The 69,637-nt window shown below is 51.0% G+C and overlaps 3 protein-coding genes across 7 annotated transcripts; 1 reads left to right on the top strand and 2 right to left on the bottom strand.

Annotated features, from left to right (window-relative positions):
- Window positions 1–12,613: 12,613 nt before the first annotated feature.
- DUS3L (dihydrouridine synthase 3 like) lies at window positions 12,614–20,149 on the top strand. Its single transcript, XM_086477612.1, has 13 exons — window positions 12,614–12,654; window positions 13,219–13,531; window positions 14,040–14,624; window positions 15,281–15,322; window positions 15,421–15,573; window positions 15,672–15,788; window positions 16,170–16,235; window positions 16,322–16,432; window positions 17,049–17,145; window positions 17,683–17,758; window positions 18,071–18,259; window positions 18,348–18,476; window positions 20,068–20,149. Exons 1-13 carry the CDS (start codon window positions 12,614–12,616, stop codon window positions 20,138–20,140), a joined length of 1,992 nt encoding a protein of 663 aa, XP_086333738.1. The 3' UTR covers window positions 20,141–20,149.
- A 4,103-nt stretch (window positions 20,150–24,252) lies between these two features.
- LOC104345632 (la-related protein 6) lies at window positions 24,253–26,483 on the bottom strand. Its single transcript, XM_009950150.2, has 3 exons — window positions 26,317–26,483; window positions 25,807–26,017; window positions 24,253–25,260 (listed from the first exon to the last, which is right to left on the bottom strand). Exons 1-3 carry the CDS (start codon window positions 26,481–26,483, stop codon window positions 24,253–24,255), a joined length of 1,386 nt encoding a protein of 461 aa, XP_009948452.1.
- Window positions 26,484–30,420: 3,937 nt separating this feature from the next.
- On the bottom strand, window positions 30,421–58,477 carry RFX2 (regulatory factor X2). 5 transcript variants are annotated; one of them, XM_009950149.2, is made up of 17 exons: window positions 58,373–58,477; window positions 55,602–55,691; window positions 54,527–54,606; window positions 53,586–53,850; window positions 49,234–49,308; window positions 42,731–42,912; window positions 40,326–40,445; window positions 39,122–39,237; window positions 38,095–38,213; window positions 37,659–37,771; window positions 35,448–35,599; window positions 34,187–34,284; window positions 33,396–33,545; window positions 32,808–33,016; window positions 32,318–32,471; window positions 30,684–30,726; window positions 30,421–30,531 (listed from the first exon to the last, which is right to left on the bottom strand). In XM_009950149.2, exons 1-17 carry the CDS (start codon window positions 58,475–58,477, stop codon window positions 30,422–30,424), a joined length of 2,181 nt encoding a protein of 726 aa, XP_009948451.2. In that variant the 3' UTR covers window position 30,421. The 5 variants fall into 5 exon arrangements, with proteins under 5 accessions (XP_009948451.2, XP_086333448.1, XP_086333451.1 ...); XM_086477322.1 differs by lacking the exon at window positions 58,373–58,477 and adding an exon at window positions 57,081–57,194; XM_086477325.1 differs by lacking the exon at window positions 49,234–49,308.
- Window positions 58,478–69,637: the final 11,160 nt, after the last annotated feature.

Genomic DNA, 69,637 nt, shown 5'->3' with positions numbered 1-69,637 from the left:
CAAACAGCAGTAGTCCATTCACCTCTCCTCCAGACCCCAGCTCCATCCAGAGCCCTCTACAGACAGCGACTAATACGTTCCACATATCACCGTTCACCTCTGGAGGGAGAAGAGCACAAATAACGTAAGTGGCTTCATTAGATGCAAGGAGGCACCAGCAACTCTTCGGCAGTGCTGCGAAGCCTGGGAAAGTTTCATCCAGCCAAGATGCTAATCAGTGCTACAGCAACCCGCTGAGTCAGGAAAACCGAAGCACAGGATTGATTAGCAGGAAGGAAAGTGCCAGATGCCTTCACATCTGCTCCACTTTCACCCAGCCCAACAGGTTTCATGACTGCTGTGACACATTCCTCTGGGGTCCCCTCAGCTCCGGCACCATCCCATGGCAGCCCCGTTCCCCTGGCTCCATTCAATTAGTCAGCCCCGCAAGCTCGCCACAAGGCTTCTTGATGGACCTGTATTGATCTGCCCCAGCTCTCGGGTTTCCACCGTCATTTATCAGGCCTTCACGTTCTTTTAATCCCATCTCAGCCCTCCCCAAAGTAATAAGATAAGAGGCAGGCTGGAAAGGCTGATAAAAGGGAACTGAACAAATCCATTAAAGCTGTTTCTGTGCCAGGAATTACAAACCCCAGCCCTTGCTAATTATGCTTGCCAGCCAGAGTCCCAAGACAGCAAAGCCAAAGTCAGGCTCACTAATAACTTGTCCTGAGAAAAAAGCAACACCTGGATCACCAGGAGTCTCTCCACATGTGGCATTGCTTTGTTGTTTGGGCACAGAGGTAGGTTCAAAGCTCAAACCTGAGCAGCTACAGCATCGATTCCACGGAAGCCTAAACCAGTGCAACTGCTGGCTGCCCCAGCCCTGCCCTCTTGGCTGGACGTCTGCCCTGGCCCACGCACTCAGCACACCCTGGGCCGAACCGTTTCAGCAAGCTAAACCGGCAAAACAATTCACTTTGGCTTCCGTGCAGTTCAGCAAAACCTTTATTCCAAAAAGGGTATATTCTGCAGAGCCTGTACGGACCTGCTGAGCTGCTCAGTGATAACACGGTACGTGCAGTAGGGTACGAGCCTTGGCCAGGAGGTGATGGTGCTGAACGAGAGCCGAAAGCCACAGGCTCTGAAGCACAGGTGGAGAATGTGCAGAGACCCTAACAGTGCCGCGCTACCACACGTCCACTTATGAAGGGACACCACTGTCACCCTGCAAGATGTTTTGAGATCTCTGATATAAAAAGCCAAACCAACTCACCAAACCCCAGATGACAGGAAAAGTCAAATTCAGGACATTTTGTCAAGGTGCTAAATCAGAGAGCAGAGCACAACTTACCAGGTCAACTGGAACATGTTTTAATTGCGACCTTTGAAAAAAATTTCCTTGTATAAATGGAGATTAATGAACATTTCAAAAGACACAGTTGCTTTAGCCTAACCCCTCCCCTCCACATTTTCTTTGGTATGTGGCCTAATGGATGCATCAACAACATAAAACCCACCAAAAACTAATAAAATAAATAAATCGAGACACTCATCCAACCAACACCCTCTCTGGAACAGATTCAGATTCTATTTCAATTGATATCTTCTAAAAAACAAATCCTTTCTCAGGAAAAATAAACCACAAGCACTTCAGGGAAAAATGTAAGATTTGCCCAGGATCCCCCAGTTTATGGGAGGCAGGAATCCAGGTCACTGGTCAGGACCGCAACACTGAGCCCACTGGCACAGTGGAGCACAAAGCGTCAGCGAGTACCTGATTTCATCCTGACCCCCAAGGTTTTCAACACTTGAGGCTTTTTTTGAGCGGATATTTGGGCTCCTGATGTTTGCTGGTCCAGCAACTGGGATTTTGCAACCCACCCTGGAGCCAGCCCCAGCACCGTGGACGGGGCTGTCGGTTCTTCTCGTTCCTGGAAGCGATGCCCGTTGACAAGGCGCTTCGTCTTCCTCTCAGCTCCCACTTGAGCAGTCCACAGGGTCTTTAGGAAATGGGCCTAATTATGTTTGATGGATGGGGACTGGGGACTATTACTCATCTCTGTGCAGCAGACAGACCAGAAAGGATACTTCACAGAAGAATTCAACTGCAAATGCTGCAGCTGCACAGCATGTACCCGGCCTGACTCCACAGACCCAGAACCTCCGCTGTTCCCAAGGCTTCAAATCCTGAGCAAAAAGCCATGGAATGGAGAGGGCAAACATCAAATCAGTGGCCTGACATCCCAAAGGAGACCAGGACCTTGCTGTGGCAGGAACTGCAGGGCCATAGAGTAAGACAGACAGTGTTGGAGGCAGCCGAGGCTCTGGAGCAGGAGCAAATTAAACACAGGCAGGAATGAAAAGAACAAGAGGCTGCAGCATAAAGAAGGGAAAACCAGGTCTTTGAATAAAACCAAGGATGCCCAATTCCTGTTCCACTACGAATACTTAAAAAGCCTCTACGGGTTCTTCACACCTGATGGAGCATCTCACGCCTGCGCTCCCCCCTCAGTCCGACTGCCCACGATGCTGCTTGATGGCCAAGGCTGGACACCGTCAGGGCCAATAATTCCTGCCTGGCAGCAGGTTTTTTTCTTCTGAACCAGTCCAGTTCACCATGCAGCCTCCAAATGCTGTATTAGGGCCATTGGCAGTGGCCTTGGGGCAGAAATAGGAGTTTTAAATGGGAACTGTTGCAGAATGAGACGTTGACGGGCTAGGCTGGTTTTTGATGCCATTGACAGTTCTCCCTGGACTGGCCCTTGTTTTAAGGTGGTTTGTTGGCTGAAAAAAATCTTTGGGCTTACAAAGGCACATAACAGGCGTAGATCCCAGGAAACCACGACACTGAGTCCAAAATTTTATGTCCACTGAACATTAAGTATTTTCCTCCTCAAAGAAAGAAGAGCTTTCCTAATTAGTGCCATTTTCTATGTTCTCCATCCCACCTTCTCTGATGGTGGGAGAGAATACCTCACACAGGACAATATTTGAATGTCCAAGCCCTTGCTCAAGCATTTTAGTCTTTGCACATGGGCACGAAGGCTGCAAAATAGTGGAAGAAAGCAACAGAGAAAACCCAGAAAACAACAAAATAAATCTCAGAGCTCTCAATTCCCAGTCAGTATTCAAGCTGAAACCAAACAGCTTCTCTAAGTTCTTTGTACATGTATCCCCCTCAATGACTTGGAGATGACCTAGCAGGAGAAATTAGGGCTTTTTATATTACAGCAGAGAAAGGTACAAGAGAACACGCTAGGATAAGTCAGCCTGAGCTCTGTTGGCTGCGGGCAGATTAGCTCAGACCCCCAAACACAATGTGCCCAAGCAACACCTGCAAAGGGAATACTCCTGTCCTAGGAAAGGGGGGAGAAAAATAAATGGGCCCAGCCAGCTCAGTTCCTCAGACTGGTTTTCTGCAATCACACAAATAGTTGCATCAGTGCAAAGGAGAGAACAGTCCGGGGCAGTGGAGGCAGCTCATGGGAAAATACATTCAAGGAAAGCGATGCTTTTAACCAGAGTAGAGAGGAGGGAGGGTGTGCGAAGCATTCCTTACCCAGACTGCAGTCAGGAGAATCACATTCTGCTTTAGCTCTCCCACACTAGGTCATCCGGGAGCAAGACCCCGCGGGCAAACAAGGACTGAACTCCTCCCTGCCAAACGGGCTTCTGTCTCACCCTTCGCCTCGTGGCAGGTGCCACAACTCCTGCAAACCCCCCATCCCACTGAACCATCCATCAGCACTTATCGGGGGGCCTTATCGCATCTTAATCCACTGTCATCCCATCCTTCAGCAGGCAAGCGGGATGAAGCTGCAGCAAAGTCTGCAGAGCGAGATAAAGGCACCTTCTGCAACCCACCCCCACCGCGAGACCTTCAGCCCAGCAGGCTGAAGCACACAACAAAGCTGCTCGGTGCAGCCGGAGGGTGATGCTCATTCCACCCAGGACCTGTCAGGGCACCCTGCCCTGAGCCATAGCACCCTCAGCACCCACTTCTCCTGGGCTCTCGCAGGCTCATAACCCCCTCTCGTGGCAAACGCACAGCCCGCTGCTCCCTGACCCCCCACGGGAAAGACTTTTCCAGCCCTGGATCCCTTCAGAGGCTCTGCCGATGAAATCCATGAATATTGATGATTTGCAGAGATGCAGCAGAAAAAGCAGCTGCAGGGAGACAGACTCTCCGGAGCCAAGCTCAGCCAACGCTGCCTGGTGCTGAACACCTCCTGGGGCAGGAGAAAGGAGGGGGAAACACAGAGCTTTTGTGGGGAGAAACAGATCAAGCTTTTCAATAGCACTTCGGGGACCATGATCACTACCTTTAACCAGGAAAGGGCACTCCATTCCTTAAAGTAAAGCTTTGGAAAAATCTTCTGCTGGTCTTAAAACCGAATGGCTCTGCAGAATAGCAGCTTTACAGCTGGACAGACTTGCGCTGCTTGCGTGCTTGCGTTAGCAATCCTGCCTCCTAGGGCAGAACTAGCACCAACAGGCTCTGGCTACCTGTGCCTGACTCTCTTTAGGGTGGCTTTTGGGGATTTATTAAAAGCAAGGTTACCTTCTTAGGGTTTCCACAGAGCCACTTGCACATTTTAACATGGAACTTGTCTTCTGCTGCTTTGCTGAGCAGGAGAAGGACTGATCTCCTGTGGCTCCTGTATCTCTCCTCACACATCAATTGCAGCTCATTTCCATACCTGCTGGAGCCCCCACACTGCAGTAATGCCAGATCTCACACACACACACCCTTCCAACATACATACCCCCACCAGGTATCCCCTACTCTTCCCTGCAGCACCCCTCATCACCCTATATCTGCTCCCCAGCTTGCCACACAGGAACGGGAGTACGCTGCAGCTGGCTTTGGAGCTGTACGTGCCAAGTGGCCACCGAGCTCCCGCTCTACCAGCCGGCCAGGTGCCCGAGTCCTCCCTTAGAGGGGGCACAAATTTGGGTACTAAACCAAACCACCCGCCCCTATGAAACTCGCAGGAATTCAATGTTTTTGCGATGTTTCCTCTCTGCCAAGCGCTGCTGAAATTAGCCAAGGGATTAAACCGTCATTAGCAGAGGGAAGGCTGTAGGGGGAGGGAGCCCACAGAGACGCAATCTCATGTCAGCATTAAGCCAGCCAAGAAAGCAAGTGTATCAGTCCCTGCTGAGAAGGGACATGGGGGTAGAGGAGGAGAAACAAATGGGAAGGAAGTTTTCCAGTTCAGGAAGGGGAGTGTCAAGGCTCACTGCAATCTCCTCACTTCCCTACCAGTACAGCGAGTTCTGGTAGCGCAGCTCACGTTCAGGCTCCGAGACCCCAGCCAAAGCCCATTTGCTTTCTGCTGGACTTTTCACATCCCAGGCATTGCCAAGGTCTACTTGGAAAAAGCTAATGGCTGCTCTCAGTGCTGCGATTCCTTCACCCCCCAACAGCATGAGCAGAGCTGCCAGAAGCTGTTCGAGTGCAGCAAAAAGCCAGAAGGGATGGTTTGTCCTGCACAAGCACCCTAAAGCTCACATATGATATCTATTAGGACGGCGACACCAAAGCTGGTTCACTCTCTCTCCCTTGTGCTGTAGGAAGGAAGAGTGAGTGACATCTTTCCATCTCAAAGGCAGTAACATTTTCTGGGGGCAATACTGCCTGTTCCCTTGCCTCTTTTCCCACCACATCCACAGTTTAGGGGCGGCTGCCTCATTTTCCACAAAAGGGCTGAGCCAGCCTTTAAGTTACAGTGATGCTGGCCAAGTCCACGCTCTGCAGCTGAGCTGAATGTAAACGACCAGTGCAGGAACGCTGCAGTCACTGCATTAGTGTGACCCCCCCAAGGCACCCCTGAGCAGCCTGGAGTGGCACAGCTATGCAGGGCACAGCAATGAAACCGCTTGGCTACAAATTCCTTAAGGCAAAGGGGAACCTCCATCAGCTGGGCAAGGTCCTCGACACACACGGGAGTCTCTCTCACTGCCGGCAGGCAAGGGCAACTGCCTTCAATACCCATTTAAGGCACACGGTGGGTCTTCCAGAACAAAGACAGGATGAAGAACTGGCACATCATCAGTGTGACGGTTCTAATTTTGCAAAAACCTTGTCATCTGCTGCAGCTTAGGCTGCTCCAAGTTTAGATGACATTGCATCAGTCCTCTCTACCTTTTAGTCAGGAGGAGGAGGAGGAAAAAAAAGAATATATCTACCCTAGTCTGCAAAAAATCAGACACTAGGAAGAGCTTTGGATAAAACTAGCGCTGAGATTTTATTTTTCCGAAACCAAATGAAATGGCATTCTTTTCCTTTTCCTTGTAAATCCATTTTTCCAGCAGGATGCTGAAGAGGACCAAGTAAGTGAAGGAAATGGCATGAGTGACCCACCCTGCTTATCTTCAGCAGGATCTACTCATCCCACAGTTACAGCCTCAACGCAACTCATACGTAGAAGGGATCAGGAGAGAGGCGACTCAAAGCAGCCCCTTCATTCAGGTGCCTTGGGAAGAAAGGTGAGCAAAAGGGTACAAAAGGATGCTAAGAAACAGCTGGCTCCAAAATTCAACATAAGGGAGCTCTGAAAAGCCCTGTGCTTTTAGATGGTGCTGCAGAGCCCTCCTCCTGAGGCTGAGCCGTGCACAAGGAGAGGGACGAAGCTCTGCCACCTCTCCACCAGCCCTGGAGCAACATCCATCCTTAAGCAGGACTGTTCCCTGGGCCACTGCATGGAGTGAACCATGGTTGAGGCGAGGGAAGGTCCAAAACCCACCAGGAGAAGAACATGCCCCCACCCTGGAAGTGTTGATGGGGCTTGGAGCAACCTGGTCTAGTGGAAGGTGTCCCTGCCCATGGCAGGGGGGTTGGAACTGGATGATCCCTTCCAACCCAAACCATTCTGTGATTCTACGCTTTAGCTGCTGAGCTGCAGTACCCACCACTGAAAGCAGCCATGTGTCAGTCACACACCACGCTATCACGATTAACAAGCTAAACAAAACCATCTGTGACCCTAAAAAAATCAACAGATGTTGTTCCTCTCTGACTCATGCAGGCAGAGCAGGCTTGAGGACAAACAGAGGCAACAGCGAAGATCCCAGCTCGCTCGCCGTTCCTCAGTTTACAACCTCCCCAGCTCATTTCCAGGACTGCTGCTGAGCTGCAGAGCTCACAGCAGCCAGGTTTTGGGGAGAAAAAACATCCCTCACCTGGAATCCAACAAATAGACTGTGCCAGCGACTGGGAATAACTTGGCACAGAGGATCAGCCCAGGTATGTCACGGCGTGCAAGTGCTAGGGTAGCACGGGACCAGCCCTGCGAAACATCCTGCCCCATCACCGCGTGGCACCGAGGCTCCATCCACATGTAAGAGACACAGATGAGCAAGAGTCTCACTGGCCTGAGCAGGCACCAACACCCAACGTGGACACACATCCCGCGTGGGGAAGGGTAGAGGCAGTCCCTGGCTGCCTGGGGCAGGGCAGGCGGCTGCGCAGCCACGGGAGTCAGGGTGCTGGGGTGCCGAAGCCGGTCCCAGCAGCAAACCTGAAAGGAAAGCACCTACAGGGGAACGGGAACACGGACTCTGCTGGCAAGCAGGGCAGAGATCAAACTATTATTCATCAATGATGGGAAAAGTCACCAAAATAGAAGTTTTGGAAGGTTCTAAAACTATTTGTGAAATGGGGCCAAATTTGACGAATAGCTTCAGCCAAAGCGGAGAAAATAATTAGAAAAACATTGAAATGTGTCATTTTTAGTTCTTCTTAATTCCCTTTATTTTTTTTTTTCTTTTCTGAAGAAACACTTCACTTCGGAAATGATGAAACATTTTAGTCGCAGCAGGATCTTGGAGCCTTTGTCCCAGTGAAACAGGAATGTTTATTTGGTTTGTCACTTACTGAGTTAAATGTCAGGAGGAAATCTCAGTGTTGCTTTTTTTCACGTAAAAATAAAATTTAAAGCGTACAAAAGATTTTATCTGGCAGCACAGGGCATTAGAAGAGGCCAGCTAAAGGGCTGAAGGCAAGCACCTTTCCTGTCCAGATCCTCAACTCCCCTGAAGTCTCAGCAGAGGACTGGGCCAAGGGGATTGGCCAGCCCACACGGAAAAGTGACAGGGTGACCTCAGGTGACAGTGGAGGTCAGAAGAGATGGGTCCCTCTCAGGAGCCTCTCATCCTACCAACCCAAGGATCTGCCCCAAACCAGCCCCGGGAACGGCAGGGTTGAGGGCGATGAAGGCTGGGAGGGACATCAAAGGCTGGTGTGAGAAGCCCTCCCAGAAGGGGAGAACTGGGGCCTTCCCCCGCTTCTGTGCCCAGGGGCGCTGGGGAAAGCCACATCCTGCCTCTTCCGTCACACGGAGCGGCCTTTGCCAAGAAATCAGCCGCTCCCGCGACTGGTGCCTTGGCTTTGTCTTATTTTAGGGTCTGACGAAAAGACTTGGGGTCTTCTCCAAGCTTTACTAATGAAGGGCTGAGTGCCACAGCCAAGAGACTCAGGATCCCACACTGCTCCCTCGCTCCCACCACTCCCAGGCGAGCCCAGATGTCCTGTATGTTTCCTTCCCTCGCTCCCTCCTCCGCCCTGCCCACACGCCCTGTAGATTTTGCAGATCCAAGGGCTTGCCACCACGGCTTGGTATCGCAGTTTCAGGAATGATCGGTCCTGCCACAAGTGGTACGATATCCACAACAGACCCTGAACTCCAGTCCACTTCCAGCACACCGACAGCTTGTCCCAAAACCACGCAGGCCTTGCCCAGATAATGACCTTTAACTGCTCCGTCCGTGGGCCAAGCGCTAAGTCAGCACTCTGAACAGCTCTTAAACTAGCCAGGAGGGAACTACAGCGAGAGAGGTTTTTCTCAACGCCATTACACAATTGCCTGCCCAAAGCCAGGCTCAGCCATTTAGAAGCACTTGAGGAGCACACCCCATTTCCAGCGTGTCCCACCGGCAGGGCTTGGGGCAGACATGGTGTGGTAGCTTTTGGGGTCTTGGTGTGGGGTATGGAGACCCCAACGTATGTCCACACGAACCATCAGCTGCTGGGAGGAGACTGAGACCTGGTGATTACAGCAGGGAGGGAATTGGGAGCTAGGGCATGAAACTAGAGAGGGGAAACATTTAAGCTCTAAACTTGGAAACAGCTTCCTGATAGTAGATTTATGGGCAATGGGAATAGTCTCCTTTGCAGAAGGCTGGAAGCACTGTTGCACAGGGCTTTAAAAACAAGACCGGATAAAAGAGTAGACAATAGACATGAGGAATGGATTTTGCTTTGACCAGAAGATGGATAGGACCCAATGGTTCATTTCCAGCTCCAGCTACCCTGCCCATACATCAGCGGCAAACCTCACACCTGCCTCCTGTGGCATTTGGCTAGTCACGCAAGCAGCCAGCAAAGGTTGGCAGAACATTACTGCATTACTGTGAAAGGCATCCAAACGACCAGCCCAAACTTCTGTCCCTGCTCTCACCCCACTGCAGCTGTGGAGGTGACCTCTTGGGGCTCCTGCAGAACCTCATTTCTCAGCTAACGCCTGGGTGTAGTAGCCAGAACCAGGGGCTTGACACATCTGACTTTTGTGCAGGAGCCTGTGGAAGGGGTAGTTTTGTTAATACATGTGTCTTGTTTAACTTGGACATTAAAGTAGCTGAACTTCTTCTGACTTAGTTCTTCCTGTATATACACACACATATACATATATATCACACTTTCCTGTAATCAAGCTTTCCTTTTTTCCTGACTTGGCCTTTTCCACCGAGTTCTTGGGTATTGGTTTTCTTCAAAGCTGCTTTAGTGCTGTTGAAGGATGCTGAAGCAACAGCTCTGGCGATCCAAGCACTATAGTCACCCACGAAAGCCATCCAGCTCAGGCAGCCGCAATGCAGCCTTCGCAGCTCCTCACTCCCCCAGCCCCGCTTCCAACCTCACTGTGACCCGATGACAGCAAGGGGTGAGAAAGCTCAAGCACAGCACCACAGCTACAAGAGCAGCACCTCTCCGTACCTGGCAGAGATCCCCCTGGCTTCCTTTGGAGACATCCTCCAGCAACCACGGGTGGACATCGAGCCGCCGGGCTGCGGGCGGCTGAGCCCCGGTCACCTCGGGCAGGAGTAGCTGTGCGGCTGCCCAAGATGTCAGTGCCCAAGAGGCTGCGGCAGAGCTGGCGATCCCGGGGGGCTTCACGCTCCGCTCTCAGACCCTTTGCCAGGGTCTTTGGGAAGCCTGCCCGAGGCTCAGCCTCATAAAACTGCCGCGCCAGTGCCCCCAGAAGGGATTAGATGCGAAAGTCTGTGACCTCAGCCGAGTACAGCAAGTCAAAAGCAGTCTGACTTCAGGCTTATTGCCCCACAAAAACATCAGTGAAATCATTTCATTAATCCCCAGGGCCTCATTTCCTTTCTTCCTTCCCTCAGCCAAGCTGAAGCTTAAAATAGTATTTTGCATTCCTCATATTTCACTCCAAAACTAATTAACACCCAATCAGCCAAAAGCTCTTCTCACAGCAGCCTGGCTTGATCGTGCAACCTGCCCACACTTGGCAACACCAAAAGCACCCTACCATGCTCCCAGCTTCTCCCAAAAGACATTTCTGATGGAACATCTGGAGAGAACTGCACTAAGGCAACAGAAAAAAACCACAGAAAATAAAGCCCCACGTGCGATCTTACCTCTGTCCCACGTGCACACGCAACTCCTGCATGCCCGTAAACAAACTCAACGCTGCGGTAATTCCTCAACGCCACAAGCACAGTTGCTCTTCACCAGCTTCTAGCAGCCCCTAAAGGCAAAAGACACGAGTTACCTTCTGCCTCCTCTTGTTGGTACCTTCACTACAACGCAGGGCTGAAACCACACTCCAGCCTGCTTTCCTGGGCTCATGGAAACAAAGAGGTCATTTTTTATTCAGCTAAAAGGGCCTGGCAAGGCCCTTCGATTCAGTGCAGGGGAGGGGACAGGAAAGACGACAGAGCACAGGTCTGTCTTCATTTGGACTTCACAGCTATTTCTGGCCCTATTGTAGCCCAGGCCAAGCACAAGTCAAACAACAAGGCTGCGCGGACAACGGAGCCTAACTGCAAAGGAAGGGATGGGAGCCTAAGCTGGAGAGGAAACCTCCTCCAGGAGAGCTCCAAACACATCACCCCATGAGACATTAAGCCCCCTCGCCACAAGATCTGACTTGCTCAAGGCCCACGTGCGCCAGGCATGGGCTCAGAGGATCACAGATGAGGTGCTGGCTGTTTCGGGCTATGGACCAGGAGATGTTGTCATGAGTGTTCCAAACACATGGGGAAGACACGGCAGCTACAGAGGAGGGAGCAGAGGTCAGTTTATGCCATCTCTCACCAAACACCCCACACTTGGCATATTGGTTTGTTTTTCAGCCTCAACTTCCACCCACAGACTAAACACAAGGGCACTTCACACTCCGGCCAGTCTCACAAGCACCAGCCTTTGCTCACTGCATTAGCAGGACAGCCTCATTAACACAGCCACCAGGAATATGTGGCAGCACCTCAGATCTGGAGTCAGTTTTGTGTTGGCTACAGCCCATGTCAGAGGACAACCCCAGGTCCAAGAGACAAGGTGGCCATGTCTCAGGGCCCCACGATCCACCCTGCAGCCTGCCCACAGCAGGAGGAAGGCGCAATGGCACACAACCCACTGTGAGGAGGGCAGACCAGTTTCTTCCCACAGGCCATCAGTGGTGGAAAGATGAAGCCCTCCCACGCCTCAGCTGGGTTCGGCTTGAAAACATTTCTAAAGGGCAATACGGAAAATCCTGTTGCTGGAGCAGCCGCAACAAAACTCTGCCCATGGGACACCTCTAAGGCAGATTTACAGCTCTGTGCAATGGGAGATGGCTCATCCCCTCAGTTTAGGCTGAGCACCTAGCAACCAGGCCTTGCATTTACTGCTTCAAAAAAATCCCAAACATACAAAAAACCCACACCAAGTGCCCTCCGTCTCTGCAGATAGCTCCATCTTCCCCAGCTGACAGCTATGAAGAGGCAGAAGAGCCAAACCCTCTCCCAAAACCCAGGGAACCCCTCCAAACTCCTGAGGCAGAGGCCCACAGGTTTTATTCCTGTCCCTCAAGCCATGACTATCCCTGCTCCTGCTCAAGAGCAAAGCCTGGGACAGCAGCTGGGGCTAAACCCTCCAATCCTGGATCCCTCACAGGAGGCCACCCAGGTGTCCCAAAATAGAGAGAGACCCTCAACAACGACAACACGGGACAACCTCTCCCGGGTGCAAGGGCTGCACACTGGCCTCCTCTCCCCCGCCCCGGGCAGCCCCTCAACCAGCCCCGAGCTCAGGCACTCCCTGGGCAGGGGGACTGCCTGCCCCCACGGCCAGGCCCCTCCCGAGGGCCTCCCCCCCGCAGACAGGCCCCGGCCCCCACCCCCAGCAAGCCCAGACGGCTCAGGACCTCCCGCAGCCGGACGGACACGGCCCGGCGACCCCCGCCCGGGCGCACGGCTCCGGCCTGCGCAGACCCCTCCCTCCCCGCCCGCCCCGCCCGCCGCTGTGAGGCGGCCGGGCCTCAGCCGGGCCTTTTATAGCCGCCGCGCCGGACTCGCGCCCCCATCACGTGGTCCCGCCCCGCCCCCTCACGTCATCGCCGCGTGCGGCAGCATGGCGGCTGCGGCCGCAGGGGTGGCGCCGGTCCGCGCCCGGTGAGTGCGGGCCCAAGGCCGCCCCGCCCCCGCCCCTCCGTAACCCCCGGTACGTGCCCGGCCCCGCCATCCGCCCCCACCCCCGGTACGTGCCCGGCGCCGCCATCGCCGCCCCCGGTACGTGCCCGGCGCCGCCATCCGCCCCCACCCCCGGTACGTGCCCGGCCCCGCCATCCGCCCCCACCCCCGGTACGTGCCCGGCCCCGCCATCCGCCCCCCACCCCCGGTGCGTGCCCGGCCCTGCCATCGCCACCCCCGGTGCGCGCCCGGTCCCCTCCGTCGCCACCCTCGGTAGGTGCCCAGCCCCGCCACTCCCACCCCCGGTGCATGCCCGGTCCCTCCATCACCACCCCCGGTGCATGCCCGGTCCCTCCATCACCACCCCCGGTGCATGCCCGGTCCCTCCATTACCACCCCCGGTACGTGCCCGGTCCCTCCATCACCACCCCCGGTACGTGCCGGGCCCCGCCGTCCCCCCGGCAGCCCCCGCCGCAGGCCGTCCCCTCTGCCCCGGCCCCCCGGGCACCCCACTCCCGCCGGTGACGCCGTGCTGTGTCTCCGCAGGTTCCTGACCTCCAAGGAGCAGTTCCATGCCTACCTGCGGGCCGGGGCCGGGCCCGGCGGGGGCCAGGAGGAGGAGGAGGAGGTCAAGGAGAAGGAGGAGGAGGAGGAGGAGGTCGGCAGCAGCCAGAGCGAGCCCCCCGCCAAACGGGTGAGGTCGGAGGACCTCGGTCAGGACGGGGAAAGCCAAGAAGATGCTGGAGCAGCGGAGAAGGAGCCGGCGGGGCGGAAGCGGGCCCGGGGGCAGAACAAGAGCAGGCCGTGCATGAAACCCAACCACTACGAGCAGAGCAGGCTGTGCCCGTCAGTGACGCAGGTAGGACGGGGGGACTCTGCCCCCCGCTGCGCTAGAGCCGGGAATTTGGGACCCCGGTGTCCCTTGCTGCTCAAGGGCTGCGTTTATTTTAAAATCTAGGCAAGCTCGTGGAAGAGAAGAGCTGCGGAGGGCAAACTCCCAGCAGGGTGGGCGTAGCAGGGGGCTGTGCTGGCAAAATGGCCTCCGTTGGCTGGCTGGGAGAGGGTGAAGCGGGATGAGCTGGGCGGGACAGGCGAAGTGTCAGCTTCCCTGAAGCGGTAGTGCCAAAACAGCCCCTCAGGTGGGTACGTTGCCACCCCTCTGCGGGCACATTCCAGCCATCAGCTTCCTGGGAGCGTTTCGTGGGGCGCCCGGTGTCGCCTGGGGAGCGCTGGGTGCTCGGGGCAGTTCTGGCCCCTCTCTGGGCCGGGGCAGACCCAGGCTCAGCTCGCTTGCGCTGGAAGGGACAGGCACGCCCGGGCAGGCGAGCGGAGGGCAGAGGTGTTAACCTCCTCGCTGCTGTTTTCAGGGCTGCGCGGAGAAGTGCTACTTCGGCCCGCGGTGCCGCTTCCTTCACGACGTCAGCGAGTACCTGGCGGCGAAGCCGGCTGACCTGGGGCGCCGCTGCGTGCTCTTCGAAACCTTCGGCAAGTGCCATTACGGCGTCACCTGCCGCTTTGCCCAGGCCCACCTCGGGGATGGCTACCAGAACGTCGTCAATGTGGACCTGGCCAAGCAGTGGGAAGGGAAGTCGCTGGTGAGGAACAACCTCTCCAAGGACCTCCAGCACCGGCTGCGCAAGAGGAAGTTTAGCTTCAGGAAGGCTGACGAGTACCTCCGTGGTCTGGCCAAGCCCCACGGTGGTGGCGGGGAGGGAGGCAAAGCCATGGGGCGCTCTACAGAGGAGCAAGAGGTGTCCAACTGCCCCACACCCCAGGAGGGCCTGGGAGACAGCCCCGAATGCCCTGCGCTGCCGGAGCAGGGGGAAGATCCCAAAACAGACGCCTTGCAGAGTCCCGGCCTTGCAGGTGGCGAGGAGGCTTCCTCCATCCCAACAGTGGGCCCGGTGACAGATGAAGACGTGGTAAAGCTGCGGTCGTGTGAGAAGAGGAAGGTGAGAGCTGGTCGAGGGGGCTGCCGTCTCTCAGGTACCTGTCAAGTGGTTGAGATTGTGCTTGGGAAGACAGAAGAGGCCTCTTAGCTGGGGGAGAGGCAGGCAGAGGACAGAGCTGCCTGGGGACCGCGTTACTGTCGTGAGGGGAAGGATGGAGGAAGGTGAGCTCTTGGGGCTGTGCTCTTGTCCTTGGAGGGGTGAGAACCAGGAGAAGCTGCAGCCCCTTGCCTGTGAAGGAGGGGAGGGGCTGAGCTGTCAGCGAGGGTGGGAGTGATCTGCAAGGAGAGCCGAGGCTGGGGCTGGTGGGTTTGTACTGCCCGGTGCTCTCCTGGGGTGAGAGCGTCGCCTCCTTCCTCTGGTCCTCGTCGCCCCCGTCCTTGCATCCATTAGCCAACCTGTCTGGCCTCCATAACTGCTTTGAGTTTTCTCCAAGCTGAGCAGTGAAAACAAATTGAGCAGTTCAAGTTTCTGTTTCTTTTGTCCAAATGATACGTTCTCAGGGAATAGTTGAGGTTTTCAAACAAAACCAGTGATTTCCTGGGTTTCCCACTGAGTTTTACCAAAAGCAAGTGATAAAGTCACTAACTGGAATATCTTCCTGTTTAACCACTGCTGGTTCAGCTCTGCTAACGTGCTCCTCCATCCTTGTTTTCCAGTTGGAAATCCAAGGCAAGCTCTACTTGGCTCCACTGACCACGGTAGGTAGATAATTCTGTCCTTGGGTCGAAATTTGCCGTTGCCACTTCTGGAACAGAGCAGATCTCCTGACGGGCCGTCTCTCTGCCGTCCCTTTCAGTGCGGTAACCTCCCTTTCCGAAGGATCTGCAAGCGCTTCGGGGCAGACGTCACCTGCGGAGAGATGGCTGTGTGCACAAACCTGCTGCAGGGCCAGTCCTCCGAGTGGGCTCTCCTCAAACGGCATCACACCGAAGATATTTTTGGGGTGCAGGTGGGTGCTATCGTCTTGATAACCAAACAAGTGAGAACTCGCCTCTTGAGGAGAAAAGCTCCTTCCTGAACTCAGGCGACCTGTCCCCCTTTTGGTAGCTGGAGGGAGCGTTTCCAGACACGATGACCAAATGTGCAGAGCTCCTGAACCAGACGATTGAAGTCGACTTTGTAGACATCAACGTGGGGTGTCCCATTGACCTGGTCTACAAGAAGGTAGGAAGATGCTCTGCAGCGCGCTTTGCTTCCTTCAATCGGTGCTTGTCTTCTGCCTTGTCCCCCGCTACCTGATCCGCTCCTGCCAGTCTGATCCAGAGCTCCCAGTTCATTTATGGGCACACGACTTCGGTGAGAAGGCGGTTAAGCTGCTCAAAGAGCGGGCTGTGGTTAGATGTCTCTGCCTGGCAGCAGTCGGGAGGGAAAAGGGCTGTGGGTTTTTTTTTCGGTTGAAGAGTCCCCTTTCTGCAAGTCTTGAGATGCTCCAAGTCTCACCTGCGTTCCCTGAAGAGAGTCTGGATGCTCTTGAGCAGCTCCAAGGAGGCTCTTCACTGTGCCAGGAAGCAGAAAGTCTTGATTCTGCCCCTTTTTGTCGCCCAGGGAGGAGGCTGTGCTCTGATGACTCGAGCCAACAAGTTTGAACAGATCGTCCGAGGGATGAACTCGGTGAGTCAGAGCCCCTGCCAGCAGCGGGAGATGCGCGGATGGAGCGACTCCTGCCTCGGCCTGGCCTCACTCTCCCCTTTCTGCAGGTGCTGGACGTGCCACTGACTGTGAAGATACGGACGGGGGTGCAAGAAAAGATTAACGTGGCTCATAAAATAATCCCCAAGATCCGGGAGTGGGGAGCGTCCATGGTCACGGTACGGGAATACTCGCTGTGGTGTGAGCTTGTTGGCTGGTATCTGGGGAGCGCTGCTTGCACGTCACAGCCTGGAGCATGATGTGGGGGTGACCTTATGCCTCCCCACAGCCGAGCAGCTCTTGCAAGTGCCTTTGACCAGCTACTTTTTAGTGTTTTCTGCTGATAACAGAGAAACTCGGATGCAGAGAGCATTTCCGAGGTGCTCCTGAGCCCTGTATCCGTGGCAAAGGGAGATGGTTCCTGCGGTGCTCTGGAGCGGAGCTTTCAGCCAAACAAGCCTCATTATAGCAGGGCTGGGGAAGCGACGGGACCACCTCATTTGCAGGGGGTTGAGTGGTTCCTGCCCGCTGTGAATATTCCCTTCCCCTGTGGTCAGTCACTTGCTCTGGCTCGCAAACAGCTGCAGCGTTCCTCAGAAAGCACCCGGCCCTGTCTCAGCTCTGCCAACCGCTTCCACGGCCCCGTTAGCCACCGTGCATCCGACTGTCAGTCCGGAGGGATCCCTCACCCCAGCCTGGTGTTGCTTTTGCTGGAGCACCTTCCTCCAGCGCTCCCGTTCTGCCCTGCCTCCTCCGGGCCGTTCGGTGAGGTCTCACTGTCACTTTCTTCCCCAGCTTCACGGCCGATCCAGGGAGCAGCGGTACACGAGGAGTGCTGACTGGGACTACATAGCAGAGTGTGCTAAAATAGCAAGCCCCATGCCTCTTTTTGGTAGGTGTTTCTGTTGTTCTCTCATGTGGACTGACAGTGCCGCGTGTTCGATTGGAAATATCTTTAAAAAAGAAAAAAACCCAGGCTCCCAAGGACATTCCGCCTGGGGGAAGGGTTGGGGTGTCCCTCCTGCTGCTGCTGAGACATGGAGTGAGTCGCCAGCTCTGCCCGTGTGCCTGGGGCCAGGCGTGACGAGCACGGAGCAGAATAGAGGGGAGGGGACAGGCAGGACACAAAGCACTTGGGTTTTAGCAGGTGCTTTCTCCCTCGGGCACAGCCAGTCCCTCCCAGGTAAACCTTCAGGGCAGGGGTCGGGAGTGGAGAAGAAGAGGAGAAGGCTCTCCTTTGCCTTGCAGGGGGAACATTAATCAGCAACATCCCTGGGAGTTTCTAACCATGAGCCCCGGAGCCTCTTTGAACAATCTGGCTTTTGGACCCTGTGTCCCTTTTGAATTTTATCCCATGCCTGGATTAACTCATTTTGACTTGCCCTCGTGTGTCACTCTGACCTCTGGCTTCTCCCTTCTTTCTGGCCAGGAAACGGTGATATTTTGTCTTACGAAGATGCTAACCGAGCCATGCAGATGGGCGTTTCAGGAGTTATGATTGCAAGGCAAGTGCCTGTGTTTCCCCTTTGCTCCTGAGCTCTGTCAGTGCAAGAGGAAAAAAAGGAATTAAAAAAAAAACCCTAACCAAACCCCAAACCATGAGAAGTTTCCTCTTGGTGAAACTACGCTTTGAAACTTGGTAAAATCAGTTTGCATCTGTGGGAACTAACAGCAGCTTCCTATTGAAATTGGAAAAAAAAAATAATTAAAGCAGCATTGGCTGGCAAGTGCGTGCTGGGAAGTCTCTTAAATTAGTTGGTGTCTTCAGGAGCATCAGTCTTGGGAGTAACGGTGCACATTTCTTTGTTTGGCTGCAGAGGGGCACTCATCAAACCGTGGCTTTTCACTGAAATTAAGGAACAGAGACACTGGGATATCTCCTCCAGCGAGAGGTTTGATATCCTCAAGGACTTCACCAACTATGGCCTTGAGCACTGGGGGTCGGATACTCAGGGAGTGGAGAAGACCAGGAAGTTTCTGCTGGAATGGCTCTCCTTCCTGTGCAGGTAATTCCCCCCCAGCTGAGAGAATCTCAAGGCACCAAGCCTGGACCGTTTGGACCACGGCACGCGCTGCCGTTCCGTTTCGTTGCAGGTATATCCCAGTTGGCTTATTAGAACACCTACCTCAGAAAATTAACGAGCGGCCGCCTTACTACGTGGGGAGAGACTACCTTGAGACGCTGATGGCAAGCCAAAACGTGGATGATTGGATTAAAATCAGGTACTAAAGCATCGAATTGCATTTCCGTGGCTAGGAAGAGCCCCACGGAATCACTGTGCCCGCGTGCATCCTCCAAAGAGGGGGTGGTGACTCCTTCCCGTCAGTTTAAGAGGTTGTCAGAAGGCAGCAGGGGTTAACCAGGGCTTTGCCTTGAGGTTTTTAACCGAGTTTGGAGTGGCCATGAAGAGCGCTCTCAATCCCTGTGTCTGCTTCAGCAGGTCATCCAGTCCCGCTGCCAGTCTGGAGGGGCTGACCTCTCCCGTGACACGCTGTTCATCCCAGCACAGCCGTAGGAACCGCAGAGGCGAACGATGGGATCAGCATCGGATCCCTCTGTGCTCTGCCCGGGCAGTCCCACCCTGCCCAGCAGGAAGGCAGTCCCCATCCCCCGGTTAGGAGAGCTGAGCGTTTTCCCCATTTTTCATTATCTCATTTCTGAGTTCGTGCAGCAAATTGCAGGAAACTCTTTTTCCCCACACCTACGAGTCTTCAGGCACTGGCTTGAAATGACTTTGCGAGCTGAAAGCCAACTGAAACGAGAGCTGGAGCAGCCAGCTGGTATTTCCCATCTCATGGAAACAGAGATTAGCAAAAATAGAGCACGGCTACAGCCTCCTCTGGTTTTGCTAATCCTCGTCCGTTTCGTTAGGGCTGCCAACAGCCGCCTGAAGCCACGTTACAAGTCCGTCAAGTTTTGATCAGAATTTTCAAAAGCCATTTTGCAAGCGGAACCTGCCTGCCTGAGGCTGCACGAAGCTTTGTGCCATGTAAAAGACATTTATAGCCATAAGAACCCAGAATTTGAAAGCCATTTAGGTTTATTCATTAAAGCCTGTTTTAAGGAGACGCTAGCCAGGAGCAGGGTTCTCTGAGCACGCTCTAGTTCTGCGTTTGTGCTGTAGATTCAGGCTCTTGCTGTGCGACTCTGTGCCCTGCTGGGATACTCTCTCTGACATGTCTTAGGGAAAGTTTTAGTGATGCTGTACTGAACCAGCATCCAGGAAATAAGTTAAACCTCCTCGACTATGAAGAAAATTGCTCTGTGCTGAACATACAATGTGTGTTCCAAAGTGTGAAATAGTTGAAGTCTTAAGCTGGGATCAATCTGATCGCAGCAGAACTGGCTTACATCATTTTAGGATCTGACCTTAATGCTTTTTGGCACGAACAGGGTTTTGGCTCTGCACAAGCACAGTGAGAGGTGGGGAGGAGCTTTTCAGAGGCTCGTGCTGATTTTAGGCATGTCATTGCCAGCGGTGAGGCTGGTATTCAGGGCACCAAACTTAGGAACCCACTTTGGCATCATCTCTCGGTGACTCCCCAGCGGGAAGGGCATTGCCCTTGCTGGAGGCTGTGTCCCATCAGTACTGGGGTTCAGGGTTCAGGCTCAGCACCAGAGGTGGTTTTGTGCAGCAGCCCGGAATTTCTGGGAGGGTAAAGGCTTATTTGACACATCTGACCGCAGTCACCGTGGCTGTAGAGCCATGGGGCCGTGCAGCAGCTGGGTACTGGTGGCTCTGTTGTACCGAGCACAAACCTCTCCTTGATTTTTGTTTTGATTTGGGTTTGGTTTTGTCTGTCTGTCTTCCAGTGAGCTGCTTCTGGGACCCGTACCTGCCAGCTTCACCTTCCTGCCTAAACACAAGGCAAATTCCTACAGATAGGGCTGATGAGGCCCTTTTTCATGGCATCGAGTCAAGAGGAGGCGGTAGGACAGTGCGTGTCGAGGAGCGGCGTCGCTCAGCTGCGCTCCAAAATAAAGTTTTATGTTTTTAGAAGCGTGGTTGCCTTCATGTCCCCAGCATCGGTCCCTGCCACAAGTTACACAGCAGCTGGCCTTGCACGGTCCTGCAGCCAGAGGTGCCTCACTAACAGAGAGCAATCTCTTTAATTAACAGGACACAGGCCAGGAGAGATCTTTGGCCTCCAGTTCACGGCAGGGGTTGTCCCGACTCCCCCGCACCACACACTGTTCATGTAGCAGGAGCGAGAGGCCTCTCTTCCTACCAGGATGTTCTTGGTAGTGCCAAATCCTCCAAGCACGAGGAGGGGAAGTAATAACCCAGTCCCTGGGGTCCTGTAGAGCACAAACAGCCCCAGCATCTCCTCATTGGATGTTGTGCGGAATCCAGTCCTTTTTCGGGAGCTCACAGCAGCGGGTACCGTCTCCTGCTGGGTGTCATGTACCTGGGGAAAGTGCAGTCCCCTCCCAGGGGGATCCAGAGCTGCTTCTTTCCCGACCAGGAGACTGAAAGACCTGACTGCACTCCTTGAGGGAGGGCTGGGGGAAGCATGCTGCCGAGCGAGCCGGCAGGACCTTCCCTCGCTCCCTCAGGGGCCTTTTTCCCATCTCTGCCTCGCTCCAGTCCATGCGGCGAGCAGCAGCACAGCCCGTGCTCACAGACGCCTTTGCCATCTGGCACAAGGAGCCAAGGAGGCAGCTTGGTCCCCGCCTGGCTGGGCTGAATCAACTGGTTCTTTTTTTCCCCCCTGAAAAACGCTGTTTAAAGCAAAAAGCATTTGCACCTGCAGCCCCTGGTACCTGCCTGGAGGGGCCGGGGGTCCCTCAGCCCCCCCTTAACCCATTCCCTGCCCAGGAGGAGCTGGGGAGGTGGCCGGCGGTGGGACAGAACCGTGGAGCCCCCATCCTGCGAGTGGCTGGACAGTCACGATGGAACAATGGGGACCAGGACGCAGCCCCCTGTAAAGCTCCCACCGCACGGGCAACAGGCAGAAGGGACCATGGCACGGACGCGACAGTGGCTCCCAGCGCGTGGCTCCCGGGCCCCCGCGGCACCTCAACACCTTCAGACTTTTGTGGCACCCCAAACCTTCTATCCCCAAGGTAGGGACCGACCCCAACCCCTGCAGCCCGGGGACGCTCTGGGGGCAAGAGCGGAGGTGACCGCGGCCATCGCTCCTGTCTCTCTTCCAGGCGCAGCCAACCTGTGCCCACTGCCCGGGCAGCAGCAGCCTGGGCACCCCCGGTATGGGGGGCACCCCAGGTCCTGCAGGCACCACCAGCAGGTACAGGGCACCCCTATCTGCTCTGGCACCTCAGCACCTTCGGCCCCTTTGGCATCCCCGACCCCCTGGCACTCCCAGCATCCCCATCACGCTCGAGCCCCGGCCGTTTTGGCATGGCTGGGCCTTCGTCCCTGCCCTCGCCTGGCTGAAGTGTGCCCAGGGAAGCCAATCTCCAGAGAATCTCCCAAATACCTGGGGCCATCTCTCCCGGTTCACCTCCTGGAAGCCAGTCTCCTCCCCGATTTGCAACCCCGTCCCGCCGGCACAGCAGCTCAGCCCACGGGGAGCGCCCCGGCCACCAACTCCCCACATGCCTGGCGCAGAGCTGGGGGACATCGGCCATGGGCACTGGCTGGGCAGGTGCCCCTGGAGGGTCCCTCCAGCCCACGTGGCTCCTTCTCCCCCTTGCAGGTCTGCAGATGGCCCCAGGCGGCTGCGTCTTCGACCCCCGGCTCTTCCTCGTGCAGCAGAGCAGCACCCTCCGGACTCTGCCAGCCACCGCCACGCTCGGCCACAGTGCTGCTTCTCTGCCGGCTGGTGCCCAGTGGGGTGCCACTGGCTGGGGGACCCCTGTGGCCGGGGCAGCCCCTGGCACCCCCCAGGGCCAACTACTCTACCTCACACCCTCCAAACATCAGGGGAGAGCGGCAGCCCCAGCCCCCCCAGCCCCGCTGACCTCCGTCCCCGGCCACCAGCTCATCGTGGGGCAGCCTCCACAGGTCATCGTCACCGGCACAGCGCCCCCCCAGCAGTGGCACCCTCGGGCAGCAACATCCCCCCGCGGCGCAGAGATGTCCCCCCCAGACCCTGCATGGCCCCTAAAAACGACCCCCCTGTGGACTTGACAGGGGAATTTACAGTGACCAAGGAGATGCTTCTCCAGGAGGCCCTACGGCTCTTTGGTTGCTCCCCAGGTGCGTTGGGGGTCAGCCAGCATGGTCCCAGCAGCAGCTCCATGGCTGGGGACCCTGGTGACACCAGCGGAGAGGGGAGAGCGGTGGCCCCAGCCTCCCCAGAGCTGCCCAACACCACACCTGCCTCTGAGGACATCGAGGGGCCGCCTGAAGACATGAACAGCTCAGGCATGGGCACCCCTGCAGGGGCATCCTCGCGAACCAACACCCCCCTGGGCAGTGATGTCTCCACCAGCCCCCCTGCTGACCCCCACGACCAAGACCGAGGAGCCACTGGTGCAGCCAGCACTGAGCAGGACTTGGCCTCGCTCGCGCTGCTGAAGGAAATGCTCAGCCCCGATGAGATGCTCAGCATCCCCAAGACCAGTGAGGACTTCCCGAAGCTGGAAGAATTTGTCCTGGGGCTGGAAAGCCAGGAGCTGGGGGGGGGAATGCGGGGATGGACCTGCCCCTGTCCCAGCCTGCCCAGAAGATTCCCCCTGCAGAGAAGCGGGGGGAGAAGCAGGCAAGGAGCAACTCAGCAGAGCCCCCCAGCAAGCGCAGGGCTCGGGCAGCAGGCATGGGCTCGGGACGGGGGGCATTAGAGCCACAGGGTGATCAAGATGACGGGGTGTATTTGAGAAGGTCCCAGTCGATTTGATGGGACTGATTGTGCCGTGTTTTCCCATTAAAAGCCGTGTTTTCCCATTAAAAGCCGTGTTTTCCCATTAAAAGCCGTTTCTCCAGAACGGCTCCCTGCCTGTGTGGGAGGGGGAGGGAGCACAGGGGGCACCAGGAAATGGCACCCAAGAGGTGCAAAAGCCCCAAATCAGAGTTGGCGAACCCCAAAGGGCACCGAGCCACCCCCAGGGCCAGGTCACCACCAGCGGGGCAGACAGTGGCAGGGGGGCCTCCCCTGTCCCCTACCCCAGGGGAAGCAGTCCTTTGTGGGGCAGCCAGGACAGACGGGTCCCTGCAGGACTCACGGACATGGCCCCACACAGAAAGCAGGACCGAGCCCCTGGGACAAGGACAGACCTTGGGGGCCGGGGGGACACACACGCAGACACACATGACAAGAAGGGCTGCAAGGCCTTTGTCTGGAACATGAGCAGTGTCCCCTCCCGTGGGACTGGGCTTGGGGCAAAGCCCTTCAAAGCCTCGAGACTATCACGCCCTTCCTCGGGTCCCACCACGCTCAGCTCTGCAGCCCAGCTTTGCAGCATTGCCGAATCAAAACAGCCCCAAATCACCCCAAGGACAACGAAGGAGGGAGCTGGAGGCAGGCAGGGACCCTCCTCCCCTTCTCTGGCTGCACCTTGGGCAGCCCCAGGTCCAGCAAGGGGGAACAAATAAGACAATCAGTGCACCAGCCAGAAAATGCCTGGAAACTTCATCTCTCTTTATTGCCCATTTCCCACCCCAGCTCCACAACCTGGGGACACCAGTGCCTTTGGGAGGCGGCCTCACCTCTCTGGGTCTGGCTGGCAGAAGGCACAGGGCAAGGTCTCCGTCGGGGCAGTCCCCCAGTGCCAGGGATCAGGGGGCCGAGTCGCTTCTTTAGGGCAGTCCCAGTGATGCTGCTGGGGCGGTGGGAGCCGCTCTGGACCCCCGGCAGGCATGGTCCTGTTGGCCTCAGCACGGCATGGTGAGCTCCCAGTGCTGCTGCTGCTCAGCATCCCTCCTTGCACGCTGACCCACCCTGAGCATCGTGCTTGCCCCGAAACTCCTGTCCCCTGGAGCAGCTGCACTGCCACCACCCGCAGCTCTCTGGGGGACACCAAGAGTTATTCTGCTTGAGAGAAAGAGGAAAACAAAAGAAAAGAAAAATCCCCAAACCCAAACATAAACGAGTCTCAGTGCCAGAGGACGAGCTCTTCCCTCCCAAAGCTGCCACAGAAGCCCTTGGTGCCATCGGGGCCATAGGGCAGGCGAAGGACCCTGTCCTGCAGGCCGAGGGGCTTGGGCACCTGCTTTGCTGCCAGGGGACTGCTGGGAGGAGGTTTGGCATCAGGAGAGGGGCTGCTGCACCAGGGTGCCCAGGCACCCGCCCCACTCCCCCAACCGCAGCTGCGGGGGCTCTCAGGGCTGGAGCAGAGGCCGTAGCAACTGCTGGTGCCCAAGCCCATCCCGAGCGGAGGAAAGACTTTGCTGGTGAGGAGCGATCCAGTGAAGGTGTTGCCAAGGTCATTGGGCTGGAAGTTGTCACCGGGCCAGGTGGGCGCCGAGTCACCCTTGTCCAGGAGGAGAGGCGGCGATGCCGGGGCACCATCCGGCTCCAGGGAACTGCAGAGCAGCGAGTCCCCGATGCTGTAGGGCAGGGTGGCAGCTGCCGCCTGCGCCTTCCAGCCGAGCTCATCCAGCACCTCATCCGCCGCCTCCCTCTCAGCCCCAGGTTTCTTTTTGAAGCCCTTCCCACAGAGCCGGACCACTCTGATGCTCTTGCTGCCCGGGTGGCTCTGGTGGCTGAGGTCCTCGAAGGCCCTGCGGGCACTCTCCAGGCTCTCGTACTCCACCAGCGCGCAGCACTTGCTCAGCAGCTCTGGGAAGCGCGAGGTGTATTTCCGCACATCCGAGGGCAGCTTGCGGCCCGGCCGCAGGATGCGGATGGAGGCGATGGCGCCAAAGGGGCTGAACATCCTCGTGATGGTCTCGAGGAAATTCTTCTGGAGAGGTGGCAGCACGTCCTGCTCCTGGGGCAGCAGTTCCCAGGCCAGCAGCAGTTTGCTGGGGGGGACACTCAGCAGGGACTCGGGGATGGGGGCCCGGCGCCTCACTTTGGTGCCCTCCTCGTTCACCTCCAGCAGCTCCGAGAATTGCAGGGCGTAGAGTGTGAACCGCCAGTCCCGCGTCAGGTATTTCACCTGCGGGAGAGAGGGGCCCACTGCGTCCCCATGAGTCTCCCCAGGCAGGGACCACCCGAAACCCATCATCCAGCCAGGCTGCAACCCCATCAGCCTCAAGTCATGGCAAGGCAACACCCCCTTACACGTGAGCATCTTTGGGGTTTGCAGCAGAAGGTCCCTGGACCATGACAACAGGAGACAGCTTCCCCGTGTGTCACACCACCAGCACCTCCCTGCAGTGTTTTGGTTAAGGGATGATCTCTCCCAAAGCAGCCTGGGGGGGACCACAGACAGAAGAGGTGAATCCACCCCTGGGGTTGGTTTGAGAACTGTTCACCACTTCCCCAGCCACCCTCCCTGAAAAACGGCTGCAGCACATCAAAGGCAGAGAGCAGAGCCGAGCTCTGCGCCACCACTGCTCCACCAGGACACAGAGAGCCTGAGCAGAGCCTGGGCCTCCCCGTACATCCCACCAGGGACAGCCAGAGCACACGCAGACACCTGGGCATCCTCCACATGAAGGCCACTTCCCACCCCGGCTGGCCAGCGCCGCAGGCTGCCTACCTTCTTGAAGGACGTCAGCAGTTTGATGCTGACAAAGCCCATCTTGTTCTTCTGGACGTGTTTCAGGAGGAAAGCATCCCTGGCCAGGTTCTCATCGGAGAAGTAGAACTCCACCTGGGACACGATCCTCTGGACCAGCTGTCGGTCGGGGATGGAGTAGCTGCAATCCAACAGACCGGCCCCCAAAGCATCGCTCGTGCCGCAGAAGCTCCTGGCAGAGCAGGAGGGACACAGGTGTGAGTCGGTGGCCTTTGGGATGTGCAGCACTGCCCGGTCTCAGCTGCCACAGGGCAAACAGCAGAGACACCCGGGAGACCCAGAGCCATCGACTTTGCCCTGGCTACAGGCGAGTGACGGGAGCCTGCACACCACGAGCCTCCTGGTGCTGGGAGTGCCAGTGCTGGACCATGAAACCGAACCCATCCCAGACAGGGCACACGTTCCCTTGGGGGCAAACAAAAGGCAAGACCAGGGCTCACCCCTCCCCACCCCATCCCAGCAGCCACGTACCTGTTGAAGCTCTCGAGGAAGTCCTCCTGGCTGAGCAGGGAGAGCGAGCGGCTCCGCGGTGGAAGGAGATGCAGCGCTGGGAAGGAATTTCTTTGCACAGGCAGAGGAGTGCTGCGTCTGGGCTGGGAACCGAGCCCCAAGGCCACCTCAGAGCTACGTGATGACATTGTCCTTCATCTGGGACATTAGGTAGGAGAACAACAGTGCTGAGATGCTTCCTGACTGCAGCCAGCCCCGAGGCAGAGCCCTGCTCCAGGCTGCAGCCCCCAGCTCCAGCCCAGGGGTGGGAGGCAGCTCGTGGCTGTGCCCTTACCTGCTTGGCCGTGCTGGGAAGGGTAGAAAATCCCCGCACTACATCCCAGAGACCTGCAGGCAGCAGGCCCCAACCCTCCCCACCTCTAAACCAAGTCTCCTAAAAAATAAAGGGAAAAGAAAGGAAGAAAAAGCCCTTGAGGCAAGTAGGCTGCTGGTTTATAAGAGCAGCCACCCAGAAAGAGCCCCAGCAGGTGGTGGTGGACCTGCCCCCACCGAGACCCACCAGGCTCCAGGTGAAACCTGTCTGGAGGTTAAACGGCCCCAGCTGAGCCCCGGGAGCAGCCAGGTTCCTCCTGCAGTGACGGCTGAGCCAGGCCAGGCAGGCAGAGGAGGAGCAGAGGCAGCAGCACCGGTACCAGCACCCCACGGTACCCGGCAGGGCAGTGAACCGCTGCCGTGAGGCATCTCGTTCTGTGCCTCAGTTTCTCTGTCTTGCACAGGGACAGTAACTGTCACGTGGAGGTGGAGGGAGGGTTCGGTCCAAGGCAGTTTGTCCTCCAGGAGCTTCCAGAGTGACAGGCAAAGGTCCTTCTTCCTGCAGAAATACCCCCCACCCCAATGAGAGGCAGCAGGAGAGTCCCAAGGATGGGGTGAAGCCCAGGCCATGAGCCCCCTGGGAGGGGATGATGCTGTGGGGCAGGACAGCCCATAGCTTCAGTCCGAGATGGGGAAGGAGGTTGGGGGTGAAACTCATCCCCGTTGCTTGAGCCCCGCATTGGGCCGCAGCGGGAGGGCAAGGTGGAGGTGAGGACACCTTGGTGGGCCAGAGGAGCGGGGCGCTAGGGCAGGCGGGGGCGGCTCTGCTGGGTGGGGGGTGATGCCAGGGCACGGGGGGGGCTGCAGAGGGTGCCATGAACCAGAGCTTCCATCTGTAGGGGCTGATCTTGGGAGCCTGACCCGGCTGACCCCCCACCTGTCTGTCCAGGCATGGGGTTTCGCTGTTTCTCTGTGCCCTGTGGCCACCAGGACTGGCTGAGGGCTCGTCACACGCCCATCTTGAGCTCTCGAAACGACCGGACTGTCCCCAGACTGGCAGGCAGCAAGGGGCCCCGCAGGCAGCCCAGCTGCCCCCGACCTTCGCTGGGCTCGTCCCAGGCTGCCAGCCCGGCCCCACAGCGACGCTCGCACTGAAGCTGGGTTTTGCCCAGGGGTGACGGAGCCCGAGGCAGGATGAAGCCAGGGGGGGTGTTTGTGTTTTAACGGGAGCATTTTGAGCTGTGGCTTTTGCTTGCCATTACAGCCGGCTATGCTCACGGTCAGGAGGTGCTGCTCAGGGAGCCGGGGGGGAAACAACCCCCTTGTTCCAGCCCTGAGACTTGATATCCGAAGGAAGAGGCTCAGGCTGGTCCAGCCAACCCCGCCAGACTGGGCAGAATCCAGGGGGAGAGTGAAGCAAGCAAGGACGCAGCAGGGGAGAGGCTGAAGCTAAACCTTCCCCTTCCCCAGGGGTCAGAGGAGGAACGAGCTGTCGCTCATCACATCCCTGTCTCCCTGCTCCCATCCTCCACAGTTAGTCCAGAAGTGTAATCAGAAAACGCTTCTTACAGCCCTGTGCTTGGCAGCAGCCCGATCTTTCAGCCTCTTCTCCCCTCTCTGAACTCTGGTCTAAGGGGCAGATCACCCCTACAAACCGGCTGCTGTTTCAAGGGGAACCTGCCTTTCTGCAGACACCGGATCCCTGGCCAAAACTGCTTTAATTAGACTGCACTGGGCAGATCCTGCATCTCCCCCTGACCCTGCAAGGCTGCAGCATCTGCCTGACATCTCCTGTCAGTGATGAGAGAAGAAATGGGACCACAACAATTATGGTACAGGCCTGAGCGTTTGATATATGTTTATTGCTATTCAGGTTTAGCTGGGAATTTTGTGCATATGGGGTTTAGGTGGTTGTCCAGACTCTTTGCACAGTGCTGCAGAGCTCCAGAGCATCTCGTTTGCACGTCCGTGGTAAGCAGAAGGTGGCTGGGTTCGGTTGGTAGCTGCTGCAAAGAAGAGCCAATGCACCAGCTGAAGGTACTATCACACTCAGTGGGAGCAGGGGAGTTTAAGACTTGGTTGCTCAGTTGGTTTTTTAGACCATCTTATCTCATCAGCAGGATCTGAGGTGCAGACTCTGACCCAGGGAGTATTCATTGCCATTATTTACAGGTAAATCCGGCTTTTGCACTTGTCTCCTGCTACTTCGGTATGAGACATTTACAGACAAACATCACCCTGACAGACGACAGCATGGGGCAGTAAGAGGGAAAGATGTGCCACTACACACACTTTCTTTTTACTTTCCACTAGCAATATTTTTTAAAGTGTCACAGCTACCTTAGTACCACTCGGAAGGAGTAAATAATATATTTGGATAGAATACACTCTGATATGCAAACGTACACGAGACCCCTGGAGAAGCTCACATCAAATACTGTATCATTAGAAATAATAATAATAAAAGCTATTTATGACACGGCCTTTATTCACAGAAAGATTTGCCCCGGGGCTTGGTTTTTGCAGTTTGGCTTGCTGACAGATTCCACCCCCCTCCTCTGCCCTGTAGACCACGTCAGCCCAGACCCCACAGGACACAGAAAGGGAGAATAAAACCCCGCCGGGGCAGAAGCTCCCCCAGCTCAGCCCCACGGGAGCCACCACCGCAACGCCACCGCAGCGATACAGCGAGGCGAGACGCCACCGTAGGGCTGAGCGTACCCGGGGCCCGTGGCAGCCCCTCGCTGCCACACGGCTGGGCTCTTTTATCCGAGCCTGAGCTCCGCCGGCTCGCCCAGAGCGGGGGGGAAGCGGGCCCGCCGGCCCGCCCTAAGGCACTGCAGTCGCACACCCTCGCCCATGCTCCGGCTGCAGCCCCGCAGGCAGCTGCACCCCCCCTTCACCATCTCAGCAGGACACCAAGCGAGGATTTTACAAAACCCAGGACACGGGACCAGTTCCCCTCTGCCTGGGCGCTCTGGCGAGGATGGGGATTGCCCGTGGGATTGCCCACGGGCATCAGAGCGCAGGGGGCAACAAACACGCTTTGCGACCAGCTGCTGCTTCCTCGGAGTCCTTTGGTATCTTGAGTCGGCCTGACAAGTGTCCCGGGAGCACTCGCGATGACACGCCGGGCTGGGGAGACACGGGAGCAGGTGGGGACGCTTGTCCCGTAGTCCCGAGCACACACGTGTCAGTGCCAGAGCGTCCACCCGCACCGCTCCGCCGGGACCCGATGGAGGGGCAGCCTGGAGCCCCCTCCCCAGGCGGGTACAAGAGGGACGGCCCGTCCCGCGCTCCCTGGTGCGAACGATTTGGCAAAGTCAGAGCCAGGACAGCTTGTCTCGAAAGGACAGCTGAAGGAGGAGAAGGGTCAGGCATTTTTCCTTCTTCTTGGGCACTGATTGGTTCAAGTTTGTATCACAGTGAAGTCTGAGAAGTGGGGAAGAAACCCAAACCACCTTCCCTGAAAGAGAAAGCCTCGTTTGCCTGCCTCGCTCAGGCGGGAGAGGACAGCCTCTTCTAGCCAGGCACATCCGATCCGCCGTTGGCCACGGAGGCTTCCACCGCTCGGCAGCAGACTTTGGACCTTCACCCTCCGGCCGTCGGTCACGCTGGAGGAGAGCAGGTGGCCAAACCAGCCCTGTCCCACTGCCCGCCCGGGCTCACCCCCAGAGCCCGTCCTCAAACACAAGTAAACATAAAGAGAAACTAAGAGGCACTAATAACGCAGAGACGGGGAGACTCAGGCTTGCGACCGCCAAACCTGGCTCCCGGTGTCTTCATCCGGCTGGAGAAAAGCCGAGTCCCCATTTCAGATCTCCTGCAGCGAGTGGCCGGGGTCGCTGCGTTCCCGTTTCACCAGCGGCTCCCCCATGCTCCGGGAGTCCGTGTCCACCTCACTGCCCAGGTCACTGATGTCATCTGCAAAGGAGAGGTCTCAGCATGAGAGCGGTGACTGGAGGGGAAGAGGTTCCCAACAGAGCGGGGTGGAAGAGCCAGCACGAGGTTCCCCCCCCGCCAACCAGCGATTCAACCCTGACCCAGCAGGACTTCCCTCGAGGGAGAGGAGGTACCTTTGTCCAGCAGTGTTGGGGACAGGGATGTGAGGTCACCAAACTGAAAGAAAAAGGAGTTACAAGGTAAGTGAGGCTTATTGGAGACGCAAGGTGCCAGACCTGCAAGTTGGCATCTATTTCCAAGCAATTCTCCCAAGCAGCTTAAGTGCTCAGGACAAACCACAAGCATCAGCAGTGCCCGTGGTGAAGAGCAGAAAGCAAAACCAACCACACATTTTGGGGAAAAGTCTGTCGCTGCCACTTAAACCTCTGGGCAAACACCACACACAACAATCCAGGGCAGAACTGAGCTCTGGAATGAAGGCAGGAATTTTTCCATCTCCCAGGTCATGACCAAGTGCTGCCACAGACCAAAGAATGGTCCCTTTTCTCCAGCCCTCTGCATCTGTTGGGTGACTGCTCAGACGTGCCAGCTGTTCACCTCTCCTGGGACTCTACCATCACTCCACCTCTCAGCAAAGCCTTTGCATTCATGTCAGGAGAGTGCTTTGGCTTGCAAGGCCGTGGTGCCAAGTGTCACCAGAGAGCTGGGGATATATTTGGTTCTGGAGATGCGTTGTCTTCCTCTATGACAAGGTCTGAAACACCAAATTGCTGTAACTACAGTGTGGAAAGCCACACAAAGTTGGGCAGCAGAAGGAACTGAGGAGAGCAGGCGTTATAAAGTGAGCAGTGGAAACGGAAGGACACGATTCATCCTCTTTTGCTGGGAAGAATCAGCCTCCTCCTGGAGAAGAGAGATATTGCAAGAGTTTAACGAAGGAAAGGCAAAACCTGAAGGGTTAAAGCCTCCCACAGCTAGGTTTTGCTGGAAGCCACTCTCTGCCTTTCATGGTCCTTTAATATCAGCGAAGACAGAGGATTTGCAGGGACTAGTGGGAACTCACAGCACTGCTGACTCGTTGCATGGATCTACCGGGAGGGGAAGGGAAAGCAGAAGGCGTGCTGTTGGTTTGTCTGGCTCCCCTACATGAGCTCCGTGGAAGGAAGAAAACAGCACGAGCTTCAAGGAGCAAATGAGATCAGTTTGAACCTCACAGTTTTTCTATATTGCTGTCACAGGTTGGTCAGGGGCTTTTAAATCTGCACATTTCAGAGTGTAAAACTAGATGTGGCTTCAGCCAGGCAGGACAGGACCCGCCTGCAAGCCAGGCACTAGATTTACTGCCCATTATGTTAAAAAAACCCAAGCCAAACCCCCACAAACACCACAAACAACCCATCATTTCTCTTCTTCAAGAATGGAGAGAGGGGCTGACTGTGCACGTAACTCTGGAGCTTGCAGAGGCCTGAAGTTCAGTGAACAGCACTACTGAAAGTTGCAGGGAAAGTAATTTTTGGACCTTTTTTTGGCTTGGTTTAGTTTTTGTGTTTGATGAGACTTTGCTCCGGTGGGAACCCCAAAGTCAGAGTTGGTGCCCACAGGTTATCCTTTTCCTCCCTCCTCGCAAGCAAGGACAGAAGATGCTCAAGGAACCGGATCCTTGTGCCTGGCACTCAAAACTCAGTAAATCCTTCAGCAAAGATGGTTAATAAAATGTGTTCAGGGCACAGTGCGGTTTGTGAAGCAACTGTGTCTCTTCAAGTGCTGCTTAGTTTGGGTTTGTTTCTAGGGAATAAACAATTCTCACCTCTCCCATTACGGCAATCGGCGTTTCCCCTGTTGCCTGGGCAACACGATGCTCTACCAGATAAAACATGTATTCATCGTAGAGCAGGCGAATCAGGTGGAAGGAACCAAAGCTGGCAGCACTGCGCAAGGTGAGGTCACGGATCACCATGGAGCTGGAAAACGGTTGGGAAACAAACTATTTGGGTTGTGTTTTACATTTGCATCAGGGCTGATGTGAATTCTTCACCCTGAAGGTACTGTGGGACACAGGGCCCCATTTCTACCTCTAACCCAAGAGTATCAAAGCACTTTAAGAAATGAGCTGATGGAGCATCCTACCCCATGCTGAAAGGATACAGGAGACACAACGCTCCCTTCTGTCCCAGGGCAGAGCAACAGTTAACCGGAGTTGCATGGGAGTAAAGAACTTGGCCTCGGCTTTTCAAGGAGCTATCTACACGCCCTAAGCCCAGTGCAGAAATCTCTCCAAAATGAGAAAGAAAACGTACCTATAGAAAGACCATTTCAACAGGAACTGCCTGGCTGCCTTGGGGAAGCTGGGACTGCCCTCGTGATGCTTCAGGACTTGAGTAACAACATTATCCAGCCAACTAGCCCACTGGTCCAGAGAACTCTGCTGCTGCAGAGTGAGCTTGAAATCCTGCTCCAGCTTCTGTACCATGCCTTCCTCGCACTGGCACACCCACGAGGCTTGTTCCTGCTCGGGAAGAAGGGTTGACAATTATTCATGCCAAGCCTGCATGGTGGTTGCATCCCAACCCAGGAATTCAGCTTCACTTCTAGCAACAAGGACTCCAAACCAGCTCTGAACCGTGTCTCCTCCAATCCACCCAGACCACAGCACAACACTATTATTAGAACTATATTACTGTTGGTGGCATTGCTTCTTACAGAACTTCCTTAGTGCCTTCTCCACTATTCGCAGTGAGATGGCAAACTTACCTGGAAAAGTAACACCAAAACCATTCAATTGTCCATTTAATTGCTTTTTAGTATTGCAAGTTACCAGCAGACAACGTCATTACAGAGTCCCCAGTTCTAGACAACACGACCTAGGAAAAGATACCGTGAGTTACCTGCACGTTGGCAAAGTCAACCCGATTGAGATCGCTGAGCATCTGGTTTATCTGGGAAGTGTTCTGCAGCACGGCACGGGCCGCCTGAGCCAGGTGGTTCAGGGACGTGTATCTCCGTAACGTCTGCGCAAAGGCACTCACCACCCCGACCTGCAACACAGCACCAGAGGCCACGGAGCTGGAAGGCCAACGCTGCTCGTCGCTGAGCCTCGAGCACACAGCGCACGTCAGCTGGGGTAACCTGCACTGTCCCCCCGCCAAAGCACACACGAGCGCTCCAGAGCAGCGCTTTTGCAGCATCCATTGCATCTTGCAAACCAGCAAACTGTTTCTTTTCTTTAAACTAACAGATTTTCACACTCTTGCCTCCAGCAGAGACCAGCAAGTGAGAACAGGCTGCAAGAACCCATGGCTTTAGCAGAGGGGGAGTAGGAGCCTTGTGTTCAGCCTCTGCAATGACATTCAGTCCATCAGGTGTCCTGTGCTCATTCCCAGCCTCATTCCCACGCAGAGATTTTCTTCCACAAAGCTTTATCTGCGATTTCAGGACATAGGAATGGCTCAAAGGACAGAGCACCATCAGCTTCTGGCACACAGGAATTGCCCTACCTGTCCTCCCCCTCCTTGCTGATTTTGGCTCATCATGATTCATTGCACCGTGCGAGTCTGGAGGGCACGTGGCCAAACCCCAGCAGTGATTTCCAGTCACTGTGGAAAACTGCAGCTTGCACACACACGCACACACACACTCAGTTCACATCCCTGACCTGCAACGTGCTCCTTCTGCTTACCTTGGTCTGGACGATGTGGGGGGGAAATTCACTCATGGCGTTCATCAGCCACCCTTCCAGGCTCTTGGCAAAATTGCGGATCGCCTGTGTAAGCGTGCCTGCAAGGAAGTCTGCAGAGTTAGCAAGGCTGTTCTGTATCGTCTTTGAACACCCTTTTCTAGCTTAGGACTGCAGTGGGAAGCACAGCCTCTGATGTGATCTTGATTCAGCACCAAGGAAATCAGCTGGGTCCTGAGATGCACTCAAATTTTTCTTATTCTCTAATGTTGTTACTCAAACTTTTATTCTTATTCCTATTCCTATTCTTATTCCTATTCTTATTCCTATTCCTATTCTTATTCCTATTCCTATTCCTAATCTTATTCCTATTCCTATTCCTATTCCTATTCCTATTCTTATTCTCATTCTCATTCTTATTCTTATTCTCTTTGTCTTTGTCTTTGTCTTTGTCTTTGTCTTTGTCTTTCTCTTTCTCTTTCTCTTTCTCTTTCTCTTTCTCTTTCTCTTTCTCTCTCTTTTTCTCTTTCTCTTTCTCTTTCTTATTCTTTCTCATCCTTTTCTTATTAATGGTCCCCCTGAGCACTTTCCAAATGTTGAACTATGCTCTTTAAAGACACACACGCGCGCCCCAGCATGTTGACTGACCACAGCAGCTCAGAGGGACAGGGCTTTCCAGTACTGCTCAGCCCAGTCTAGGGCTGAGTTGAGGCCTCGTGGAGACTGACACAATCACTTCACTGAGGAGCCAAATCAGAGCGAAAACCCTCAGTATCCCATCACTAATCTCCCAAATGAACGTTGGCCCCAAATTTCCAAGAGGTGCAGTAGGGGACGAGATGGTCCTACACAAAGAAAGATGCTGCCTCCGAGGAAACACCTCGCCAGGATTAGCGCTGGTTACTTGTGCACTAAGCCCGTGCTTTCACCTTGACTCCCAGCCACACTCAGGAGATGGGATACGTGATAAACCAAATTTTAAAAGGCGTGGGAATTTCCAGGGTCTGCAAAGTACTGTTGACGCAGAGCAACGCTGCCGGAGGAATATTGCTGTTACCATAATATTTTAGCTTGTGTTCAAAACAAAACCCTCTAAATCGGCTTTTACAATGGAAATCTTTGTGGCAAGTAGTAGCCAGACCGAGTGAGTCATGGATCTCTGTTTGTCAAGACATAATGTCCCATGACTCAGCCCAGGGAGGAGCAGGAGCTGAGCAGGAGTCGGGACCACCCGTGCCCTCCTGACCACGTGCAGGACACTCACTGGGCACCGGTCGGAGCACGTCTGGGATGAGAATCTCCACCAGGGCCTGGTACAAGATGTGGTCGCAGCTTCTCATCCATTTGAGGATGGGCTCGTACTTGCACAGAATGATCAGCTTATCTTTCGGGAGGGTCCCTTCGTGTTCTTCTTCGCTGTGAGAGGAGGAGGAGGGAGGCAGCGTTAGCAGCAGGTCTGCATGCCGTGCATTCACCCACCCTCTCGATTTCTAACCCCAGTTTTCAGCCCAAAAAAAGCCATGAACGTTTCTTTCAAGAGGAAACATCTGATCATTTGTACAAGTCTTGTCTGACTCTGCAAGCGCCTCGCCATCGATGGGGTGAGAGCTCTGACCGCCGTTTTCCCTCAAATCCACACCGCCCGGTGCTCGCCCTGCCTGCCTTCGCTCCTTCCGTCTTTAGCCTCGGTGGCCTCTCACAGACTCACGTGTACGTGGGAACTGTACTTCAGCACAGCCATTTCAGCAAGCAAAGGCTTGGCTGGTTCCTCATTACAGACCCAGCTATTTCCAAACCTTCACACCTCTCTCCTCTCCCCTCTGCTCTAAACCTCCTCAGCTGTAGCAGTGGGGACAACAAGTTTGCAGGGAATGTTGTTTGAGCAGATTAGCCGGTATTGACGGACACCACAAATGGTTTCAAGCTGTTTAACACCTTCATAAGCCGAATGTTTTCAGAAGGAAAAAGATTTGGTGTTTTGATGAGAACAGAGCATATTGTCCCTATCTGAATGAGGTCAATCAAGCTTGAATTATTTTCACTTTACAGATGCATGGAAGCTTTTTCTGCATGATTAAGATAGAAGATATTTGGTTAAACAGCAAGCAGAGAAAACCGAAGCCTTAATGCGCTGCCAGAGCATCAAAGCAGAGCTGCTCAGAGACTATGCTGGGAATTGGGAATTTGGAAGGGACTTTCCCCATGTGTTACAGGAAAACCATTAGCCAAGCCTTGGATATGCTGTAAAGAGGTACTTCTAGCCTCTGCCTGAGTAGTTTTAGTACATGAACTCCATAGGCATATTCCTCGAACAGTCACATGGAGGAACTGGCCATCAAGTACCTAAATGTTCTGTTAAGTGGAACCATATTCTGCAGTTTATCATGCTTTCAAGCAGTTTGCCACGTTCATAATATTTTGGTTTTATATTTGTATACATATAAAGCAGAGGGAGGGAGTGCTTTATTTACCTGTCTGGATTACTAGTAGTGGTATGGAGAGGTACTAGAGCACACAGCCGCAGGAAGATAGGCTAATTTAGACAGAGCCCTGCAGAAATGCTGCCTCCAGTGTCCAAGTGAGCCTACCCCTACCTAGCACAGCTCTCTGTGGTGCTGCAATATGCCTTGGAGATATACTCTTAAGTAAAAGAGATTTTGGAACAATTAAACACCACTACAGTGATTCTTTGTGGGAAAATATCCATTGGGTAACATCTACTGAGGACAAGGCCATATTCTACAGATTATTAGGGGGTATTTGCTTATTACTCAAACTTTTACCATTTCTTTTCTGAATACAAAGCATCCATATTGGAAGTCCTTATAAGTAGAAGTGGACAATACAGGCTTTCAGTACAAATTTTAAGAAGAAACCTTCACTTTTTCAATATTCTCTATTTTCACTTATTTCCATTCCCCTGTCTCATGGCAGCAGACCACCAACACATAAAGGATGAAGAAAAGGCAATAACAACGAGCCAGGCAGGAGTGCAAAGATCAGAGCAGCTTCGTTTGCCATTATCTGCCTCAAAACACGAGGCACTTAAAGACCTGGATAGCCAGCAGAGAAGGGGGTCAGTCCAGGTGTCACAGAAACCTCAGAGCCTGAGATGTCACTCAAGACCGATATCTAACGGCACGGAATCGTTACTGTCTGCTCCTGGCAGCCCTTTACGAAAGCAGCATCCCGTCCTCATCCATCCCTGCATTTTGGATTAGCACTCGTTACAGGAGGTAGAAGGCACATGGATGTACCTCATCAGGCAGATGCTTTCCTCAGCAGGCTGAACTGTGCGTGGTCGTTACGATATTAAACACCTCTGACACTCTTTGTAACGATTCTGCAGGGAAGTAAATACTTTCAAGTCCTACAAAGCACTTGAAATGCCTAATGAAGCTGAAAATGCATTTTTAAAAGAAAGAATACCACCAAAAATGAAGCATTCCACAATAATCGAAGCCCAGCAGTGTACCTGGATGGCAGGGCAGTAGAGCCATCACTAGATGGTGTTTTAGGACTCCAGAAGGATTGCCACAGTTTCTCAATGTAATGGAACTGAAGATTCATTACAACATCCAAAGTCGCCTAACAACAAAGGACACAACTCATTAGCTGCTCTGCGAGCATCTTGTCACACAGTGTAAGCATAAGTTCCATGTGCTGCCATTTAGATTAAATAATTTACAAGAAAAATAACAGAAAGGGCATTGTTTTGACAATCAACATAACACAAAACAGGTCACACAATGAAAAAACAGCATAAACCGCAATATTTGAGCTGCAGTACCCAGCAAATCAAGCATTCCCTATTACATGCCAGCTTTTCCTCAGAGCAGGATATGAGATGAGCACATGAATTATGTTCCACGGCAATTAATAAATCAATTTAAAATATTCCAAATAATCACCTCACAGTGTCTCCTGTAAAGAAGCTGCAGAGTCTTCACATCATTCATGGTGACCCCTTCTTGTAAGAGGACGTTACCTAAATCAGGAGCTGGGAACTCGGGAAAGACATGGGTTACATCTAGGGAAAAAAAAGATTGGGAAGGATGGTGAGACTTAGGAGCACTCAGTTACGCAGGACTACAGGGGAGTGCAAGGTGCTGCTGTCGCTGGTGCCCATCTTTCATGTTTCAGCTGGGGATAAACAGGAGAAATGAGACCGATAATCCAGTACTTGCTCAATTCATGCTGCTATACTGGGCAAAAAGCGAGCAACCGCAGCCCATTTTATTCAGTGTGGAAAGGAAAATGTTTTCTTTCTCTCTGTAATAAAAGAAACAAGAATACATTGTCCTCAGCTACTGTGCTTCTCATTAGATTTTCTCTGAAGTCTGAAAAATGTCTCTCTGGTATTTTGAGAGTACAATGGAAAACATAATTGGACAGCAGATGTATCAGGAGCAATTGTATTTCAGAGAAGGCTCAGAGCTGCCCAGGGTTTGGTATCTCTACTGGAATGACGGAGATATAGAGATCCATGAGAAGCAAAGCCAGAGAGCGTGTCTCACGAGGAGAAGGCCCGTGCGGATCGTCTGCAGTCGGGTACATATCGCAGCCTTCGCAAGGAGGAGAATCGCTCTCCTCCCCCCGGCTGCCTGTCTCAGTGAGTCTCTTCAGGACCTGCACCCATTCCATCCAGTTGGGATAAAACCAGACAGATTAAAAACCTATTAAGAGGGAAACAAGAGATCTGATGGCACGAGGAAAAAGCCTTCCTGTGGGTATAGGAGTTAGCAAGTGCGACATTACAACAGCTTATGAGAATATATACAAAAATATATCTTATATATGTATAACATATAATACCGTGAATTTGTTAGAAAAGCAAACACAGGCAGAACAGCCGGGGCTTGCTGGACAAGCCCTTCCTTTCTCTCAAAGCTCCAAGCTCAGACATGAGATATCACACACATTAAAGCGTCTCCTCACCTATGAATTGCTGATGGTGTTGACTTTGAGCAGCGACCGACTGCTCCGGCGTAGTGTGCGGGTTACTGTTGGACCCACTCTCTGCCATGCCATCCATCTTCTGCGCTGGTCTATACCTAAATTTAGAGCGTGGCTTGGGATTTACAGAGGCACGAGCAAACACATACATGGCATTTGCAGCACAGTCATGCAGACTTCTGTGTTCATTGTGTAACACCCCAGGTTACGCTCAAGGCCAGCATTTTGAGGGCTGACCATTTTTGTCAGCCACTTAACTGGAGGGGGAAAATGAGAACCTCCTTTTGAAAAGCACTCCCCAAGACAGAATTAAAGGGGTTAAGATGTTTGCCCAAAGGGACATCAAAAAAAAAAAGAAGAAAATGAGAAGCAGAGCTGGAGTGGGTGCCAGAGTGCAGACTCTCAGTCTCGGGAGCTGACTTTTGCACTTACTTTCTGTTTGGGAGCTGAAGAAATAAATTATCCTGCTCCTTCTTCACTCCAGCAAGAACCAGAAGTGTCCGTGCTTCCAGGAGACAATTCCAAATTCCTTTGCACATTGTTTTTTGTATTCAAAATTACTCAGACACAAGACTAACTGCAGCACTGTTTAACTTGCACTGTTGCACAAAAAAAAAAAAACCCAAACAAAACCCAAAACCCATCCGAGCACAACACAAGCCCCCAAGTCATTTACACTGATTTGGCACAAATAACTCCATAGCTGAGGTCCTAAAACAGTTCGGTCAGAGGGAGGCAGTGAAAAGTGGCACCTACGGTGGCCTCTCTGTAGCAGCGGGTTGAATCAAGCCATTGGCAAACAGAATAGGCAGATAAATGTCGTTTCATAGAATCACCGAATAGTTTGGGTTGGAGCTGACCTTCAAAAGCCATCTAGTCCAACCCCCCTGCAGCAAGCAGCGGCATCTTTAGCAGGATCAACCTGACCTTGAATGTCCCTAGGGATGGGGCATCGACCAGAATTGGTTTAGGACCCTTCCACTACTCAGAGCAGCCAGTGACTTGCAGCCCCCTCTTCCACAGCTCAGCTCTGGCACTTGGGTTTGAACGGTTCCAACACGCACCCTTTGCTCCCAAGCCAAGCCAAGTCCCACGAAGGGGTCTGCTGCATTTTTTGGGAAAGGACCCTTGCCCATGGCAGCATCGGGGGGCACCGCTAGCGAGCTCCAAGACCGGGAGCACCTACCTTTGCTTCTGGTGGATGGGCTGCTGCCTCATTGCCATGTACTGGGTGTCCTCCTGCAAGCGGTTCAGCGGAGACTCTGGTTTTAGACGGATCCCGTAATAATGATACTTGGAGTTTCCCCTGGAAGTATCAGCATTGAAATTGCTCACCGTAAGCTAGTCAATGGAAGGGACATCGTGGCCCTCAAATTTATTCTTCGGCTTGTTTTGACAATACACCCTAGCTCTTACAGCACCCGTTGGTTTGCTGCCAAGCGCTATTTAATGGCTGAACTAATGAACTAACGAATGCCATCATCCCCTATAAAATTTAAAACCCCATGTCGCAAAGTTCAGTGACATCCACATTTAAAACCCGGCAAGGTTTGTTCCAAGTAACCAATGGTAACTGGAGAAGAAGAGATAAATGTTACAATACAAAGTGTTATTAAACAGAATGACAGAAAGACCTCAGGGGACACTTTGCTATTTGATTAAGGTTTAAGGATTTGTTTTTTCCATAAAAACAAACTTCCATCTTTATCTAGACTTGGATAAAACAAGCCTGACTGAATAGTCAACTATGATAAGAAAAATGTCTTTCTGTTGCCAGCACTTTCACAGCAACAGCAACAGGCTTTGATGTGGCTTTGTTCTTGGAGTTGCTCATTTTTGTAGTTTTTGTAAAAACTGAAAGCTTTTGGCAAGCAAAAGAGGCTGTAATTCTTTTTCCTTTGCTGGTCAGGAAGTCTGCTGCGATGCTCCTTAGGAGAACGTCTTTCCATCACATCAGACAGAAGTGTCAGCTAAAGTTTTTCCACCAAAGTGGAATTTTTCAGTCCCCAAGCATCTGTCTTTGGGATCAAGAAGGACAATTATGCAGCCATGGATACATGACAATGTATTTAGCCAATTTGTCACTAACAAGGGTTGAGCTGAGTCCTCAGTGGGAGAGGAGACGGAGCCAGGGGAGGAGCAGCAGGGTCTCCAGAGCCCTCTTACGGGGGATGCTTAAAATTCACTTGCTGTATCACTATGACAGGGTCGGAAGACACCTTAAATTCAATGATGCTTCCAATTGGAAAATTACATAAAGACATTTAAGAGTCATATTTGTCAAATAATTAACGCTTTCTTCCTTGTTGGGGGGATTTTCTCTTTTCAAGGGGACGGTTGAATCGTTCAGTCTTTGTCACTGTACAAAAGGGGTTTGCACACACTGAGGGCTCAGGTATGAAGGGTGCTTTGGCCATGTCTTAAGTGATTTTAAGTGCCTCCAAATTAAATAACAGCTGCATTTATAATCTAAGAAAATAATGGTGGACAGCTATTTCCATATTTATTGAGGTTTACTGTATCCTTCCCAGCCAGCACATTCGCAATTTTAAGTGGTTTTTTTTGCTTGTTTGTTTTTTTCTTTAATCCTTAATAGGATTAAAGAATTTCTCTCCTCTAAAGAAACTATTTCAAAGCTCTTGCACTTGAACTGATCTACGGAAATCCAAACTCTCCCCTGCTCTTCCTATGACTGTTGCCTCCACATTCCAGCTGTGGAATGCCCCGGACACATCTGGTTTTGTTCTCATTTAGAAGACCAAATATCTAAGCTTGAATTTCATTATAAAATCTTACGCAACCAGAGCAATCACTGTTTCTCTAGCGTATTAGCTGCTTTTTTTAAATTAGAAGCTGGGATAAAATGCAAACTCAGCGGTGCAAGCTGTGCAGACGCTTTGGATGCTCCCTTGAAGGACACACATGCAACTATACCTTCTTAAGTTACACTTTTGTTGTAACATCATGTTGATCTTTGATGTTTTAAAAGAAAAAATCCTGTCACAAGATCCAGCCTGCCACTTTGGGAATTGAAGAAATAAGCCATTTACATCTGTACAGTTTGTCTGCATCAAAGACGTGAGCATGGGCTCTGTTCTCACCCGTGATGGAGGAATATTACAGGACCCAAAGGGAGAAACCGTTTCACTGCACCAGAATTTTGGGCTCTGCAGGTGACAGCAGCAACCGTGAAGATGAGTTACTTCATCTTTTTGAGACAGTAATGGAATGAGAAGAAGCCTAGGTTCAAATAAAACATTCTTAGGCTCCTTAGGAAATGGACTTGGACCAAATTCCGCTGGACCAGACACTGTCACCAGAGACCTGGGGCGTATCTTAAATTAACTGTATTGTCGAGCCTCTCACACCGCTGACTCACGGCGAGCAAGCAGCTCTGCCTCACAACACACGGAAATTACTTCTGTGCCTCAGAACAGCAATTTTTTTTCCCCACACGATCATGGCTGGCTGTTTCTGTAGATCTCAGAGGACAGACCTGTGCCTGCTAAATGATGCTCAGCAGGTTCTCAGCACACGTAACAGAAGTTGTAGGAGGGTTTTTTTTTTTTTAACTTGAAGATTCACACCAACCTGGTTCCCAGGCGGCGAGTCCTCAGCCCCATGAACACCGAACGGATCAGTTTTCCGAAGGAAGCGGCGTTCACTGGATCCAGTTTGTGCTCCTGGCAGTGCCGCAGGTAATGGTTGTAGAGAGAGCTCCTGGGAAGGCTGACGCCTTCCGCCGTCTCGTAGTTGTCCAACAACCACTGGAGCTTTATGTATGGAAAATACAAATAAATAAAGAACACATGAAAGTCTAAAGAGGGCTGGAACGGGCTGTGTCAAACAGTGTCAACGCTTCATGTCAGGAGAGCCCACCTGACATGAAGAGTTCAAGAGAACTCAGTGCTGAGTAGTTAATCTATAGAATTAATTTATATAACTTATACTGGTTGCATTTTTATAAAAGCAAAAGGACCCCCAGCCCAAAGCTAATAACCCAAACAAAAATGCTGTCAGGTTTTGCCACAGCACTAAAACATAGTCCACCTGCCATCTCAGTGTCCACCTTGGATTCAGATGAATTCCTGCAGAGCCAAAATAAAGCTGTAAAGAGTTGGGTTTTCCAAGAATAAAGATGTTAAGATACTGCCTAAGAGGAATAAATTTTAGGGGAACCAAACATGCTGCAAAGTCTTTATTAATTTGAAGATGGGCATGTCTGCAACTGTTCCCTTAACCATAAAATTAACGGTTGCCAAAGCAACCTTAAAAATCTGAGGGGGTCCATCTACTTATCAAAATTTACTGTCTGAACTTCTGACATTTGTGTTGATTAAGGTTTGCAATTAATATAAATTATTTATACCCAGCCGGTCCGAAAGGGCAGGCCCAGCACACAATGTCAGCACAGGAATTAAAATGCAAAAAGATAAAAACTCCTTTAATTGGCTAAATGACTTCAGCATCAATAAAATCAGTGTTATATTAAGTGAATTTTTGAAGGAACTAGGTGTATAAATGGACTAAAATCAATAGCTTTGGTTAAAAGCCCTTTCATTGTCATTTGGGATATTTGGGGATTAACATGTTGAAGACTTCCCTCTCCATCCAGACCTCGTCCCTGCATGCACAGGAGGCACAGCTCCACCAGAAGCAGCTGCATTTGCACCACATCAGTGGCAAAAACGACTCAGATTATGGATGCCAAAATACGAGCCACATCATCTCCTTACAGCACGTAGTTCAAGCGCACATGGTCTAGAAATCAGCGGGATTTAACCATGCACATGGATGTACAAGTTGGCCTGTGCTTAAGTCCTCTCTATCGTACTCCAGTATCCGGCTCTTTTCTACCATTCTCTCTTGACGAAACTGTAGGGTCCCAATTCACCCTATACTCGAGTTTTATATCAATAACTCTGTGAAAACACAAGCTGAGATGTGCAGTGACACCTCTGACACCTCGCTCCATTGAGATATTTTCAGTTTCTATAGTTCATATCCAACTCTGCTCTCACACAAAGGCTTTTCAGCACCTATGAACGTATGTTCCGTGGTTATCATTCACATATCCAAATTTAAACTTCTGCTACATTAAATGAGCTGAATCCAAAGCTGTACAGTTAAAACAATTTCATTCATTAGATCCAAAGCAACCACAAGTTCAAATGACTGCATCCATTTTGGTGGCCTTTGGAGCAGACCAAGGGCTGCCACAGCTGGAAGAAGCAAAACTTCTCGCCCATTTTCCCCTCTGTCCTGCTTTTTGCAGAGCTGCTTGTCACCTTCCCACCTTCCTCCAGTGACACATCACCTAAGACACCCTTTGACGTATTCTTCTACAGATGAAGATCCTTCTGACCTCCAAACGCTACAGTCCAAAGAGGTGGTGTTTGCTAACGAGCCACGTCCCTTCGTGCTCTCATCTGCGGAAGAGATATCTCTGGGAAGCCCCCCAAATCCTTTCTGTACTCCTGAGCCTCCCCCACCAATTGAGCTATCTCTAACAAGAGTGGGCCTCACTGTTTTTGACATAAAAGACCAGCAGAAACTCACTTTTTAAGTAGTCCACATCTGTGCTAATTTTGGCCCATCCTCTCTATTTCAAAGATTGATGATTAAGAAGGTTCTTTTTTTTTTAACCATTTATTTTATTTATCCAATAGAAGATACTGAATATGGATCAGCTATTTATTTTTTAAACTTGTTCTAATTCCAAGCCTTAAAAAAAAAATTAAAATTGCATGTTACTATGGAAAATTCAGATATAGGTAAGACCCTCTCATATAATTTGATCCCGGACATTTTTAGTCTCATCCCAGATATTTCTAGAATACTGCCTTCATCTTCCAGCATTCTTTTTCTGCAAGTGTCTTTTTATATTCCTTTAAACACTACAGAGTTTCACAATATGAACTCCCACTATTGAATCAGAAATCTATTACAAAACGAACAGAAGAGCTTAAAAAGAAATCTGCCAGAATATAAATAATTTTTAAAACATGATTTTTGCTCTTGCTGCATTCGTAATAACAGACAGGGCACTTAAAATGAGAACATTAAAAATTCTTGCCATTTGTATCTCTTATTCTGTTTACTTTTCGAATTTTGCTCAGTTGTGACAATGACAAGATCTTCTGCCGTTCCATTTCTGTTTATACGACAATCAGGTTCCAATAAAACCACTACGCAGCAGTATGCTGCCGTCTTTGTTCCATGCACCGCAGGGGAACAATTGCATTTCTACTTTATTTCTGTTGACTGTTTGTTTTGATTTAACAAAAAATAATCTTTAGCAAAAAACCTCGTCCTTGTTCGATTCAAGGATGGCTCTTTAAGGGTGAAAAAGTGACACTCGGGGCTGCTCAAGAAAAGAAAAACTTTCTTTTTCTGAAGGTCCAGGTTTGGAGAGGTTTTCTTATGGATGCTTCTGTGAAAAAGAAAGCGATGAAGACACGCATTGGTGGTTCATATTTAAGGTTGGTTTCCCCTGAGACTAAGAGCAGCAGGTTCCTAAGTCCCCGCTCAGCCCAGCTCAGAGGTAGGACGGACCCTGGACCTGCCGAGCATCCCCAGCTCAGCGACAGGGAGAAACGCTTCCCTCACACCATCAGTTCCCTGCTCAACCCCACCAATCTTTTGCAATTAAAGTTTCATCAAAACCTATATATTCTCTTGAAAAGTCTCTTTTCTAGAACAAGGACCTGGCCGCTCTGGTCCCTTGCACAGTTAAGCCCCGAGCCCTCCGTGTACGAGAGCACAAGCTCCAGCATCGCCCGCCTTTCTCCATCGAGCGAGAGGTTCATCCTTCATCAGGTCATTACATTTCCCCCGCCCTGGCCAAGCGAGAGTTATTCCCTTCATTAACAGTTTTCCTGCTTCTCTGTTCAGTCTCATTTTAGGTGTTTCCACCTAAACACCATTTGAGGGTAAAATCTTTTCCTCAGGGGAAAAACTCCATCAGCACCTACCTAAGAGCCACTCACCCGCAGGGAAGAAGTCCAATGGCTTTTTGTTTGTTTTTTTTTTGGGGGGGGGTTGTTTTACAGGCAGTGAGGCAATCACACATTTTGCCCCTACTCCTTGGAGTGGATAACTAGGAGCCGCAGGGCCTCAGGCAGGTTACAGCATTTGAGTACTTCTTACGTGCCTAGCTTTAGGCACTCGTGTACAAAAATTGTAGTTATTATTCCTAAATTTCTTTGCATCATCTGCAAGCTCATAATTGGCAAAGAAATAATCCTCCGACCCGGTGACTCTGGAGTGCACTTGTCAGCAGAGCTTTTTCAGTAACAGTAATAGATTGACATGATTTCGTTAGACACATTGTGTGTCACTGGGGTATTAGCATTAGCTTAGGCTTCCAAATTTGATATTTCAAGTGCACTTAAATAACCTCTCTGAGAGTTTTTGAGGCTAAATTAAGTTATCAAGCATGGCTCCATTTCACATTGACTTTGTTTAAACAGCATTATCTACAAAATTCCCTCTTGACTGACATACCTTTAATTTTCCTTTTTGTTAAAAAAAAAAAAAAAAAAGCAACCCAAATGATTCCTGGCATGAAAAATCTGCTGACAGCAACAAAATAAACCATTATCCCAAGAATCTACACATTTGCAAAATGTGAAATTTATAATGAGGGACAGAACATTTAATTAAAAACTCCGCAACCTTAAGACTAAAAGCAATTAAGTCACAACTAATAGCGACTCATTATCTCACAACTTCCTGCTACTAGCTTTTGTCAAGCTCATATTTTGCTTTCAGCCTTGACAAATCACAGTCACCTGCTGCTTCACCTTCTGGTTCTCAGCACAAGCCTGCCAACACCGCGTGTCAGTCACAAGCGTTCGGGACAGGTAATCCTCTGGCTGGTTTTGCTGTTTTGTTTCTTTAACATAAAGAGGTGGGAACTGAAGCGTCCCAGATAGCAGCAGCCTTTGTGACACAGCACATGCCAGGGAAGACACGCAGAGAGGTTCAGCGCTGCAGGCTCGTCGGGCTGTCCCATACATTGCAGTTGGGAGTAACCTCTGGAGTCTCCAGGTGGCCGATGCCCCATCCCTGGGAACATTCAAGGCCAGGCTGGACGGGGCTCAGAGCAACCTGCTCCAGCTGAAGACGTCCCTGCTCACTGCAGAGGAGCTGGACCAGATGACCTTTAAAGGTCCTTTCCCACCCAAACCATTTGATGATGATTCTATGGTCCCAGTCCAGCCTTCGGCTCAAACCAGGGCTCGCTTCCAAGGGAGGTCAGGTCTCTCAGTCCAGCCGAGTCCTGAGAACCTCCCCAGGCAGAGGCTGCGCAGCCTCCCCAGGCAACAGCACCGACCTTCCTCCAGCTCTGGGAAGAGATTGCCTGATCCCGTTCTGCAACGTGCTGAGTTTCCTACGGGCACTGCTCGTACCATCGCCTCCTCGTTATCCCCACACGTCCGCGGACTTCGCTCCATGCTCCGGGAAGGCAGAGCGGGGACACTGGAGGTTCACAGGGCAGCAAGGGCCCTGCGGGTTTCCTTGGCTCAGGCTCTGCCCCTTGGCAGAGGGAATTCCCTACCCCAGCCCTAGAGATGCCCAGGGCAGAACGCTGCTTGTGCCTGGAGCGACATCTTCAGCAGGGATGAGCGGAGAGCCGATGTGCACATGTGTGCTCAGGAAGTAGTTTATTTGCTTTAGAATTTGTAAGAGAACTTAAGCCTTATGCCCAACTATGAACCTTGACCTGAGAAGACATCAAGTGCTTTACTTCTACCCTGCAAGACAAGGGTGGGGAAGATCTGATCACAGGCAGGATTGGGCCCCAACTCCATCCTGCATAGCCTGCAGTCAGATGAAATCTCTTTTTTATCTTCACTTTCTTTGCTCTGCCCTTTTCCTGCTTTTTTCAAACCTCTTTCAACACCACACCACAACCCACCCTGTCCTGCCCTGCTCTGTCCCTTTCTGCACTGGGATGAACCAGAAAAATTCTGCAGAGCAACATTCTCCTCAGACAGATCTGCGTGGCACTCGGGGCACAGCGCGGGCGTGTGAGCACGGCCACAGCCTGCCTCAGGAAAGGTGCATAGAGATGCTCAGAACGGGAACCGCCAGCCTGATTCTGCAGGTTTATTTTTCCCCAACTACAATGAGGAACTTTCAATTCCTAGAAGCTGAAATAAGGATTGAGCTCATCCACGAGCCCTGGTTTGGAGTCTGACAACAGCTTAAGAGAATCAGACCGCTAGGTTTAACGTCCCTTTCATTTTCTCAGGCCATTTCTCTAGAGGGAAGAGGGCAAAGATTTTTTTTGCAGGACCCAAGAATGACAACAGATCTGTTCCTAAATACAAAGCAAAAGGAAATTGGTTAGAATAAAGAAGTACCACTCTGTACACTGTGATTTATCAGTGCAGAACATGCTTCAGCCTAATCCAAAACACCATGAAGTCAAGGCAAGTCCAATGACCTCAACAGGACTTGAATTAGACCCTTCAAATCTCACACAAGCCTGTGCTCATCGTTAAGCATTGCTGCATGGGAGCCATAAACCATGATGCAGAAGGTCCAGTAGAATAGTGGGAACTTCACACAAAGCAGGGAAATTGTTGGCGTAGTGAGAAGAGAGAGGTCTAGCAAACAGATTTAGCATAGCATTGTAACGGTCTTCCTGAGGCACAGACAGAGGCAACACAGGCACTGACAGGAGCAGGCTTTTGGTACGTGCTATCTAAGGGATGTCTGTCATGATTCACACCAAGGTATTGCTGCAGAATTGCAAGGTATTTTCCAGCCATCTTTCCATTCCAGTGAAAGGAAAGAACTTCCTCAAATGTGTTTATTTAGTTGCTAGCAATTTCCATTGCAAGGCAGAGGAAATAAATAAACACAAGGTAGAGGCAGTTACAGAATCCAGAGCATCTCATAAACAAACATTAACACCATGGCACTTCTTGCAGATTCTTGTTTCTTGGGCATGGGCTGCTTTGGGCAGCACAGCTGAATCACAGGCAGCTTTGAGTGGCTCGTCCTGTTGAATACACCAAAGGGCTACAAATAATGCTCCTACCAAAGCAGGAAAAAGGTTGTAAATTCCAACTGTAACTTACATGGCTGTTGAGCAAACTGCTTTTGTGTGATGTAATCCCTTCATTTTTTTGTAGGTTTTCAATCGCCATTTCAAGCTAAAGAAAATGCGCACAGGGAAAAAAAAAAAAAAAAAAAAGGAAAAAAGAAAAAGAAAGGAAATCAGATAGTTAGCAACAGCCAGGATTATTATTTCTTTATTAATATTTGAATGATTAATGCTTTATATCAACAGGCTTGTGAAAAAGAGGCAAACAGATGAGGCACAGCCTTTATGGGATGAAGCTGCAGAGACGTTATTGTATGGCATGCAAACTAACAACACAGCAGGAATCCCTATTGGGATGAGAGAGAGAGACCAGGGGGCTTTTGATCTTCCACTATATGCATCGCCCATTTATAAAAGAGAAGCATTTTTTCTTCTCCTTTCCCCCTCATGCCTCGACCAAAACACCACCAGGCAGATACGCTGCAGCAGGTCAAAGGAGATTTGCAACAGAGAAAGTGCATTTTACCCAGACTTTTCAAGGAAAACTGGAAATAATGACTTTGGTTATTATTACTTCTTAACATTTGGAGAAAAAACTAATGGCAACTAAATAAACCCAGGGGCACAAGGAGGGCTGACACACAGAATGCATAAGCTGGAATGGCTAAGAGCTCTTTGCTACTGAAGAGGACGGCAAAGGGACTCTGAAGGCTGAAGACAGCTTTCAATAAGTGAGCTTCTTCCCGTGAAGCCAGGCTGGCACATCTTGATGCGACTTGTGCTCCCTTCCATTGACCCTGGAGCTTCTGCATGGTGAGGCATTCTGGCCCCTGAAGAACCCCCTTGCTTCCCTCTGTCTAGCTTCTGTTCCACACCCAGCCCAGCTATGGCTGCTGCCCTGTGCCTGGACCCTCTCCTGGACACTTCTTGCCTTCTCCTCGTGGCTATTGGGGCTCCCTTGGCAATCTCTAGCAAACGACTTAGCAGGCGGCTGCTGGTCTCAGATCTCCAAGGTTTTTGCAAGTGAGGAAGGGGGAAAAAACCAACCCAACCCAACCCAACCCACATTAAGGAACAGGCAGTAGCAGAACCTGCTGTTTCTCTCCAATAGATGCTCTCAGAACCCTGTTATTTGTGACTTGTTAGCGCAGGCAGGACAAGGCAGCACATACCAGCCAGTAAAACTTGCAGTCAGCAGCTATCTCTAGCATCTGTCCTCATTTAACATGCATGGTCCTGCACCCATCTGTAGGCACATGCACAAAACATCTGCACCGTGATCTGTCAACGGCCTCCTTCGCACACGACCTAGCTCCCTGTACTCCAGTTTGCACTGACTCATAGAGTGGGGAAGATAAAAGTGGAGATAAAACCAGCCATTTACAAAGCCAAGCTCTGTCAGAAAGGTGGGAGAACAGAACAAATCAGATCTAACTTCTGAGGTAACATTCAACAACCAAAGACACAGTCTGTGCCACAGCCATGTGTGAACGTGACAGTCTGTCCCAGCACCTCCAGCACCCAACCCTCGGTTTCCATCCAACAGTGCCGTCACTATGGCGCTTCTCCAGAAGTAATCACTGAATTTGACAAAGGGTCAGTCTGAGACTATGTGTCAGCGGGGTTTTTTTGAGAAAACTCTCTACTGCACCTTGATGTACCATGAGGAACCAAAGACTGACTGCTGATGCAGCCTTCAGGAAATGAGTCAGTGTCAGAGGGAGACACCGTTTCCTTCCTCTGTTCGAGGAGCAGCACGGTGCCAGTTGAGCAACACCCCTTACGCAAGCACAGGAACCCTGCCTGTCCTTTTGGCGTTTTGCTAAGTGTCCCACACAAACGGACACTGCATCTGTAGAAAAAAAAATAGTACAGGGGAAAGACTCTTAAACAGCCCTGCACGAAGGTGGGGAGCTCTGAGGATCCACTTATGGAAGGTCTCAAGGATTTCCTCTCTTTGTACAGCCTAATTTAAATTAGTAGTTCTTTATTGGCACTGACATTGAATGGGACTGTTTCTTGTGGTGTTTCAGCCCATTTGATGGAGCAGAACATCATTATTCCAGCAGATATGGAAGACAGGTTTCTTGAAATATTTGAAGATTTTATTTTAGTGTACATACAGTCTTTACCAAATATCCCTCAACCTCCTGAGGCAGCTCTTACACCACTGCTAATTCTGAAGTGCTACCTCGTTCCCAGTCTCCTCTGAAGACACTCTCCTTGCTTCTGAAGTCTCAGTGCCGGCTCTGCCTCAAGCATTCAACACCCTCCAAACCCTCTCGCTTCCCCGTTCCTTGCAGCTGCCTCCCACGTTGCCAGGCCCTCACGTTGCTGGCCACTTTGACACCTATCCCCTTCGCACTACACCCCTAAGGCCACAAGCAAACACTACGGCTTCCTTGGCTACATCTGCAGGAGCTTCACTTTTCTTTTCTCTCCACAAAGCTCTTAATCCTGCCCCAAATACATTTTGCCAAAACTGCAGCCTCTCCGGCCTCTTTAACACCAACCTTTCCCATTTTCTGGATAAGCAAGACACTGCAACGACAACCAATGTTCCTACCCATTGATTTGATTTAGGCATTGCTCTCCTTAAGCCTTCCAACTATCTGTCTGCCCATTATTATGTGAAATTCAAAGCAGCTATCATGGCTCTGCTCTGTCGCCCTCCAACTCTGGTCTGTGCTGGAAGAGCGGAAAGACACACATAGACATACCCCTGTACTGTCTTCCATGCACTATTTCACCCTCTTGAGCCCCTCCACAAGAGCCACAGACATTTTGTGTTAAAATATGTTCAGAAAGTTCATTCCTATAAGCAACAAAGTGAATTTTTTTCAGATGCATTTTCATGAAGGTCACTTCCTAAATTTTTTGCTGAACAGCTTTGTCTCATGTGATAAGACAGCTGCAAACTAAATCTGTTCATGGGACATTTCTATCGACACATATTCTACTCAGGCTTTTTACATTGTGCCCATCACCATGGAAATTAAAAAAAAAAAAAGAACACCAAAACCCAAAAACCAAGAGTAATGTTGTGCAGCTTTGCAAGATGCAGTCTCACGCAGGTGACAAGATCAGCAGCTACTTCCTTCAAATTAACAAGCTTGAGCAAAAATCAGAAGATGGTGCAATGCTAGGAACAGTTAAAACACACGCACACACAATTCCCACACCAGAAATGAACCCCAGCTAATCCAGACGCATCTGCCATTTTCTCTTCCACCCAAAGCTAAGGACTTGTCCCCTACTTCTACCTAAGGCAGAGCACATTTACCCCAGGATCAAAGGCAACCTTTCAAGGCACAAAGATTCAAAAAACATGAAGTCTATACTCTAAAACTCTGTGGGAAAAGAAAGCACAACCTAACTGGCCAGATTTTCAAGAGTACTCGGTAGCAAACGGCTCCCGTTTTTCTCCCTGGGTGGTGCTGTTCACACTTTAAAATCCAGCCACATACACTGCATTACACCTACATTTGTAATTATGTTTACATACAATGTATAAACACACACGTAAGTCAGTCTGGAAAGGAAGGTGAGCAGCATCCCACAAAATGAGCTCCAACCCACTCCTGGCAGCAGCTGCTACTAAGGGCTGGTAAATTCTCAGATAAAAGTCCTGGTAGCTTCTAGTTCCAGAAAGACTGGTTTGGGTTAACAGTTGTATCCCCCTGAGCCCCACACAGCTGTACAGCTGTGCTGCCAGCATCCTGGCACCTCGACCGACAGTTGGAGGGACATGACTAAAAAAAAATTAGAGCTTTAAAACATTTGTTTGATCAGTATTATCCCTAAAACACATTTTCTGTAACATATGGCATGGACAGAATACACAATGGTGTAGGAGCTAGATACAAAGACTTTTCGATTACTGTGCGTTTATCATGATCAGCTTGACACATCACATGTGCTAATTATCCACTGTGTTAATAATGGATTTTTCAGGTCTCTTCATAATTAAAAAGATATTTGTGTAGTTCTTTATTTTGGGTAAGCCAAGCCCCCTGTTCAGATGCTATACTTATTACAAAGCATAAATATAGACAATTCTTTTGAATTGGAAAGCCAAAACATTTTGCTCAGGGGAAGAAAAACAAAACCCCTGAGAATTTTCTCTTTATCTCCATGCTGCATAATTTCAGTGATCCACTCAGAAAGTTTGACAAGCCTCTGCCCACCAGCAAGAGAGACATTCCAAACTCCCGTTGAAAAATATCTGTAGTACACCAGTGTCTATTCTCTCCCTTGCATTTGCATGGCATGTTATACAGACATATACACAGTGATAACGATAGGAAGTTTTATTTTCTGAAGGCTTTTCAGTTCCCTCGGAATAATTCCTGGCCCCCGAGCTGCAACATCTGCAGGGCTACATACCGTTGCTGGAGAGGAGCGTGAAGTATGTGACAGAGAATGTCTAGTGTTTTCCATCCCCCCATGAATGAGATAGGCTCCCGAGCCGGAGAGGATCGGACTTCCCCCAATGTCCATGGTGATGCCCACCATGTTGTGAGAGGGAATGGCTGTAGGAGAGGATGCCGCTGTAGTCACCTGAGCTCCACCTCCCTGCGGTTCGAAATAGGACGCTGCGCTGCTGGGGGCGTAAATCTGAGCTTCGGTGTTGTAGGAGTAGGTGGCTCGTCTGTCAAAGGAACAAGAGGGTCAGGAGGTGGAGAGGAGTTTGTGGAGCTGATCTTATGCACAGTAGTTGCCGAAATCTGGACTACCTTTCAAAAAAAAAACCCTCAACTTCGCTGTTGGTGGGATTTGCTTCACTGAAATTGAACCCAGTGCTGTAAAAGTCAGTCCTGACAATGCTAACCAGCCCCATGACAGCCCTGGAGCTAAGGCCCACAGCCACAGCGAGAGCCCGGAGCCCAGGATCACTCTGCAGCCACTGGAGGCATGAGAGCATCCCGGAGGGCAGCAGGGGCGTCAGGCCCCAAGCAGGGGGCACAGCAGACAGGAGGAAGAGGAAACCTAACAAAACCCCCTTCTTCCTCTAGCAGTTATGCTCTGGTTCCTAAAGCCTCCACAATGGGGTGGGCAGAGGAAAATCCCGGACCCTTTTATGTAGCAGGATTCCCCAGAGAACAGTCCCTCCACGAGGATGTCACCTCCTGCGAGGCTGGAGTCTGCCTGAAACTACTCCCGCGCACACAACGTAGCATGTGAAACGGTTGTTCCTCCTCTTCCTCCCTTTAACGTTGGGCAGTGCCAGCAGCAGCGCTGGGGTGGAAGGAGCCTGGGAGGACCGAAGGGCTCAACCCAGCCGGGAGGGGAACGGGGCTCTGCTACAGCCAACAAAAGACTCTTACATGGTTCCATTGGTATAAACAGCTTCTCCTCCTTCCACATACTGGACCTGGGATGGATATACGTGCTGCACGGATTGCACCTGAAACAAGCGTGATAAACTTGAGTTACGGGTAGGTTATTCCCTGGGAACAGCAGGAGAAATTGCGTATTACATCCTTAAACAACTTTCAACCTTACCTTGACATTTAGGCTTTCTTTTTAAAAGAAAAAGAAAACCAAAACAAACAAAACCCCCACATGCTTAGGAATCCCAAAGGGGTTACTTATTTTAAAAGGTCAGATTAAAATAAATAAATAAGTAGTTGCTCCATGAGCAGTGGAAACAATGGAGCTGGGTTTCCTCTGCACACATGTCTCAAGGCTGGTTCTCCGCTGACTAATAAGGGTGAGATCATGCTGCAGCCTTTCCTTCAGAGAAGAGGTTGGCAGTGTCCATCTGCACCCCAGCCCTTTTCATTGGTCTAGGGTGGACGTAGTTGCCCTCTGTCAAGGTTTTTTTTTCCTGAAACTGAGCAACCAAATAAAAAATTGCTAGAGGAAAAAGTCAAGGGAGTCAGACTCACTGTCCACACCGAGCAGCACCACATATGCCCGGTTTCTTAGGAAACAAGGGCTGCAAAAGGCAAAGTTCAGATAAATACAAACACTTGCATGGCTGCCTGTCACCTAACCTCTCTATGAAACCTCATGCAGTCAGTACATTCATTTGTGGAATGAAAAAAAGATCCCAAACACTTTGCCTCAAAAAAAATCTTTACAGAGGAGGACTGCTTTTAAATGGCAATTACAAGCATCCATCAAATCTTCAAATGCATGAAAGACAACTGCCTCAGTAAAGGTTCTTTCTAAACTTCAAAAATCTTTATAAGTTTCTTTCGCCATCAAAGAAAGGAAGAGAGAGATGGAGAAACCTGCTCCCACAGTGATCCCCACTTCTCTAATTGTGCACAACTCTTTAATTAAGAGCACGGATTTTTCTAAGCAGCTATCTGGCACAGTCCCAAATGTCGTGCGGGACGTGGGGTCCTGTTGACACGGGGGTCCCTGCGTGGTGTCTCACCCCAGAGATATTACCTGTTGTGGAACCTGCTGAACTCTGGGAACAGAGATTTGCTGCATCTGCGCTCCTTTGGGAGCGGAGCCTGCTGCTTGGACCAAAACCCTCTGAAAGAAGAAGATACAGTAACATACACTTACTTTCAGTCTGTAACCCAGGTGAGTTAGGTATTCTCTTTCAAACTTTCACGGAAAGCTTGCCTTCTACTCCAGAGGCAGCAGTACCCCTTACTTAGTGTCCCTGTGGTCCCCATCCTTCCAATATAATCTGCACCAGACAGCAGCCTGAACTCGGTACCCCAAACTTGGGAAAAGCTGGATCCACATTTTCATGGATCATCTTTAAGTCTCCACACAAGGAAATAACAGCTAATTGTCGGGAGGAGCTCAACATGAGGTTCAGTCACAGCTAAACAAGAACCACTCCTCACACATTCCCATTTTCCCCCTGTGGCTGCGAAGTTTCTCCTCTCAGGGCTGCTATACCAAATCATACTTTGCCTTCTGCCACAAGAAATCGCACTCTCCAAGGCACCACAGCCCTTACGGTTTCTACCAGCACCAAAGCTCAGATGGTTCTGCATCTCCTTTCCGTGCCACCAAGGGCAGAGAAGCGCTTTGTTGCCTTGCGGTGGCCACTCTGTCCTCTACCTCTTCACTGTCATTTCCACCGTCCCCTTGCTCTTTGCGTTACGCTCAGCATTCAATTTGAGGCTGGACATGCATCTCGTCGAGTGCTCAGCACCTTGCAGATCCAGTAAAACAAGTGTGGGGACGTGGTGGATGGAAAGAAACGATTCAGCGAGGCCCATGGGAACAGAGCCAAGTATCAGTACGGTCTTTTAAACCGATGAGGACCTTCTCCAAGGAGACAGTCATCCTCTGTGGCTTGAGGCTTTAAAAATACCCAGCAGATTGGGCCAACAGAATAACAAGCTGCAAAATAATCCCACACGAATCCTAGAAGAGACCTTGACAATTACTGGCTACCTTATACATACATATTTATGGGTTTTATCCCCCTGACACCCTCCCAACGTGCCCTTTGTAACCAGCCAGAAATTCTGTTCTAGCAGAATTACAGGAATATGATAATCACCCAGATTTCTAGGCAGTCCCTGCATCACCAGTCCCCAGTCTGACCTTCAGCAAGTCTGGATACATTGGTGATCCTGCAGCTGAGCTAGCAGTAAGGCCACCTACAGTTATGCAGCCACCACTTTGTCCGTTTTCTCTCCAAAAGAGGCTGTAACCAGTGCATGATGGGAACATTATAAGCCCTTTTTCAAGTCAGGCCTTGGCAATGCCACCTACACCAAAGTCTCAGCAAGATCCTTTCCTTTCTCCTGCTTTTTACCCTTTCTCTGTCATTATTTTTACCAAATGACACATCTGCTCCTTTGGCACCACTGCCCCGCTCAGCTACTTGTGTAAGTCGTCACTGCCTGTCCGGTTGCTCCTACTATCTTCCAACCAAAAAAATTAATCATCCCCAACCTGTAAGATGAGGCCATCCTGTTCATAAAGCCTTTGCTCACACTGGAAGGTAGACCAGTGATCAACAACACCAAAGGCTTCAGCCTCACAACAGTCACGCTGCCAGTAGTTCATTCCCAGTATTTTTTTTGTCCTGCTGGTGAGAAGGGAAGGCTCTGGATGCTCCTCCTCTTCAGCAATCTTTCACAATCCTCTGGGTCTTCCTTAATCCATGGAGTTTCCCTCAATACTCCGCGTCATGACGACAGCACCAGCAAAGGCTGGATGGGTAATGTCATAATCCAAAGCCGATGGGTTTTCTAAACTTCTTTAACACATTGTCACATCAAATTCACACTGATGACTGATGGTCCCTAAGACACTTGACACTATTGATCGGTGGTATCCACATCACTACAATGCAAACAAGAAACGTCACCCAGAGAAATCGAAGATGGGAAGGCTGAGAGATGACAGCGAGCTGGCCAACACCACACGATGTGAATGTCCGTGTCTCCTGCTGAATCGAATGCTCCTACCAAACGGCAATTTTTAATTGTTCCTTTTCATCAGTATCCAGTGGCAGCTACTTCTGCACACTTGGGAGCTGGAGAAGGGTGTAGCTAAGTTATACCCACCCATCCTTTTATCCCTCCAGCTTCCTGCGACACAAACTTCTTTTGATAGTTCCCCAAAAGGCATAAAAAGGAACCAGTTTTACTTAACCCTTCCTGTTTTGCACTAGGTAGTTTTCATTCACCAGTTGAAGCTATCATTTCTCTCCTTCCAGGAGACCTCCCAAGTGCATCATATTCATGTATATGAATCATAAACCCCCCCTGCCCAATTTAAAATGTCAGGATCCATCTACAAAAGGAAGACACCAGCATGTGGCTCCTCCGCCCTCTCCCTGCAGTAGCACTTCCCCCACCTCTTCTCTGTTGAGCTCGGTACCTTATCCGCAGAGATGCCTTTAAGGACCGTTTCATTTTCTCCTGCTTTTACTGACACACCAAATAACAACAACAGGATATTATACCGAAGCAAACACCAAACTGGCATGAAGTGACCTCCTTGGCCAGCTCAGTTAAAATCTAAACCGCATGTTTTAAAGCTTGTATTTTCCTAGGGCTCACACATGAGATGTCCATGGCCTTTATCCACACAAAGTCCAGAAACAGGCTCTCCCCACCACCTCAACGAGCTGATTAACAATCCTCTCCCTCATATAAAACCCCTGGATTAAAATACATTTGCCAGTAAAGCGGGCCTCTTCTCCATGGAAACGGCATTCCCAGCTGTGCATACGTTACCTGCTGAGACGCTGGCACGGGCTGCACTACAGGAGCTTGGGCTGGTGCAGACGTGTGAAGTGCCACAGAAGCTGCTGAGTCTGATCCACCCTCTGAACTCTGCATGCTCACTGCTGGGGAGAGCACAGGGGAGATCAGCCAGGGAAAGCACAGCTACACACCGCAGCAAACGCCCGAGGAACCCGCATCGAACAGGAACAAAATCCCAGTGGAAGATCCAGGGGAAGTGCTAGGAAGGAAGGTAGCTACCTTCCTACACAGAGGACTCTTTTTAGTCTTGGAGCTAATTTTAATACAGTATTATATTAAGAAAAAAGAAAGTTGCACAATTGTTCCACAGAAAGGAGAGGGAAGGAACAGAAAATGCACTTCTAAATATAACTGAAAAGTAGCATTGGAAAATTATTGTGTCATAGAGAGGATAACTTCAGATCTGGAAGAGTAAGAGCATATTTTAAAAATAATTTTTTCTCCCCCTCTGCCTTATCATGTTTAACTACTGCAAAAATACGATTTTAATCAAATCTAAGTATGTGCCTGGAGTTCAGGTAATGCTTTCATCTGGAAAGTGGGGTGGTCAGTTTGGGTTTAGGACCTGAGCGATAACCAAACATGAACAGCAGCAGAACAGTGACTCACACCCCAAACCACTCCCACAAAGAAACACCTCCACCTTCCTGCTCATGCCCTTGCCCCCCAAATCCCATCAGCCTCACCAAGGTCCCCAAACACAGACACGCCGTCACCCTCCAGTCCCGCCCCCATGCTGCAACCCTACAGAGTCGATGCCCTCATCATCTTCAAGTCACCCGCGTCCCCCTGTCCCAGCGCTCACCCAGCGTTGCTCAGCCACCTCGGGAAGCATCCCAAGGGCCAGGCAGGAACGTCCTGGGGATGGAGAGATGCACGAGAGGAGGGCTGAGTGCCTGCCCTGCAGCACAGGCTCTCCATCCCCCGGGTCATCTCGCTCCCTTACGGCTCTGCCCCGGCATCCTGCATCCCTCTGTCCCCTGCGGGGCACAGGGCACGTTAAAGCCCAGCCACCCAAGGGTCACCAAGGGGTGCTGCGACGGTGCTTCCCGAGAGCAGGCAATGACATTTTGGGGGGTTTTGATGTAATATGGAGGAGTGGGGGGGCCTTTTATTTTCAGTTTCTTGAAAGTTTCTGTTTAAATAACTATTTTAGGAGGGTTTCTGCTGTCACTTCAAAACCAAAAGATTCAGAAATATCCAGGTTTTGGGCAATGTCATTTCCCCTTTCTCAGCCTCGCTGCTGAGCGTAATGTAGCTCCAAATAACAGCATGAAATCTTTTCCGTTTTATTTCCCTGCTCCATCCAATATTTAAACTTTTTCCTCAGCTTTGTGCAAGCTAAGAGGCAAAAGTTAAAATGAGAAACTGAGGGACACTGGACCCTGCTCATTTGATGGCTCTTTGTGGCAAAAAGAAATGCAAGGGGGAGGTGAAGTTACAAAAGTTACCTGTTCATTCTCCTTCAGCCACTGAAAAAAATCCCAAATATTTAGATTCTTCACAAAACAGGCTTTTAAGACTTTTTCCAGTCAGGGCTGACCCCATATTCCCATGCTACCCATTAGCAAATTACAATCACTCTCACAACTTCCCCGAAACCCCACAGTGTGCAAGTAATTTTCTCTTTCACACCATCTTTCTTGCATCCAGGAGAAAGATACAGAACGCACATAGTCACTGCTCCGAATACAGCTACTGGATGAATTTAACAAGCCAGAAAAAAGGCAAAGAAATGTAGTCATTATTTATCACCATCCCTGTCCCTCTGCAGCCCCCAAGTCTGCCCGCAGCAGACATGCACAACCCCACTCCTGCAGCTCCACTATATAAAGGCACCACCTGCTTCTCCCCATCACTCCCTCTCCATGGTTTTTAGCCAAAACCGCTTCGCGAGAAGATACCGGTTGCAATAGCACTGGGGGACCATGAAAACTGTAATTCTCACAGTAAATTAGTGAAATAGCCTCCCGCCTGTTCCAGCCCCAAATTATTTGCAACATTTGGCCAGCACTGTTGGCAAAGTGAGGCAGGTTTACAGAGCTCATGTGAAGATGCTCAGGCAGAAGAGAGGGGTCACTTTCAGCATACGTGTTCTCCTAACTTTTGCAAGAGTGTTTTATTGTCTATCGTTTGTGCCCAGGGCTCCAGTTCACAGCTTTCTAGGGTTTTGTAAGTGGAAAAATACAGCATGGTGAGGTTACAGAAGAAAGGTGGGTAAGTTGCCAAATATATTTTAATGATCTATTTGAGAATGGTTCTGGCAGGGTCAGATCTTGGCACTTCGGGTCTACAGAAAGGTCTCTTTTCAAGTGTGGTTATAATCAGAACAGGACACTCAGAAGAGATGCTATCTCAAAATCATCACCTCCTCATCCGTGCTGAGAAATTTTGTCTTCTGGTTTCCCTCAGTGACCAAAAGAGACCAGAGAGAGGCGGGCAGGGTGGAAGATGACTTGTCTGTTGCCAAAATAAATCATCAACGTTATTTTCAGATTTGTTACAAAACACAGGCTCTGTTAACGATGACAACCAAGCCAGACACAAAGACTCCGATGAAATCTGCAGCCGGTAGTTCCAGACAAGGTAGACAGACACAGAAGTACTGGACCGCCAAGGCACACGTACAAGACTTCTTATTATTTTGTTTATCAGTGAAACATCCTGGATAAAGAATAATTCATTTCCCATTAAAGCCATCCTGTGCTTCCTGCGAACTAGAGAGACAGATACGTGTGCGCCATCTGCTAACATTAATTTGCGCTGATGAAAAGCTGACAAACCGAATTCCTACGCTCTAAGAAACTGTCGCAAGGTGCTACAAAGCTTTGCCGACGTCCTGGGAGCACAGCTACCAAGTGAGCTGGCACCCGAGGCAAGGCTCCAGAGGATGGGTAAAGCAGCTGCTTTCAAGGAGGAGAGGAAACGCGGCATCCGAAGTCTTGCTCTTCCCTCTTCTTGGGAGTGGTGTGTGCAAAGGAACACACACAACTTGTAGCTCCGCAAGGAACATCGGCTGCTGGAGCTCTGCCGTCTGCTTGTGCAGCTCTTTGGCAGTTCTGCCACATCCCGAAAGCTGATGCCCATGAAAGGACTCGCTGCTCTCCTTTGATCTCGTTTTTCACCTCATATAGGGGAGGAAGTTTTGCAGCGCTCTTGATCATCCTCTCCTAACAGAGACTCGGTGGCTCAAAAGCAAGCCCTCTTGTTTCCCAGAGATCCAAGACTTGCTGCCTTCCTCTTAGGTCTGGTCTAAGAAAGAGAGGTTCATCCCAGCCGTGCTTGCTTCCCACTCCGGGCTGGGGGAGAACGCTGTAACTCTCTCGCAGCAGAAGTGACCGACAGAAGCTATTAAAAGGTGTCTCATGTTTTCTGGCAGCCAGTGAAAGCCTGACAGCTCGGCAGCCCCCAAGGTACTGGGGGCTTTGCCCAAACCAAGAAGCTGATCAGTGGTCAACAAAGCCACTGGTGGGTCACAGAGAGGACCAGCATCCAGAGTTGACCTTCTCAGCTCTGGGGCTCCTTACCCGGTTAAGAAGAGCAAAAAAGACAAGTCAGTTATTGGGCCAGGGAACGAGCAGACGGGACCTGACTGCACATAAGGAATAAAATCGCAGTGAGAAGGGCCTGACTCATGACATCAGCACTTCAGGTAGAGACAAGTTTAAATCTCTGGTTGCTCAGCGCGGCCGGCGATGTCCCGTGCAGCACTGTGGAAGGCATTGCAGAAATCTGGATTCCAGGTTGCATCATCACCGAATGAATCGGGCAGATAACCAGGCTGCTGCCTCTGGAAACCTTCTGTTTACACACAGCTATCTCGGTATCCAAGCAAACAGAGGTGACAGGAAAGGAAATACAGAAAAAACTAACAACTTCTGGGTGCTATTTCTGGTTCTGCCACCAGCTTGCTCCATGACCTTGAGCAGGATGCTTCCCCTTCCCCGTGCTTCAACTTTCCCACTCCTAAAAAAGCCACGATACTCCCCTAGGTAAGGTATTTTTTGACTGGTCTCAGAGGGCTGTCAAAGTCTGAATGCATTTGAGAAAGACAAGTAGTAATACGACAAGCCTTGAGGGTTGATAAAAACTCCAGTTGTCACCATTTCATTCATAAGCCACGTCGCCTTCATGTAAATAGCCTTGGCTTTGTTAATCTCTCCTGCCTAAACCAGCTCCGAAATGCTGGGGAAACAGAGATAACAGGAGCATTTAAAAATATTTTCCATAGTCAAATTTGCAGTGAGAGGGGGGAGAAAAGGAGGGGGCAGCAGAAGAATACCACACGGCTTTTTCCTGCGAGTCACCTTCGAGTGCTGAGAAGGGAAAGCAGCAGCATCCTCTGCACCGGTCCCCAAGCTGCCAAAAAGAGCTTGGGAAAGGAGAGGGGCTGATGCAAGTGCCCCCCGGAGTGAGAAGGGTGCCCCTGGGTGCTTGGTCTGTGCTGCAGCCCACAAGCTCTGCCATCCAGCAGATGAGGAAGAGCCGCAAGTATTTTTCCACAGAATGTTTTAATATAAACTATCAGCTCCTGAACACTCAAACAAAAATGTTTCGGAGCTGAACGCCGAGACCTCAAACGTCTAATAACTGCTGCTGATCAGAGCCAGAGCAGGGAGTCTGCCCCAGGGAAATATTTGGTTTATTTTTCTTCGGTGCTCTGATCCTTACTCTGCGGGACACGTAAGCCCGTGGCTAGCTGAGTACCAGCACCCATCCCGGGAGGCTCCGAGGCTTCAAGTAAAAGAGGATTTCAGTCCCTGCCCTCCTCAGGCAGGGTCACCTCAGCTGTAGTTGTGGGCCGACCCACATGGTGTTTTATCCTAGAAGAAAATGTCACCGTTTGAAGTCAATATAACTCTCCCCCATCCTCCCATTTTTGATTTTTAAGAACAGCCTTACATAAATCAGGGGTGGGACTGGCACAGTCTTGGCTCTCGTGGGGTACTTAGGTCTTGTATTTACATATCTTTTATTTTTTACAGTGAAAATGTAAAACGTATTAGCTACCACACAGCAGCAACCAGAGAATGCTTTTTTAAACCCAGACTAATCATACAATCGTGCTTGTGCTGCTTTCAAAATACTAAAATTGTTACTGTTTCAGTGAGTCACTTGCTCATTTGAAGACAAATCATGAACTGTTTTATTTAATTTGCTTTTCAAAGCTTACTTGGTCATTCTTTGATCTTATTTAAATTTTTTCAATTGCTTTATTACATCCTTTTTTCTGTCAGAACTTTTGAAATAGCATATAATACTGGGACATAAATGAGGGAAGTGAAAATGTCTGACGAGTTTTTGGTTGTTGTTTTTAAGAAGAACAGTCAATTATTCCACCTCTGGGACAAAGTTTCTCAGAGCTACTTAGATTTAAGCTTCCCAGTAAACCTTGGTGGGTGTTATTACCTCTACTAGGTAAATAATTCCCTCCATTTGCCACCTGCAAATGGGCTCAACAACTTCTTCTCTAAGAGGCTCTAAATATGGGGCATAAAAATCCACCAGGAAAATGACTGCCTGTAGTACCGGAATCAACAGTAACTCAGATTTTTGATGACTGAAGGACGGATGTACTTCATGGGTTTCCTTCCAAATTAAGCTATAAAGGTGGAAAAAGTTTATTTTTCCAGGTGAACCTGCTATAATTATGCTTGTCTTTTTGTTACTGAGATTCAGTACACCCAACAGCCCGGATGCTCAGCTGCGCACAGTCTGTGCCCCAAGTTTTCTTTCTGTTCAATGCACCTCGGGCTGACCAGGGGGTAAAATAACCCGGGAAACACATTTGGTCACATTTCCATATACAAGTTCATGATACAGCTATGATTTTTTTACAGAAACCTCCTGATAGGTGGTATTTTACTAAAAATAATGGGAAGGTTGTAGTTTGTAATTAAAAAACCGAATTCTTTCTCATCCATAACATTGACCTGCTAGGATCAAAACTCAAATCCAAATTTTTGCTTTTTTTTGGTTGGTTTTGTGCATTTTTTGCATACTTTGAAAGGAAGGCTTACATATGAAAATAGTTACTTGGTTTCTGGAACTTTTATTCAGGTTTAGTTGGCTTGGGGCTTAGATAAATAGGAAAACCAGAACAGCAATAACTGAATTCAGAAGAAATAAAAATGCTATTTAACCACTGCATTCTAGATGGGCTCTAAGTGGTATTTTCTCCCCTGACTACAGAAAAAGGAACTACAGTTGTTACATTTAATAGATTCTCTACTGAGAATCCTCAATGCTCTCGAAAGTGACTGAAAATAACAAAAGGAATGCAGGGAACACTAGATTTTTACTGTCTTTTCTAGCAGATGCACACTATCCATCAACTTTATCCCCCACACTCTACGCCGCATTTATTTTACTAAAGATAACCTTAAATATTTTCCATTTCATTCAACGTTTTTGGCTTGGTCTGTATTTAACAATTTGCCCTGAAAAGGCATTAGTTATGTTTTAACCAGAGCATAGAAAGGAAGTGTTTCATTCTTTGGAAAAAGAAACTTTATTTGATGTAAGTGAAAATGCCATCAAGTGAATTACACCACCTTTGTGCAGAACTAAGGCAAATACTTGTATCAAACCCAGCTTGCCTCCCACCTCCACGTGCATCCTTTATCCCCGCCGCGCATGTCTCCAAAGCATGATATCTCCAAAAAATAACAGGCGTTCCCCTGAAATTCCAATCACGAAAATATTAAATTCTTTTTTCCATTGCCCAAAAAACTCAGAAGCTGGAGGAGCACACGAGCAGGTACTTGCAGATGACCAGCACGTGGCTCTGACTTGAGACCAAGGGCCAAGCATGCCCCCATCTTTGCACCCTCTTTGGAAAAACACGATTCCAGCTCACCCGTCTGTGAAACAAAAAGAAACTCTTTGCTTTCCGATGGCTGAGCCAAAGAGAACCTGCTCTACCAGCATCCACGTTTAGGAGTTATCTTTTCCTTCAGGCCCTACGAGGGACGCTCAGAGAACAATGGCTGCAGCTCCTTGTTGTACAACTGGCACCCACGATGCTCGCTTGACTGAGGAGAGTTACAGGATTTCCTGGGTTTTAACTGCTCTAAAAGCCTTGGAAGAGCCTGCTAGTCTGGCTTTCAGCGGGAGCCAAGAAATGTGGGAGCAGGTTAGGACTGGACAGTGTCTTGGCTCATCAAAACCTTGGCCTCCGCACCAAAACCCCGCATCCCACACCGAGGACAGCCCGTAACGCCTCCAGCCACACGACCACGGAGCCTGGGATGCTGCGGGACGGTGCCCGGCATCCCCGCCAGCAGCAACGAGCACTCGGGTACCGTTGGTGCCCGAGGGCTGGAGAGCATTCGCCTGTCACCCCTCCTAAACCAGCGTCCCCTTCCAGGGGAGGACGGGGGAGAGGTTTGGGCCATCTCTACTCTGAGCAGCACGAACGCGCCCTCGTCCCCATCGCAGCTGAAAGCGAGCGCTTCCAGACTAACAGGAGCTGGCACTCGAGCTGCCTCATCTAAAGAGTGTCCTGAACCGTGTGTCATGACCTTTAGCCTTTTAATGAGTGGTGGTAAGTGGAGGGGATGGAAGGGGGAAGCAAACACGACAAGGAACTTGATAATAAGCTGATTCTGGAGAGGCTGCTTATTGCATTGCTTCAAAACGTTATAAACAGAGAAGGCACCAGAGCCTTCCACTGATTAGGTCAAATTAATTTAAACCAGAAGCAAACACTGCTTGTCTAAGAGCTCTAGTTACCTGGAAACACAGATAAACCCAAAACACGCGTTTCAAGGGCAGCAGGCAGCAGAGCTGGGTTTTTTTTTCAGGAACCTGGTCCTCATGGAAAAATACAAATTTGGAAATGGCTTTTATTAGCAAGTTAATAATATACTGAAATACAAATACACAGTCTTTAATTAGGTTTCATGGAATCGAGTCGAATAATAGATAACACACACACACATAATCGTTGTGTAACAGCAGTCACTGGTCTTTGCTGTTTCTTTAAAAGTAACTTTCAGAGAGGCAGAAGAGAGCAAGGAATGTATCTGTGCTGGCCATATAATTTGCAGTTTCCTTAAGAGCCAGCTGAGACTGACAGTAGAAGCCGTGATGGTTTAATGTTGCTGGCAGCAGCCTGCGGACAAACCCCACGTGCACGGTGCTCAGACCTGAACACAGGCAAAGTAACGTCATGAACCTCCCTCCCCTACAAAAACCTGTCCTCTTGTCTTTCGTGGTTAATAACAGGAACGCTCTCCACGTGTCAAAAGCCAGGACTGATTCCGTCAGACCCGAACTCATCCCTTCTGGTGCTCAGACAGGCAGGGGCCAGCACACAGCCTGTTTATTGCCGTGCTGCACGTCACCCTCAGTCTCCCACAGACTCACCTGCACGAGCCCCAGCTGTCTGTGCTTAAGGAAAAGTCCAACAGCTTCCAGATTTTCAGCCTAGCACAGCTCTGTCAACAAGTGCTTGTTTCTTTCCTATTAACTAGCTAAGTCCTGACTTCAGAAAAGTTCTGTTATAGCGATGGCAAATAATGCCACCAAGAAACAACACCTTGGTACCTGCTGCGCAGTAAGGAACCTTTCCTCTGGAAGGAGGAACTAAAAGTCACACACTACACTGCTTCATGTCCAGGCCCTTCAGATACCAGCTGCAACACACGCAATGGTGCTATATGGCGAAAGAGAGCACAAGTTCTAGGCTCAAATTAATCATTTTCCCATATTTTTAATACGTGCACTGTAGGGTTTCCCAGGGCTGTGATTCAACAGGGGAAATACAGCGTGTCAAGCAAAAATCTGGCACAAAACCATTTCAAAAGTTCCTTTCTAGGACAAATCTTAATATTTCAATTGTCAACCAAACCAGAACATCTGGTTAATTGACCCCTGCGGTCTGTAGCTGTGTTTCTGCATGCTCCCAGGATGATCCCAGGTACCTGGACACAGCTAATCCTCCCCTGACTGGACTGGGCTCCTTTTGGAAGAACTGCAAACCTTGGTACTGGACTGCATTTTCACAAGACCTGCTTTTCTAGCTTGTGCTACGGCAGAAAACTATGGAACATGTCACTTATTTTAAATTAATTCCAAGAGATCAGCTTGGAATTAACTTGAGTGTGAAGTGGGAGATTTGCTGCAGTATTTCATTTAGATGTGGGGTGGCAGCAGCAGCTGTTTCCATCATGCCTATCCAGTGAAGAGCAAATACAGAAGCAACCACTGCCAGCGCAGCCCAGTATATTGCTATTTATTTATATAGCACCATTCACAAGCATTGTGGTGCTTAACAAAGTCAAGCAGAACAAGCCACAAACATAAACTGTGGCTGTTTGGAGAAGAGACAACTTTGTCTCAGATTTTACAGCACCAGCTGAGTCAGTGCTCCGGAGGTGTCCAGGAGAGAATACACCATGGAGTGGACTGAAATGTGGCACGAGGGGATAAACAAGTGGTCATGAGTGTTAGAGGTGGTGTGGGTTTGTTTGAGAAGCCAGAAAGGAGGGTTGGAGCATGAAGAGAAAGAAGAAATGGTCACTTTTCCCTCTGAAAGGCAGGTAGTGTCTGGGTGGGCACAAGGAGGTGCAGGAGGAGGAGGTGCAGGAGGAGGAGGGCTTGTTTGCTCTCTCCTGACATTAAGGGCACGTTTCTTTGTCTCTCTCAAACATCTGCGTGAGCTCTGGCTCCACCACCCTTCCACCAGCACACGAGATGCTCCTCCACGCTGTGCATGTTCACAGGGAGCGTTGCCCGGACCAGGGACTGGTGTTACTGGAGGGGACCCACCACAGAGGTCTGGGCTCTGCTCCTGCACTCCACAGAAAATGGAGTCTTGCCCTTTATGGGATGGTGCCACTCCAAAACATCCTCATGGGGCTGTGCAAACTTTTCTCACGCGAGTTTGAGATTCGCTTGTGGATGGTTCTGCTTCTACACGTGCAATAAAACTGCCCCAAGTTCCAAATCCGCATCGCCAGCGTGCATTTGCAAATGCCCTCATCAGAGCCACGGGCTGGTGTGGGGGGTCTCCAAACTAAACTCACAGTTGTCACCCAGCTGTTCCATCGCAGCACCCAGTGCATGTCTCAGCGAGCAATGGGACAGAAGCAATTGCTTTCCAGACCTGTGCACTGCTACCAGTGAAGAGGGGGAATAAGCTGGGTTTTTTTCCTGTGGAAATTTAAGGTTCACACAGCTATCGGTGACCGGTACTGCGGCCTCCAGGACTAAATAAGATCCCAAACAGAAGACACAAACTACCTAGAGACACGCAATTCCTCCTGGAAAGACAAAGAAACGTGAAGGCTGCTTTAAATGCCCTAGAAATGCAGTTTGGGAATATGTGTTTGAATATTCTGCACTTGGAGAAAGGCACTGCTGTACTTTTGGTGAGGGCAGTAACAGGACAGACTGTGTTCTGGACGAAGATAAAGGCTTGCAACAACTGTGCACTGCTCTCATGGCTTGCATGTTCCCAAAGAAAGAACTGAGCGTTACCCAACTAGAATTAACCGAGTTGTATCTTCTCCCCAGGCAATAAATTCCTGCGGGCACTACTTTTGGCCTGGAGACACGAGTGGGGGGCTCTCCGACAGACATCTCAGCCCACTACACTCCCTACAGCCCGGCTGGAGAGGGGGTCCGTGACACACCCCGACCCACTCGAGTTTATCCATCCCCTGAGCGGGCGAGGCAGAGCTGCCGTGCGGAAAGCTCGGCCCCCAGCGCCGCGCTGGGCCACGACTGGGCGGAGTGGGAGACTGAAATCCTTTGGAACCATAAACGAAGGCGGGGGCGGTGGGGGTGTCTCCAGCCCCGGTGGCGGAGGGGCACAGGGACCCCGCACGCTGCAGCCGCGGGGCGGGCGGCGGGAGAGGCCGCGGGCGGGGCGGGGCTGCGGAGCTCGCGCTGTTTGGGCAGCAACAGCGGTTGCCAGGGGCGACGCCGTCCGCTGCCGTGCGCAGGGCGCGTTGCCAGGCAACGCGGAGAGCGCGTCCCAAAGCGAACACCACCCCCCCACCCCCCCACCCCCCCCCGCCGCGATCGCGCACCGAGCGCGTCAGCGGGAGCTTCCAGCGGCCCAGGAGGAGCGACAAACAATGGCGTCGCCATGGCAACGGGGGTGCGGCGCGGCGCTTTGTTTTGGGTTTGTTTTTGTGGGGTTTTTTTAATTGTTATTTCAGAATAAACGGATGAACAGGCCGGAGAGCGTTCGCCAGAGCAGATGCCCAGGAAAGGAACCTCTGT

The sequence above is a fragment of the Leptosomus discolor genome, chromosome 24 (genome assembly GCF_034619465.1).
Source record: "Leptosomus discolor isolate bLepDis1 chromosome 24, bLepDis1.hap2, whole genome shotgun sequence".
Lineage (NCBI taxonomy): Eukaryota > Metazoa > Chordata > Aves > Leptosomiformes > Leptosomidae > Leptosomus > Leptosomus discolor.
The sequence above is the reverse complement of the archived record's forward strand: the minus strand, read 5'-3'. Positions and strand labels throughout refer to the sequence as shown.

Coding starts and splice junctions, on each gene's coding strand:
- DUS3L (XM_086477612.1), top strand. CDS start 12,614: ATGGCGGCTGCGGCCGCAGGGGTGGCGCCGGTCCGCGCCCG. Junction 12,655..13,218: donor GTGGCGCCGGTCCGCGCCCG/GTGAGTGCGGGC, acceptor GTGTCTCCGCAG/GTTCCTGACCTCCAAGGAGC. Junction 15,574..15,671: donor AAGATATTTTTGGGGTGCAG/GTGGGTGCTATC, acceptor CCCTTTTGGTAG/CTGGAGGGAGCGTTTCCAGA.
- LOC104345632 (XM_009950150.2), bottom strand. CDS start 26,483: ATGTCATCACGTAGCTCTGAGGTGGCCTTGGGGCTCGGTTCCCAGCCC. Junction 26,018..26,316: donor TTCCTCGAGAGCTTCAACAG/GTACGTGGCTGC, acceptor CTGCTCTGCCAG/GAGCTTCTGCGGCACGAGCG. Junction 25,261..25,806: donor TGCTGACGTCCTTCAAGAAG/GTAGGCAGCCTG, acceptor TCTCTCCCGCAG/GTGAAATACCTGACGCGGGA.
- RFX2 (XM_086477322.1), bottom strand. CDS start 57,194: ATGAACTACTGGCAGCGTGACTGTTGTGAGGCTGAAGCCTTTGGTGTT. Junction 42,913..49,233: donor GCAGTTTGCTCAACAGCCAT/GTAAGTTACAGT, acceptor CCATACATAAAG/CTCCAGTGGTTGTTGGACAA. Junction 40,446..42,730: donor ACTCGCCGCCTGGGAACCAG/GTTGGTGTGAAT, acceptor TGATACTTCCAG/GGGAAACTCCAAGTATCATT.